Source organism: Pan troglodytes, chromosome 22 (assembly GCF_028858775.2).
Source record: "Pan troglodytes isolate AG18354 chromosome 22, NHGRI_mPanTro3-v2.0_pri, whole genome shotgun sequence".
Lineage (NCBI taxonomy): Eukaryota > Metazoa > Chordata > Mammalia > Primates > Hominidae > Pan > Pan troglodytes.
Window position 1 is genome coordinate 24,343,844 of NC_072420.2, and position 72,089 is coordinate 24,415,932.

Sequence of the window (72,089 nt, forward strand, 5' to 3'; positions counted from 1 at the left end):
GATTTTGGCAGGAAAAAGGATAGACAATATTATAAGTGAAACACGAGCTATAAATTATCTTTTGCTAGCATTGAATGCAATTTTAGACTTGCAAACATTCACAACCAAAACCTTTCCTTTTGAATGTTTCAAAAGGATTTTTTCATAGTTTAAGCATGGATCAGAATGTGCTGTTTATAATGGACTCTGAAAGATTACATTTGCTTGATAAAAGAGTAACACAATAGAAATTGTTTCACTTTTCACTTACTGAAACAAGTGCTTGACACATGGTAAACATTCTATACGCATTAGCTATTGTATCTTACAACATCTGTTAAACAGAATCAGGTTATTTTCTAAAAGGATAGAATTAGATCATACTTTCTACTTGACATGAATTACTTGTAAAATAATTTTAATGTCTATCTTGCCACGGTTGTAAAAGTTTTATTTATTTAAGCAAATTAAGCAAAAAAAGCTTACCTTCTGCTATGTAGCTTTCAGTGTAATTAATATAGTCAGTGACCCACAATAGTGAATTTAGAATTTTCAAAAAAGACATTTCGTTTAGTGAGAAGAGATACGGCTTCTCTGGAACCTAACTACCGCAGTTGGAATTCTGGCTCATCCTCTCACTAATGAATGGTGTGATATTGGTCACGTTAATACGCATTTCTGTGTCTTCTTTCCTTGTTGGGAAAATGGGAATATAATTAGTAAATACCTCCTTGTGATAGTGCATATAATGTATTTAGAAGAGAGTTTTGTACAGAATAAGAGTTCAATTAAGTGATGCCAACTATTATCGTTACTTATTGTTGTTTCCATTACTATTATTTCCTTAAAGATTTATCAAAACAATAAACAAAAGGAAAACATGAAAACATGCCTCTTTAAGTCTAGTAATAGCTTTATGCAATTTATTTTTACTTCCGAGAAAATAAAATATTCCCCCTAAATGTACTTCTTATTAGTCAAAGTCTATCTGTTTAAAATCAAAGTCTTGGCAAACTTGATGTGACAGTTGCCTAACTTGTCAAAACTATTTACTTTTCTTTTTCCTTTTTTTTTTTTTATTGAGCATATAAATGTGACAGAGGGAGCAGGCATGAGAAAGTAGATCATATATAATTTCCTAAAAAGGAGAGTAATCATAAAATAACAACATTCCCTCCAAAAAGGAAAAGGGCTATTGTTGTCATGACAGTCCAATGGAGATTATATGAAAAACCATTTCTTGGCCAGGGGCGGTGCCTCACGCCTGTAATCCTAGCACTTTGGGAGGCCAAGGCGGGCAGATTGCCTGAGCTCAGAAGTTCGAGACCAGCCTGGGCAACACAGTGAAATCCTGTCTCTACCAAAATACAAAAAATTAGCCAGGCGTGGTGGCACATGCCTGTAGTCCCAGCTACTTGAGAGGCTGAGGCAGAGAATCGCTTGAACCTAGGAGGCAGAGGCTGCAGTGAGCTGAGATCATGTCACTGCACTCCAGCCTGGGTGACAGAGCGAGACTCCGTCTCCAACAAACAAACAAACAAAACAAACAAACAAACAAAAAACCAAAGCCAAAACAAACAAACAAACAAAAAACATTTCTCCATTCAATATGTAAACATATCACCCTGAGTCTCCTTTCTCACTTGTGAAAACTGACATTCGGGTCTCTGTGATGTTTTCACAGAGTATGTGACAGTGGTAGACACAGTTGTACTGCCAAATTAGCCGAAGAGTTTTGTTTTGTCTTTTGACAGATTCTTGCTCTGTCACCCAGGCTGAAGTGCAGTGTGCAATCTCAGCTTCCACAACTTCTGCCTCCTGAGTTCAAGCAATTCTCGTGTCTCAGCCTCCCAAGTAGATGGGATTACAGGTGTATGCCCCCATGCCTGGCTAATTTTCCCGTATTTTTAGTAGAGACAGGGGTTTCACCATGTTGGCCAGGCTGGTCTCAAACTCCTGGCCAAATGATTCAGCCGCCAGAGCCTCCCAAAGTGTGGGAATTACATGTATGAGCCACTGTGGCTGGCTCCAAAGAGAGTTTTTAACAACAGTAGTAAAATATCTGTTGACATTTTTAAGAAGTGAGGCAATATTTTTTTTCTATTATTCCCCTTAAGTATTAAGAGTACATTAAAAAATCTTTTTGCTGCATTACTATACTTAGCCAGATAATTATTTAATAATAATAGCCATAGTTTCTTGAAGAAAAAAGATTCTATTCTCTTCACTTAGCTGCATCTTTATATTTTAACAACAAATAACAACTTTATAAAGCTTACCAACTTCTCTATATGAAATAATGAAAAACATATTTTTCTCCTGGTTATTCTACTTAATACATAAGATTATATATTGCAATATGGAGAAAATAAAAATCTAATATTTATAACAATCACATCACATAAAGTCAACTTTAATCCATGAGTTGTCAACATCATGACCAAAATTATGTTAATATATTATTGTAGAATGTTGCAACTCAATAAGAAATTATAAGTGCATTGATTTTCCTTCTTACGAGGGAAAGATTAGGGCACTATCAATCAACAGTTCTTAGTTTTTGTATTATTTTCACCCTTACAATTTAAGACAACATTTTTCTGAGCTAAATGGAGTCAAAATAATACTAAACTCATTTATATAAACCCTTCATATTAGACTTTTTTGTGTGAAAATACATGTTAACTTTAGCATTCAGGCATTAAAAAATAGAAAGTAAAAAAGACACTCAAAATATATATTTACTTATCCTATTTAAATAGGTTACTACAAATATTTTCCTTTATTACTGAAAATGTAAAAATGTTAATTTTCAAAATTAAATTATATGTCTCCTTATATTATCATAGATTTTTTCCTATCACATAAAGTGAACTTCAGTTTATTGTATATTTGTTGATTGATAAAGCCCTCAGGAAATATGCTTTATAAGGCATTCTGTATTAAAACTCAAGTCTTCATAAAAACAGAGAGAGATTATATTTCTATGGTCAACTTGACTGTGATCCGTAAATCTACAGAAGACTATAAGAAGGAAATTACTCTTGTGTTCTTTTGAATTTGCTTTAATTTACCACATTTTCTAATTAGAACAATGTAGCTCAATATTTTGTTTATTGTCATATCTGCCAGAAATCTCATACCAAAATAATGCTCAAATTGAACAAATCATCATTTTAAAAATATTGCTCTTTTTGGTTTTTGTTATTTTTGTTGTTGTCTTGCTTCTATTTTATAGTGTTATTTCTGTTTCATATGTGTATGCCATCAGAAGCCCTTTTTGGAAGAATGAATGTATTCAGAGTAATATATACGTATGTATAAATACATTCAGACACACATATATACGTATGCATACACATTTGTGTATGTATACATATATATTAAGAGATTAGATAGATGATTAGATACATATATTAATATTGATGTTACAGATTAGACATAAGAAAACTTTTTCCTGCAAAGGACTATATGCATTTTATTTTATTATTTATTTATTTATTTGAGACAGGGTCTCAGTCTTTCGCCCAGGCTGGAGTGCAGTGATGTTATCTCGGCTCACTGCCGCTTCTGCCTCCCAGGCTCAGGTGATTCTCTTGCCTCAGCCTCCAGAGTACAGGTGTGTGCCCGGCTGTAATTACACACCTGGCTAATTTTTGTACTTTTTCAGTAGAGATGGGGTTTTGCCATGTTGGTCTGTCTGGTCTCAAGTTCCTGGCCTCATTGATCTGCCTGCCTTGGGCTCCCGAAGTGTTGAGATTACAGGCATGAGCCACCATTCCTGACCAGCTATATGTATTTTAAATGGCTCGTGGATTTGTCATAACTGCTCAACTTTGCCACTGTAATTGGTAAGCAATCATGGATAATGTGTAAACAAAAGAGCATGGCTGTGTTTCAGTAAAGATTTATTTATGAAAACAGGCAGCAAGCCAGATTTGGCCTAGAGGATGTTGTTTGCAGACCCTGGATACAGATGATAGATTGAGTTACATAATGGATAGGGATATATAACAGATCCTATGTACTCATAAAATACTATCCTTATTAATATACATTCATCTTCTATTCTGATCTTTCTCATATTTTATGTTTGCCAAAACATAAAATAACTATATATTCAAATCCAGTGAACAGTGGTATGAATTCTCATTACTTATAGGGGCTACATTAATCTCTTCATGAAACTAAAACATATCCTGTGTAATTGAATAATATTCATATTTATTTATTTTATTCATTTTTTTATTCTAAAGCCTTTACTTTGAGACATGAAGAAAAAATTGTACAGGTACACATGGAAAAGACATGATCACTGCTGAGTGAAAACGACCTAACCAAAAAGTCTGAATGTCTATCAGCTGATGTTGAAGCTGAAATTCTGGGGGTATAACATGCTGCAGGGCTGAAGGCAATGGATAATTAGTATTCCTCTCCTTCCTTCTCACCCTCTTCTTCAACAGAATCCACACTAACCACTTAATAATCCTTCTTAAGGACAACTATGTCCTTGTGGGCCTCAGAAAACTCTCCTTCCTCCATCCCTTCACCCACGGAATAGTGAACAAAGGAACTTGGCATACATCAGGTAAAACTTGAGGTCCAGGTGAGCCCACACCTCAGCAATGGCTGTGATGTTGCTCAGTATGCACACAGCTCTCTGTCCTTTGGCCGGGTCTCCAACAGGTACCACAGTGGGAAGTTGGTAACTAATGCCAACCTTGAAGCTAGAGGGACAGCAATCCACAAACTGGATGCTGCATTTGTTTTTGATGGTGTCAGTGGCAGCACTGAAGTCTTTGGGAACCATGTCACCAGGGTACAATAGGCTGCAAGTTATGTATTTACCATGGTGTGGATCACATCTTACCATCTGGTTGGCTGGCTCAAAATAAGCATTGGTGATCTCTACTACAGAAAACCGTTCATGGCAGGCTTTTTCAGCAGAGATGACAGGGGCACACATGGCCAGAGGGAAGTGGATGTGGGTATATGGCACTAGATTGGTCTGGAATTCTGTCAGATCAATATTCAGGGCTCCATCAAATCTGAGGGAAGCAGTGATAGAGGACACAATCTGGCCAATGAGATGGTTAAGGTTAGTGTAGTTTGGACACTCAATATTGAGCTTTCCAAAAGTCATCCAAATCACTTTTGGAAAACTGATTAAATGATAGAAAGGGTCAAGGTGATTTTTCAACCTTCCCTATATGAACTATATCATTGGATAACCAAATGGTAGATGTCATAGATGGCCTCACTGTCTACTATGAAGGCACAATCTGAGTGCTCCAGGGTGGTGTGGGTGGTGAGGATGGAGTCGTAGAGCTCAACTACTGCTGTGGAAACTTGGAGGATGGGGGGTTGCTGAGTAAATGGAGAACTGCAGCTTGGACTTCTTGTCATAATCAACAGAAAGACATACCATCAGCAGGGAGTTGAACCCAGAACCAGTCTGTTCACCAAAACTGTGGAAAACTAAGAAGCCCTAAAGATCTGTGCACTGATCAGCCAGCTTGTGAACTCAGTCCAAGATGAGGTCAACGATCTCCTTGTCAATGATGTAGTGGCCTCATGCATAGCCATTGGCAGCATCTTCCTTGTCTGGGATGAGCTTCTCAGGGTGGAAGAGGTGGCTAGTAGGTGTCAGGGTAAACTGTGTTAATAACTGTGGGTTCCAGGTCTACAAACACGGTCCTGGGCACATGCTTTTCAGTGCCTGTCTCACTGAAGAAGGTGTTAAAGGAGTCATCTCCCCCTCAAATTGTCTTGTCTTGTCACTTGGCATCTGGCCATGGTGCTGGATGCCATGTTCCAGGCAGTAGAGTTACCAGCTGGAGCTGCCTGTCTGGACACCAGGCTGGCCAATGTGGATGGAGATGCGCTCACACATAGTGGCTAAGAGTTAGGAGGCTAAAGCGACAGGAGCAGATAACGGGTCCAATGACCGATCCCAACAAGCTAAGAGTCAAGGTAAGTAATGCACTCAGTAAGATTTATATTTAAACATCCCCTTTAGAATTTGCACATAAAAATGATCAAGGTAAAACTAATGTAAAGTTAAATAAGTCTAGCTATAAAAGATTATGATTAAGACAAAATGTTGAAGTCATGAAATGTATATGAAAAATACAACTGTAGTTGGAAGTAATATAACATTCTGGTAGTTTTGAAGGGGATCACAAGGAAATCTGGTGTCAACTGTCATGAGGCTTGAACTATTGCTTATTGCTAGCCTTTCAGTTGCTCCAAGAAGGCGTTGACATATCATTTTAACCTTTACATAATGGTGACAAAACTTGGGTATTAAGTTTTGAAATGTCATCTTAAACTAATTAATTTATGGCTGTCAGTAGCAGTGGACACATAATGTAACTTACTGTTTAAATGTAGTAAAAAGATGACAATGAATAGGTGTTTCTCTTTCATAAATACAATGAAAATATATAAACTTCCATACTATTTCAATGAATTTATTATTAACTTTATTTCCAAACATTACACTGTATGGTACATTATAGTTTGTTAATACCCATTTTTGTATCAGTTTTCTTTTTTTCATAAATGATTTTTTCCTTCAACTCTGTCTCTGTATTTTTCGATAACCTTTTCTTTCTTATCATTGTCTCAATTTTCAAAGGTCAAACATTGGCCTTATTTAATTTTTTATTATATCAAACTTTTTTATTTCACTTTTAAAAGAAAAATATTTTGAGCTCTAACTTGGGAAACACTTTCAAAACTCCTGCATAGTTTCATGAAACTTGAAATTATTGTTTTTAAAAATAGTCACTATGAAATTATTTCTTTCTAATATAGCTAATTCTCAGCTTCTACGTGGAACCCTTGGGGCTACAATGGGGGACCACATTAACATAAATCCCAACCTCGCAGATTTCTATTAAAAATAATTTCAAATGGTTCTCTATTTTATTCTATTAATTTAGAAATGTTTTCTAAGCAAAATCTGTCACATACCTATTATTTTCAGTGACTGTAGTATAAAACTGGCTTGGAAGTCACATTAATGAAAACTTTACGATTACCTCATCTGAGCTATTTATTTCCAAAAAACAGTTTACAATACACATGACAAGTATTTCACAAACAGCATCACATACATGGGCATTTTTAGTTTAAAAAAGACGAAAATAATATTGGCTAACATTTCTTGAGCTCCTACCATGTACTAGGCACTGTTCTAAAGTGTTAGTAAATTATATCATTACAGTTCAGGATTATAACTAAATCTTTTTTGTTTAATGAACCATTGGTAAACTTACCTACTTAAAGCTATCTGTTGAGAAACATTCAAGCCATATTTAAGCTCACTTGGCAATTAACTTGTAATCATAAATGAGTAAAATCTTTTAAAATAAGGAATATATTTTATTTTAAAACCACCTTAAAAATAGATAGGAAGACACTGAGGAGCAATTTTTGTTTGACCTTTAATGGATGAATAGCTGAAAGCCTAGAAAACAAAAATAAAATAAAGTCAGCAAGGCTGACAGGAAAGCATGAGAGAAAGCCACACTGATCTACACGTCACACTTAGAATACTTGACCCTACAAACAATAGATAAATAAAATCAATTTACCCCAAATGTATACTTTGAGAAGATTAATACAATTTATAATCTTCTAGTCAGACTGATCAGGAACAAGGAAAGAAGATACAAATCGTCAATGTAGAAATAATATAAATTGGAGAACAGAGAAATGCAAGACAAAATAACAAAACTCTTGTTAGTAATCATAATTGAGATGATAGTATTAGTATTGTTATTCTGAGACAGTTGTATGTACAATGAGAAATCAAGCAAATGAGTAATTACAGGATATTCTCATTCTATCATCTCTTGTATTTTGAGAGCCAGAATTATCAAGGCATATGAATTGCAACAAAGAGGTAATATAGAAGAAGTCTTGCAAAAATCTTATAATTTTGAATTGGAAATGAAGATGGAGATATCAGTATGGACTCACAAGCTTTTATCTGTGTAACTTTGTCTTTATCTATTAATCTTAAATCCCCTGAAAAGAACTAGAAAATATAATAAACTCAGATTGCAGTACTGTCCAATTTAAAAGATAATGTGTTTTGTGGAGAAATGGATGTGTTCATGCCTATGGAAGAAAATGTACAAGATTGAGTATAGACCATCTTGACAAAACAGATAGCAAGGAAGCTATCAATGACCGCTAGGATCATGCCTGAAGAATTCAAGAGCCAACCTGCTGATGTTTTGCTCATCATAGATGAGACAAATTGAACTTCAATAAGGATAAGAGGCACAATGAATTGAAACTCATCATAAATCCATGAGTTTATATAAATGTGAAAACTAATAATTGATCAACTGCTGAAAAAACAGTGATCCAAATCACTTTTGGAAAACTGATTAAATGACAGAAAGGATCGAGATGATTTTTCCACCTTTCCTGTATGAACTGTATCATTGGATAATCAAATAGTAGATGGAAGGTAGTATTCCTTCGCAAAATTATTACACCTGAAAAAATAAAATGATAGAATTAAATTGCAACCACTTTTTAACACCAAATGGAAGATGAAATGAACAACTAGCAGGCAATAAATGGCTGGGAGAAAAATAAAAATGAAAGCCAGAAGGCAGATATACTGAGCCTCTTGTTAAAGGAAATCATCTAAAGACTTTAATCAAATCTTTTTCTGAAATATATTAAAGTGTACCATGAGTTTATAATCAGCCTGACTCAGATTCAGGAAAACTTTCCAAGGCAAACTTTACAGTTTCTTAAAAAAAAAAGAAGAAAAAGGAAAAGAAAAGGATGGAGATTTAGACACAGCAAAAATGGGGAAAACTGTATTCTGGTGTCTCAGGATACACATTTGCTTGACAAAACATAAAGAAATTCAAGGACTTGATTATGTATCAGGATAGTGGTTAACTATTGAGATAAAGAGCAGTTAGTGGTCTGGGCCACAAAGGGAGTCTTTTGGAATGGGTGGGAAAGTTATAAGTCTTAACCTATACAGGGAATACAAGTAAGGGCAACTTATAATAATACACTAAGCCAAATAAAGAAAATTCAGAGGTAGTTGTTTAACTGAATTATCACAAAATTCAAAATCATCAATTTTAAGATAAAAGTTCTTTTATTGTATTCTTTCTTTTGTTAGATTTGTTAATAATGGCATAGGTTTCTTAAGACTAAATGTAAAATTATTGACAATTTGATTTTTTCCATCCAAGAACTTCATCCTATTTCATTTATCATATTAGTTCATTTTCCAGAAACTGGGGCAGTAAATCATATTCCCTCAAGATATTCTACATATAAGCACAGATCTTAAAGAATACATGGCTTTAGCAATTGAACAATCAAATGGATTTAGAAAAAAAAAACATGGAAATAGTCAACTTAAATTTAGTGTCCTTTCTTCTACTAAGGTTTCAAAACCATAGGGGAAAATGAAGACAGCTTCAACATAAATTCTGTGATAATGATATTCCATTTCTGGCAGAGTAATTTGTATTGTTAATTAAGTCCCTAATACATGACTTTTATATGCAATTACTAACTGGTTAGGAAACAATCAATGAGAGCATTACCTACCAATTAGTGTTCTTTCTCATTAAATATTTAATTGCTCAGTGGAACTAAACATCACATGTCCTTGTCCATGTAAGTTGAGGAAGATGAAAGATAAAGCAACATATCTGAGTAAAATGTCATCTCTCACATCCAAATTGCTTCCCTTTTATTTTTCAAATGATCTCTTAAACATCTTTCATTAAATGGCTAGCCTGTGGTATTTTTCTATCAGTTTTATCGGTATAGTTAGGGAATACTTCCCAGAGAATGGTTACAGAAATATGAAACTTCTCATTATGCAGTCACCAATTTTCATGTGAAAATTGTGATTCCAAAACTACGTTCCCTTACCTAAGGTAAATCTTGGTTCCCACAAATTACCATAATCTTATTTCAATCACTTGCTGAAAACATTGAATGATACAAAAACAGCTACTCTTGCCCATTTGAAAGTGAAGAGTAGAATAAAAGTCATTTATATGAAGGTTTAACAAAAGTTAAAAGGTGAGCAAACCTTTTCTTTAAGGAGGCACTTAATATTTTTGTCTTTGCTAACTTCCCATTCTGTCACAACTATTCAACTCTGCCATTGTGCGAAAGTTGCCATAAACAATATGTTAACAAATTTGGAGGACTCTTTTCAATAAAATTTTATGTACTTATAGAAAACAAATGGCTGGCTAGATTTAGTCAGAGGGCTTTTGATTATCTGCCTCTGGTATAGAAGTAAAACTCAACTCCTGTCTTTTATGTATTAATTTTTTCATTCATTTAACACATATTTATTCTGTATTCATTAAATATTCTGGTGATTGACTGGCAATAAACAGATAATGAGTAAATATGTGTAGAGTCAAGTGGCAATAAATTGTATGAGGAAAATTAAAGCAATAAATTGGGGAGATGGTGCCAAGGCATGGTTGTAGGATGGGGGCATGCTATATGGTGGCCAGTGTAGATTTCACTGATAGGTGACATATAGCAGAAACGCCTGAAGGATAAAGTGAGTGTGAAACATTATCTGAGGAAGAAGATTATCAGAACCATATGCATAAAGGCCATGAGTTAGCAACATATATATTATGGTGGAGACACAACAAGACAACTAACAGCTTAGAGCAGAAAGAGAAAGGGTGAGAGTATAATATGAAACCAGTATAGTAGGGGGGTGGCATTTGGGGAACACATAACATAGTCTCTTTATGGTATTCTAATAACTCTTCACTTCCATCCTGAGAAGATGAAAATCTATTAGAGTAACACGAGGTGACATGATGTGACTTGTATGTTTCAAGTGAATCACCCTGGTTGCTTTGTTGAGAATAGAATGTAGAGAGGCAAAGGTGGAGGCAGGGAGAAGTCGTAGTAGGTACTGCAGCCATCTAGGTTAGAGGTCATGGCGACTTCAGAGCAGTACCTGCAAAAATGGTGAAAAGTGGCATAAGCAATGTCTTAAAATAATGTGGTTTCCTGGGAATGGAATCAGAATTCAATTACTATTAAACTGAAATCTGAGAAATGTAAGCATGTTGTTTCACAAATTGTCTTTAACTACAAAAATAGTTTTTTCACCTTAAAATACTTTGATTAATTTGTATATATGTGAATGATCTCAAATAACAAAAAATGATCAACATTCGCAAAAGTATAAGCATCATATGTTTAATATATTTTATTAAATTTAGGCTTGAACATACTCTGGCTACAATCTTTTCAGAATATGACGAAAAGTGACAAGGGAAAAAGTCTTATCTTGGCCACGGATTTCACAGAACAAAAACTAAAGAAATGTTACTGCCGTTTCTTCTACCAGATTTGAGCAGTGCTTTGACTACATTATTGGAAAAATTCAATCCTGCTTAAAACTTCTTTCTTGCAAAATTCTTTAAATGGCTATGTTGACATTTTTCTTGAATTGAGGTCATCTTTTAAAATATATTAGAGATACTGAGTCACCTCTAACAATCAAGAATTAACTTGATGTTTTTCAAACTGAGTGCCATTACATAGGTGACTACATGTAATAAATGTTAATGCCTCAACTACAGACTTTGCTAAAAAGAAAACCTACAATATTTGGAATGTCTTAAATGAATAATAATTTAATATATTAGCATTAAATCTGCACATTTCTAGCATTCATCTAAAGAAAGCAATAAAAGAAACGTGTAGGAGGATTTTACCTAAATTATAAGAAGGTCTCCCAAACCTACCTATAAAATAGTTGTTTACTTAAAATATCTTTAGAAATAGTGATTGACATTTTCTATATGCTAATGGGTAGATGTTTCTCATTACTTTCATCTAAAGAGATGTCAGTTTTATGTTTTATGGAACAATATTTTTAAAATATTAATATTAACTTATAAAATGGCAATTTTAGTAGAAACTAAAGGATTATTGTCTTTAAAAATATTGATAGGAATATGATTGTGTTAAAATATTTTGTGTTCAGAATATGAGTAATACGTTTATTAAAAATAAACATTAATCAACTAGAGGCAATTAAATTACTTCCAGAAAAGTTGTTTTTGATAGTGTTTTACTCAACACCATAGAAAAATATTTGGAGAGAAAATAACATTATGTATAACTATAAATTAATGAGGTCTATTTCCTTACCATATAGAATGAGATTTTTTGGTTTTCTATATGCCTAACTTTTTGACTGATGTTAGGTCAGATTTTAAAAAGCACAATTTAAGAGCTCAGGCCTCACAGAGCTTAGAGAAAGAGTCATAGCAGTAATAATACAGTATGAGAGAGTACGTAAACAGGAAAAGATAACTTGTGTTTCTGAAGGAGACTCAAGAAAGCGGAGACTGATGCAGTTTACTAGCTGTGTGAAATTTTTTTTCAAGGAAATAGGACTTGTTCTGCTCTTTAAAAGATGTGGAATATTGAGGTGGCTCTTTTAGTTTTAGGGAGTTACTACGGACAAATTATAATCATTTAAATGCAACATGCCTGAAATGAAGAGATGCACTCTGTTGGATTCAGGATTGCTCGTAGTCCTTTCTGTATTAGTTACTGAGATGCTGGAAGAGGGCGTTGGAGGAAAGACAATCACGGAAGGGCAAGAAAATGCAAGTGATAGGGTCTGATCAAAAGCAATTCTCATTTTCTGACAGTTAGGGAGGCATAATGACATAATATCATTGTGAATCCTTGTTCTTTTATTTAGATTAATTTCTTTACCAATGCAATTATTTTATTCACAATTTATAGTTTATGTAAATGATATAATCATAAAAATATACAACATTGTTTCTAATTATATGTATTGCATCTGTATCTACAAAATTTGGTAAAAGCTAATTTTCTAAGAGGACAGAGAGAGAAAAACAGATAGAAGAAAGAAAGAGAACTAAGGGATCATTCTGAAGTGACTTTAATGGTTAAACAGCTAGTTTTTTGAGGTTAAAATAATCTTGATAAATAATCATTAATTTTTCTGTCACTCTTTTTAACCCTGAAGAATAGCTTAATTGGTTAATACTTAACTCTGCCAAGCCTCTCATCTTAAAAGCAGAAATTTAGTGGAAAGGCAAAGTTTATGAAATACTTATTTTTTTAAAATGTAGGGGGAAAAAAATGGCAGGCTGTGGGAGGCTAAGGCGGGACGATTCCTTGAGACCAGGAATTCCAGGCTGTAATTCATGTAGTAAGCCATGATCACAGCCTGTGTGACAGAGTGAGACCCTATCTCCGAAAAAATTTTAAAAAAAGACAAGGTTGGGTGTGATCTGTTGAGTACAAGCCATTGACACCTTACATTGATTTAGTAAATAAAATTGAACGTATAATTCACTTGTAAGAATAGTGTTAATTTCTGCAAAGATGTTTAAAACCTAATCTCCAGCAAAAGGGAATTTACAGGAGTGATTAATATAAAGATCCTGAGATGGGGAGAATATTCTGGACTATCTGGATAGGACCAATGTAATCACAAAGTCTTTATGAGAGAAATAGGAAATCAGAAAAGGAGATAACAAAGACAGAGCAGAGGTCTTAGTGATGCTGTTGCTGCCTAAAAGGGCCATAAAGCGAAGGGGTAGAAGGTGCCACCCCTGAAAAAAGTAAGCATATTCTTCATTGAATCTCCAGTGGGAACATGACCCTGCTCACACCTTGATTTTCACACTGTGAGATGCCTGTTGGACTTCAGGTCTCCAGAACTGTAAGATAATGATTTGTGTTAAGCTACTAAATTTGTGACAATTTTCACAGCAGCAATAGGAAACCAATACAGTGCTAATCAAATACTTAAGTTATATTTTGATATGTTGCATTAGCAGTAGTATTTGAAGGAAATGAAAAATGTGTTTTACTGTAGAATACATCGTAGAGCTCAGAGATGAACTGGAGAAATGCCTATTTTTTTTTCTCAAAGGCCTCTAATCAGAGAAAAGATTAAGTAGAAGTAAGATCAGATAGCTAACAAGTTCTAGAATGGTTAAAAAAGACCTCACTCAAACTCTTATATACTCTTAGCTACCACACTTTCTTCATTCTTTTTTAATCTAAACCTCTAAAGTGGGTTCTCCATACTTATGTACATTTGAATATGTTTATTGTTTTTTAATTGACAGCCTTGCAGTTTTACCTTTACAACTAGATCTCAATTGAGTTTGCACAAATAACAATCTCCATATTTCTTATTATTTCTTATAAGATATCCATTTTTACTTTTTTCCCAAATTGAAACCAGGTGAGAAAATATTTTAAAACTTTAATATTTTATGAGAAACATAGAAAGGGTTATTTTTGAGCCTCTCCAGTTGCAATAGGAAGATTTTCCTATAAGAACTGGAATACTAACATATTCTAACCATTGAAGTAAGTACTTCACTGGCAATGCCAAAGAAGTCAGTTACTGAATGATTTTTAAATGAAACATTTGATGAATTTATTATTGTATTGAACATGACTTCAAAATGTGCTATACTGCCTGAGGGTTTTGTAGATGTTATAATTCACTTTAGTTCTTTGTATTCCTATATTAAGATCACAGACTTAGCAATAAATAAGACTTTATATCAAAACAGCTCCCAATATTATAGTAAGCATGAGTCAAATATAAGAAAATAAACAGAGTGAGAACAGGAAGTATCAACGATGCTTGAATTTGTCTTCTGCATTGATTTATGGAGTTACTTGTATAAGGGTATCAACAGTTTAGCAAAAACTAAACCAATGCAGGAAGGTAAGAGTGTCAACAGTTTTCTGGCACACTTGAGTCAGGTTTTCATGCACAGCTTTAAATATGATATACAATATTGTGAATATTATATGCAGTGATAATTAAATATGAGAAAAACATCAATTCTCCATATAAATTATTAAACCACATAGAATTTAGTAAACTTTTCAGATGGTTGGCGCAAATATTTTACTTTATCATATGGATTATATAAATATTTTAAAATATTGTCTATTTTAAGATTCTGGAATTGAAAAGAGATATTGACTATTGCCTTAAGATGAAGATAATTATCTAATTATGACTTTAATATTCATGTTCATAAAACCAATTACTTTCAATGTATCAACCAAGTATCTGATGGTTATTATAGGTAATGGATCTAATGATTGCTCTTCTGATAATGGCAATATCATAGTATTTTTAATTATCATTTAACATAATAATTACCACAATATTGTGGGCTGAACAATTGATAAATACATAAATTTTTTCATTAATTTATATTTACATTTTTATGCTATTTATCATTCTGAAATACTTTTATTCAGTCTTGAGATAATGTTAGTAAAGAGACATTACAATGAACAAATGAATTTAATATTCTTCCAGGCCGGGTGCGGTGGCTCACACCTGTAATCCCAGCACTTTGGGAGGCCGAGGTGGGCGGATCATGAGGTCAGGAGATCAAGACCATCCTGGCTAGCACGGTGAAACCCTGTCTCTACTAAAAATACAAAAAATTTAGCTGAGTGTGGGGGCAGGCGCCTCTAGTCCCAGCTACTTGGGAGGCTGAGGCAGGAGAATGGCATGAACCCAGGAGGTGGAGCTTGCAGTGAGCCAAGATCATGCCACTGCACTCCAGCCTGGGCAGCAGAGCAAGACTCCGTCTAAAAAAAAAAGAAAAAAAAATTCTTCCAATACTAGAAATATAACTGGTAATTTATATTGGCTTCTGATTTTCTTAAAAATTCAGAAAGTACCTGGCAAGATAAAGAAAATCCTTTGAGCTTGGTTTCACTAGCATTAATTTTCATAGTGAGGCCACAAAGCAAGAATCCCAACACCCAACTTTTTGCTGCTCCTCAGACATTCTGATGACTGGTAGTGAAATTGCCAGGAAGCACTTTATGAGCACATGTCTGATTCACTTTGAATTTATTGTTTCTGTTTTGTTTTCCTTTCTTTTTATTTCCTTATGTTTATTGCATTAGTTCTGTTTTCCCTCATAACCCTCTTAGTTGGGCATGTCAAAAAGATTAAGAAAGACAGTTCATTTGTATCATTTGCTGTTTATATTCACAGCCACACATTGCATTGAACAACATCCCATAGTTCATTTAAGAAGCCATATGAAATAAACCTGATTAAAGACTACAGAGAAAATGCAAACAGGATTGGGGCAATTTTCATTATTTTACTATAATCTTGTTGTGATTTGTTTTCACTCTTGTTCACTAAGTGTCATGTGTATCAGAGGAAAATTATAAAGGAAACAAATAAATAATTATTAGGCAGGAAAAAAAAGACAGAAAAAAAATTCAGTCAACTACACATGTTCTCTTCAAACATATTCTACTTTGCAGCAATCTGATGTTGTCTATTTTATATTCGGTCATACACTCCTTTTGAATTCTGTAGATTACTTATAATAACTGAATTTCCTGGGAGCACTTTAAATAAGACTCTTCAAGTTTGAGCACTTTACCCAGCAGGCTGATTCGACAGAAAGTGCCAATTACAGGTACTAGAGAAACAGATGGGAAGTATTTGCCTCAATAAATAAATAAATAAACACTTTAATAATATGGGTTAAAATAGGGGAAGAGTGATAGCTTTGGAATTAGTTTGAATTGTGTGCACACTTTAAAAAAATATTACTGAAAAAAATTAGAGGATGTAGAAAAGAAGTTTTTTTTTGTTTTGTTTTTGTTTTTTTGTTTTTTTTTGTTTTTTTTTGTTTTTTTTTTGAGATGGAGTCTCTCTCGCTCTGTTGCCAGGCTGGACTGCAGTGGCAAAATCTCGGCTCACTGCAACCTCTGCCTCCTGGGTTCAAGTGATTCTCCTGCCTCAGTCTCCAGAGTAGCTGGGATTACAGGCAAGTGCCACCACGCCTGGCTAATTTTTGTATTTTTAGTAGAGATGGGGTTTCACCATGTTGGCCAGACTAGGTCTCGATCTCTTGACCTTGTGATCTGCTGACCTCAGCCTCCCAAAGTGCTGGCATTACAGGTGTAAGCCACCACGCCCAGCCAAAAAGAAGTTTTAACACATATGAAAAATCTACAACAAAAGGAAAAGTCTAAATTAAATAAGGAAATAATAATGATAATATTTTTAAAGCATTTATATATTTTTAAAATTTATATCTTTCATACAAATGCAGTATGATCATCAGTCACCTAATGAGTTTACAATTACTAATATTGTTCCCATATAAGGTAGAAAAGTGTAGAAAAGTATATAGAAAATATTTATCCAAAATCTATTCCCAGAGGGAAAATGCAAAAAAAATTACATAAAATAGAAAATATAGGATTATTAATTCATATGAGATAAGATACTTAATATATACTTCCTACCACCCTGTTCATGGAATAGTAATACTATGTAATTATGTATATCACAACTTATAATAGTGTAACCTGAATGGTGACTACAGACGTCTGTGGATAAAAAACAATTTATATTACTCTTATAGCACAGCCTTCCTTTTTTTTTAGACAGAGTCTTGCTCCTCTGTCACTCAAGCTGGAGTGCAGTGGCACGATCTCGGCTCACTGCAACCACCTCCTCCCGGGTTCAAGCGATTCTCCTGCCTCAGCCTCCCGAGTCGCTGGGATTACAGGCACCCACCACTACGCCTGGCTAATTTTTTTGTGTTTTTAGTAGAGACAGGGTTTCACCATGCTAGCCAGGATGGTCTTGATCCCCTGACCTCATGATCCTCCTGCCTCGGCTTCCCAAAGTGCTGGGATTACAGGTGTGAGCCACCATGCCCGGCCAGACAGCCTTACATTTGTTATATTTTACAATGTATGTTTAGAAAACTAATATATTGAGATAATTTGTATTCACAGTAAAATATTTGAAAACTATAAATATTCTTTGTACCAGAGTCTCTGCTATAAGTTCAGATAAATTTAGCCTCTTTTGACAATATTGGTGGAGTGTAGTTGGACACAAAATAGTCTAATCTCCATCTGAACACACTTAATAGAGGAGAAAATGCAATTGTGAGTTATTCCTATTTGAGAAAAAAATGCTTTCTAAGAAATGAATCAATTTATAATAACAATATAGATAAGAAATAGGTAGCAAAATAGTGATATTTGAATTAAAAAACAAGGGCTTGTCTAAAATACAAAATATGTTTTATAAAATTAAGATTTTTGTATTCAAGATGATTTAATTACTAATCAGGTTAACAAAACAATTACCTTAAATAGAAGAATTGAAAAGAATGTATTTTAAAGGATTATACAAAGATGTATGATCAGTGAACAATTTTGTGGAATAATGAGAGGGGATAAAGGATGTAAGAAAACAAGTAATGAAGTATTAAATAAAAAATACTTTTTGGCTAGGTCCAGTGGCTTATGCCTACAATCCCAGCACTTTGGGAGGCCACGGTGGGAGGATTGCTTAGAGCCCACACGTTTGGGACCAGCCTGAGCAACATAGGGAGACCCCATCTCTGCAAAACATAAAATAATTATGTTTTGGTGTATGGTGGCAGGTGCCTATAGTCCCAGCTAGTTGGGAGGCTGAGGCAGGAGGATTGCTTGGGCCCAGGAGGTAGAGTCTACAGTGATCTGTGAGTATAATTTTAAAGTATGTGATGAATTAGGGAAATATTTTATAAATGTTTATCGACTGCAGTGCCCCTTCGAATGTTGGGACCATTATTGCACTTGCTCATGGGGCTAAAATCAGCAGTCATTCAGAAAACCAAGCAAGCAAACAAACAAACATCGCAGCAATTTAGGTAAAGAATGAAATTTCACCAACCTGATGAAGGGAATTTATACAGAACTCACTAGCTTAACTCCCAGCTGTCAATCAATACCAATTTGCCAATGTGTGAGTGAACGGTTTTGTAAATGGTCCTCTGCTGCCCAGCTCACGTTTCATGGAACAGACAGATTATCTTCTTTGTGCTCTTCCTAAATTCAAATTCATGGACTAAAATATGTGTATATTTTCTGTTGTTTAAATAGGCTAAGTTTTAAGGAAGCTTACTACTGCAGTACTGCTTTTGTAAGAGAGTGCCAAGCAGCTGGGGAAACATGATACAAGAGGCACTGGTTTTGGAGAAAAGAAAAAGGCAGAAGCTGGAAGACCCTTGGGGTTAGTATTAGAAGAAGCCTAAAAGGCTTGAGAAAATTATCAGTAATGGCTTAACAGAAAGTAAAAAAAGAAAATGGAATCTGGAGGAAAGGAAACACTTTGTAGGTAGTAGCTATAAATAGAAAATAGAAATGTACAAAATAAATGTGGTGATCTAGCTAAGAGGATTTTCAGGAAGATTACTGAAAATAATACCTAATGTTTGATTGACTGTAAAAAAAAAATGTGAGAGGAGAAAGATCAACTAAGAAAAGTTAAAACTAATGGAGCCAGGATTTGTTGTATTAAAAAAATAAAAACACTTTCTCATTTCAAGTCTCTCCAGAGGGAAAATTATACTTAAATTAAGAACAGCTCTCAGGCTTAGGATCAAATCCACAGGAGGTTTAAAAGAGTATTTATGAATGCATCATAGCAAGCCACCTCATAAAAACCTGCAGACCAGAAAAAAACAAACCAAAGATCCTCTAAGTATCTTATAGATATATCTTGTAGGTTCACTTTCTTAAAACAGTAAGTCTCAGAATCCTAACAGTCATGGGTTGTGGGAGTTCGTACGATCTTGAAGGCATGTGTGGGTTTTGCTTTTATTAAATAGAGTGAATGATAAATGGATATACATAAAGGTCAGAAATATTGTAAGGCATTGTTTCAGCTTGGACAAAAGGAACAGAGACATTATTACTTGTAAAGAGGATATTGACATAAAATTATTAATATAACGAATTTAGATGAGAGATGTTAAGAGGTGTTATTGTTAGAGTAGGAAGATAGGCAGATGTGAGCAGGGCAGCAGAGCTCCCCCAACCCCTCTCCCCGACCATAAATGTCAGGCAACCATCAGGTGATGGTCAGGCGGTTGTTAAACTGTCTCTCTAAATAATAATGGGTCACAGCCAGCGCCAGGGAATGGCAGTCTCCCAATAGTTAGAAAATACTGGAAGCTGGTGATCAGCACCTTCCCAATAAGAACTCAGGAGCTGGATACGTGGACTCAAGCATGCGCACTAAGGGGCAAAATGCTGGCGTTTAACTGGTTATATGACCTTCCTCTGGAACACTTGACTGGTAAGTGAAAATGCCTCAAATGAGCACGTGCATAACTTGAGTAAACACACTGTGTGTGTGCCCCTTTGCAAGTGCCAGCAGGCCACTGCACATGTGAACCCTAGGAAAATTCGAGGGAGGAGAGAGGTAATCCCCCGCCCCAAAACGCGCCAACATATAAAACCTGAAGTCAACGGTTGACCAGCGGATTAGGAGCTCTCAAGTTGCCCTTTTGTCCCTCTTCCAAGTGTAATTCATTTTGTTTATGTCCAAATACGTTTTAATAAATTCTCCTGCTAAAAAACATGTCTCCGGCCGAGCGCGGTGGCTCTCGCGTGTAATCCCAGCACTTTCGGAGGCTGAGGCAGAAGGATCAGGAGGTCAGGAGATTGAGACCATCCTGGCTAACATGGTGAAACCTCGTCTCTACTAAAAATACAAAAAATTAGCCAGGTGTGGTGGCGGGCGCCTGTAGTCCCAGCTACTTGGGAGGCCAAGGCAGGAGAATGGCGCTAACCCGGGAGGCGGAGCTTGCAGTGAGCCGAGATCGCGCGGCTGCACTCAGGCCTGGGCAACAGAGCAAGACTCCATCTCAATAATACTAATACTAATACTAATATTAATACTACTACTAATAATAATAATAATACAGAAATTAGCCGGGTATGGTGGTGGGCGCCTGTAATCCCAGCTACTCAGGAGGCTGAGACAGGAGAATTGCTTGAACCCAGGAGGCAGAGGTTGCAGTGAGCCAAGATCGCGCCACTACACCCCAGTCTTGGTGACAGAGCAAGAGTCTGTCAGGGGTGGGGGGAGGGTAACCATGCCTTGGCTGGGCGCGACGGCTCACGCCTGTAATCTCAGTCAGCACTTTGGCAGGCTGAGGCAGGTGGATCACCTGAAGTAAGGAGTTCAAGACCAGCCTGGGCAACATGGTGAAACCCCGTCTCTACTAAGAATACAAGAATTAGCAAGTCATGGTGGCAGGCACCTGTAATCCCAGCTACTCAGGACGCTGAGGCAGGAGACTCACTTGAGCTTGGGAGGCGGAGGTTGCATTGAGCTGAGATCACCTTACAATATTTCTGACCTTTATGTATATCAATTTATCATTCACTCTATTTAATAAAAGCAAAACCCACACATGCCTTCAAGATAGTATGGATTCCCTGCAACAATGACAGGATTCTGAGACTTACTCTTCAACAAAGTGAACCTACAAGATACACACATAAGATACTTACAGGATCTTTGGTTTGTTTTTTCCGGTCTGCAGGTTTTTATGAGGTGGCTTGCTGTGATGTATTCATAAATATTCTTTTAAACCTCCTATGGATTTGATCTTAAGCCTAAGACTTGTTCTTAATTTAAGTATAATTCAATTTCAAAAAGAGTCAACAAAGATTCTTGGAAAGTTTTTCATTAAAACACCTTGAACCCACCTGCTTTTGCCATCCTCTCGCTCATAGAATGCTCACAAAATATGGCTGTACCAGGTGTGATCTGCTCCAGCCGGAATCTCAGTTTTTGTTTTGTGCAAGGGGATTTATGCTTTGGTCGCTTTGTTCATTGTTTCATATATATTGTAAAGTCTAGGAGGAAAATCTCTATCTTCACCAATAACACCCTCATGACGCTTCCCTTTGCTGGACTTGCATGTCTTTGTAACTCACCTTCATGAAATCATTCCTAAACATTTTTTTAAAAATTTCTCCATTAGCTTGGGGAAGGGAGAAAAAGGAAATCTCAAAACATTCTTCCCCTAAGCTTATCAATTACCTTCTTCAAATTCAACCAATTCTATTCTCCAGGGAATTTCTGCCAATGTCTCATCTTCCTCTTACATAGGCTCTTGAGGTCATTTTGAATATCAATTAACTTACTTTTAGCAAATTCTGTCTAGAGGGTCTAGAAGACTTCTGTACAATAGAACTTAGTGAAAGTTCCATGTGCAATTTTAAAATTGTTAGTCGCATGAAAAAACTGAAAGAGAATTAAGTGAAATTAATTTTAGAAATTTGTTTTATTTAATTCATAATACCTAAAGTATTGTATTCCCACGTTCAATCAATATGAAACATTATTGATGATATACTTTACATTCTCTTGTGTTTAATTGACACTTACAGTGTGTAACTTACTAGTCTTTAGTTAGACTAGTCACATTTCAAGGGCTCTATAGCTACAAGTGACTAGTGGCTACCATATTTAACGGGAGGTTTACAAAGACTTCCTCAGGTTATGGGTTGGTGGTGGTGGGGGCTTATTTCCTATATTCTCAGGTCTCAGGTAACTACCATTCAAAATCCTGATGAACATGTAATGCATAATTGAAGGTATGAATCAGTCATCTTTTCCACTTATTTCAAACTTCATCAACAAAAGAAACAATATTAATGCTGCCTTAAGTACACACAGTGGATCAGATCAATCCCTATATTAACTGACCCTCCATTTGATCCCTTGAAAATGTGAAAGTAAATCAGGAGCAAAATGTCCTTACTTCATGCCAAGAAGGTTACAAGTAAATAGATCCCAGCATATTTTGTATCATTTAATTACAGTAATTGATGCCTTCCTGAAGTATATCATGTTATCTGTCAATGTATTCATGAAGCACTCCCATCTCATTTACAAACCATCCCTTGCCCAGATGGCTAAGCACATCTAATTATCTTGAATAATAATTTTAGATGTCAGAGTTTTCTGACCTTTATAAAAATTAAGCATACTCATCTTGGTTCTCCCTACTGAAAATACTCTGAATATATAGTTATATATAGGCTTAAGATAATAAGTTTATTATAATTACATATTTGCTCAGTGTAAGAGGACTATTTAAGTTATATTATTTTACCCAAATCATTTTGTTAAAAAAAACCTGGGGTACATGAAGTCTATTAGTCAACTGTAAACTGTAAATAACCTGAAATATTAATGCTTTGATCGTTTTTAATTTTGATGCAAAACACTATATGTCATTTTATATGTTTTTGTAGTTTTCTTGTGTTCATAATTTTCTCATATTTTAAGAATATTTGTGTTTCTATTTCAGTTTTCAAACAATCATTACTCATATTTGTTGTTACAAATATTTACAATCCTTAAGTGTCTACTAAAATCACTAAATGTTTACTTTGTACATGTGAAACTTGTAAAGTGCTGCAACTAGTTATGTATCACCTGGGGACTTGATTGTTATGTGATGAAAATTTTAAAAATAGATTACACAGAAATTTCTTATTTTTTAAAGATTTTCTTCAATCAGTCAATTATCTATCATCAATCCCTTCTAATTATATATATAGCTGAATGTCTATATACACATATATAGCTGATTGTATATATACGCACATGTATATATACAAGTGCATATATATACACACATATACACATATAATACATATATAATGCTTTGATCACTCTATAGCTCAACCATAATAAAATTATATTTAAGAAATGTGCTAATTCATTCATCAATATTCAATATCACGTATGTGTGTATGTATACATTGCATATATAATACATATACACATATATGGGTATATATACATTCAACTATACATAGAGACTGAGTAAGTGAGAGAAGTATGTGAAAACATATTCATCAGTTTTTGGGGGGCAAGATGATAATATTGATTAAGTGATTTTTTTGTTCATTTATATTTTACCTTTCTTAAAAAAATCAAGAAAATGATATAAACTATCTCAAATACTATTCTTTTATGATATAGTATCAGATGAGTTAACATATTCCCTATAGTTATACATTTATCTTATTCAAATTAATTTTTTATTAAATATACAAACCTGAAGACATAATTGATGACAAATATTATTTGCTTATTTCCTTATGGATGTTTGGATATCTGCATTCTGTTTGTGATACAATGCATTTTACTTGGTTCCTTGATGTCAACCAATTCAGAAATTGAACTAACATGCAGAAAAGGTAGATTTTTGATTAATCTACTTAATTGATAAATTACATTAAAAGCAATATTAACAAAAAATAAAGCCAATTTGTTTGAAGACAGTTGTAATGAATACATAGGAGTGGAAGGTAAATAAACTTCAGATTTACAATCAGGAATTCTAGATGGCCATAAGCTGCTTACTGGATACAGGTGGCTGTTTTCTCAGGAGAGCATTTCATAATAGGTTTTAAATGAGGAAATGGGAATCATTAGTTTTAGATACTTTTGAAATCTCACAAATGTGAAAACCTTCATACATCATAACTGAAATAATGAGAAGTGATTAATAAATGTCATGGACTTAAATGAGTTGCCAGATGCATCTGATTCTCAAGTGAGCAAGAAAAATAAAATGCAAAAAAGCCTCATAAAATGTGTCATAACAGTTTGTGATAATTTATGTTAAAACACAGAGATGATTCCCATTTCCAAACATAGTGTAATTTTAGAAACCAAAGTTATTTATTTGTAGAATATAATCAAATTATATGTTTTAACATTTGAAAAATTGTATTTTTCTTCTGCCCCACAGTAAAATTAGAAAAAAAGACGACAAAAATATGGATAACATGTAAAAATCTCTCATTTGAGTTAACAAGGAATAGAATGGATTATATAGGTATGCCATTTAAAATAAGTAGACTAAAAAATAATCCATTAAAAGAAGTTCATCTGTTCGGTGAGGATGTTTCTAAAATATTAATTTATCCAGCTACTCGGGAGGCTGACGCAGGAGAATGGCGTGAACCCGGGAGGCGAATCTTGCAGTGAGCCAACGTTGTGCCACTGCACTCCAGCCTGGGCGACAGAGCAAGACTCTGTCTCAGAAAAAAGACAAACAACAAAAAAAAACAAGTAATTTATTAGATTTTATTTTAAAAACTAAGAAGCAACTTAGTTAATAAGCTATGCCATGATACATGTCATTGGACAGTCACTTAGCAAAGTTAAATTTTAGAAAATCATGTTAAAAGAGCAAATTTTTCTTTTTCTATGAGAAACTTAATTTCTGGCAATAATTCAATATTTTAATCGTTTCTTATGAATCTTTTTAAAATTTATAGACATTATATAGCTCATCCATAACAAAATTATATTTAATAAATTATATAGCCCATCCATAATAAAATCATATTTAAGAAATGTGCAAATTCATTCATTTTGCAAATCAGATAAATTTTAGCCTCATGCCAAATAAATATTGAGTTTATGTTCTTTAATATAAAGAAGGTTGTAGCATTTAAAATATCACCAAAGATATACATATTATATATATTATATAATATATAATATAATATGTTATATAATATATAATATATAATATAATATGTTATATAATATATAATATATAATATAATATGTTATATAATATATAATATAATATGTTATATAATATATTATATAATATATAATATAATATATTATATTATATATTATATAATATATTATATAATATATAATATAATATATTATATAATATATCATATTATATATTATATAATATAATATATTATATAATATATAATATAATATATTATATAATATATAATATATAATATAATATATTATATATAACATATATTATATACTATATGTATAATATAATATATAATACATAATTATATATTATAATATATTATTATATATTATATATAATATATAAATATATAATATATATAATAATATGTAATATAATATAATATATATTATATATAATATAATATATATTATATATAATATAATATAATATATAATATATAATATAATATATATAATATAATATATAATATAATATATAATATAATATATTATATATAATATAATATATAATATATAATATAATATATAATATATTATATTATATATTATATATTATATAATATATATTACATAATATGTTACATAAAGATATATAATATATTATATAAAGATATATAATATAAAATATAAACATTGAGTCCATGTTCTTTAATATAAAAAAGGTTGTAGCATTTAAAATATCATCAAAGATTTTATTTTATTTTTTATTGTTGGTGCTAATGGAGGTTTTCTAATTATATCTGTCTTCCACTCCTAAAGATTCTGATTTATAGGTCTAGGGGAGTGATCTGGGCATTAGAATATTTTATATGCTCTATGGCTTATTTAAAGTGCAATGAGTTTGAGATGCACTCTGTTACTTGGTATTAATCAATATCTCCTTGCTTAAAAATAACCTCCTTTTATTCATTCATCATATGTGCATGTATGTATTTCTGCATATCTTTAGAATGCATTAAGTACAAGGCGCTGTGTACTGTGAATAGCATAAAGTGAAATAAAATACCTTCTTCTTCAATAATAGTTTTAAAACTAGCAGGAATTATAAAATTCTTTGGTAATTTTATCTACTCTAAGTGTTAAAAATGAATAACTCTGAAATCTATTTTTTCACAACAAAACTGGCTTTTAAAATTTTATTTACTGATTAATTAATGAGTATGTAACTGAAATATTCTACCAGCGCCCTGAACTCAAAATGCCTTAAGCAAAACTGATGATCATCTTTCCTAAATTACTTATTCCTTCTGATTTCTCTATCTCTTTCAAAGGAGTGAATAAACTCTTCTTTTATTTCTTCCTTTGGGCTGGCTGGAATATCATGATAGCTGAAGCTAGAGGAGCTGCTTTGAATGAACTGGTGTTTAACAGAAACAATGCACCAAGAAGAAGCTGTATTCTCTATACTTTTCAGCAACATGCCACCTAGTTTCTCATTTTTAAAGTAAATCATCTAAAAATCCCATTTAACCAAAATTATTTGTTTTTTGTTGTCCGATTATTTAAGCATAATCGGAACCAATATTTATTGAGTGTTTTTTGTATTTTTGGCACAATTCTTTACCTACAATTACTCTTCTTAATTTGCCTACCAGCATACTACCTGCCAAGCAAAAATTCCATGCAAATTTCTATAACCATGAACCTTAGATTTTAGTTGAAAAAGATAGAAAATAAATAATAAACTTATGTCAGATAATGAAAGATAGAATATAATTTTTATCTGTATGACCTTATGATAGATTATATATGTGCATTTATATATAAGTATATATTTATATATATACTTATATATAAATGCATGTATATAATTGCATATGGTAGAATTATATGTATTTTCAAGCAATTCTATACTTTTACTGTTTAAATAAACTTAATTTGATGCTGTAGAAAGAAATGTGGGTTAAACCTCAATTGTCAAGTTAAACCTCAATTGTAAGGTGGATGCAAAGGTGGATTTGCTGAAACCTATTTGCATATGGAGTACTATGACCAAAATGTGTCCCCCAAGAAGCAAGTGTTGGAAACTTAATCCCCAATGCAATGCTATCTGGAATTTGGCCTAATGAAATATGTCTAGGTCATAAGAGCTCCGCCTTCATAAATGGATTAGTACTACTTTTAAAAGGGTTTAAGCCTTTGAGTTTAATCACTTTCTCTCATGTGTTCCTTCTGTCTTGTCCTTCTTCTTTCTACCATGAGATGATGCAGCAGAGAAGGCCCTCACCAAGTGTGGGCCTCTTGACCTATTACTCCCGACCCCCAAAACTGTAAGAAGTAAATCTCTGGTTTTACTTCTTTTGTGTGTGTGTGTGTGTGTGTGTGTGTGTGTGTGTGTTTGTTTGTTTGTTTAAGACAGGGTCTCACTTTGTCGCCCAGACTGGAGCGCAGTGGCACAAACAAGGCCCACTACAGCCTCCACCTTCTGGGCTCAAGCGATCCTCCCACCTTAGCCCCCCAGGTAGTTAGGACTACAGGCATGTACACCACACCTTGCTAATTTTTGTATTTTTTGTAAAAACTATTTCACCATGTTGCCCAGACTAGCCTTGAACTCATGAGCTCAAGCCAGCCTCCAGCCTCTGCATCCCAAAGTGTTGGGATTACAGGTATGAGCTACTGCACGCTTACGTTTGTTTGTTTGTTTAATAAATTAACCAGTCTCAGGTATACTATCACAGCACAAAATGGGCCGAGGCAGAAAATTGGTACTGAACAATGAGGCTGTTGGTATAACAAATACCTAGATACGCGGAAGTGGTATTGGAACTTCTAGCCTCTAATGAATAGAGGCTAGAAGAATTTAGAGGAGCAGGCTAGAAAAAGCCTAGACTGCCACAAATGAAGCATTAAGGGTGATTCTGGTGAGAGCTCAGGAGAAGAGAAAAATTGTAAGAAAATTCTGGAATTTCTTAGATATTAAGTAGTAATGATCAGCATGCTGGTAGAAATACAGATAGGAAAGGACATTCTAAAGATGTTTCAGTTAGAACCAAGGAACAAGGTATTGGAAACTGGAATAAAAGCCATCATTATATAGTTGCAAGGAACTTGGTGAGATTGTGTCCCTGCCCTAGGATGTTATGGAAGGCAGAACTTAAGAGTGATGTACAAGGATATTTGGTAGAAGAAATATCTACATAGCCAAGCACCCAAGGTGCTGCCTGGCCTGTTTTGTCCACTTGAAGTAAAATGAGAGAAGAAAGACATGATTTAAAGATGGGATTGATAATTGAAAGAAAATTAGAAAGAAATAATTTTGGAAATGTTTAGCATTGCCATGTCAAGAATGAAAAGGCATATTCTGGATAACAAACTTTATGTATGGCCAAGCAATCCTTTGCCAAAGTGCCACAGATCGAAGAGATCCAGATAATATTCATCAAAACAATGAGGGAAAAATCTCAAAGGCATTTCAGAAATCTTCAAGGCCTCTCATCACAGGCCCAAAGCGTGACCTTGAGGTCAGGGTTTCCAGAGAGGTGGCCATGGAGCCTCAGCATTTGCTGCCCTGCACCACCTCCAGTGTCTGCTCCCTGCATATTGGCACAATGCTCCTCAGTTGCCATTGCCACAGCTCACGTGGGCCCAGGTGCAGCTTGGGCAGGCACTCCAGAGGGTGCAGGCAAGGAGCCTTGACAGCATCAGAGTGTTGCTGATTCTGTAGGCACACAGAGTTTGGGAGCTGTGGGGCTTTGACAGTCTTCACTTACATTTCTTGCTTTCTTTTTATTAAGGCTACTCAAGTGAAGCAGTAGAAGTGGACAAGGAACAAAAAAATCTGTAAGTCGGTGTGGTCAATTAGTTGTAAATAACCCTGCACTCAGACCAGCTGTCTCCGTCTAAATTTTAACATATGTTGCAGACAGCCTGGTGGCATAGGCAGAAACTTGCCACAGGAGCAGAGCTGCAACAGAGAGTAGTGCCTAGTGGATCCATGGGAACCAGGCCAACATAGTCTCAAGTAGTCTCCTCCAGCTCCTAATGGGGCTGTGGGAGTGGGACCAGCACTAAGACCCCAGAACTGTAGAGCTACAAGCATGCAATGATAGCCAGAGAGAGCCGCTGGCAGGAGATTCCAACTCAGAGAGAGCTGTGGCATGGGCTGAGCCACAAGGGTAAGCCTGCTTGAGGCTTTGGGGGCCAAACTCTCTTGAGTCTACCCAGAATGTGGGATATGTAGTCAAGGAAAATTATTCTGAAGACTTATGATTCAATCCTGTTTGGCCTGTTGGATTTGGGACTTGCTTAGGACTTATTACCTCTTTCTTCTTGCTAATTTTCCCCTTTGGAAATGGGAAAGTGTTTTGCTATTGTATTTTTGAAAGTAGACAACTTGTTTTAATTTTACAGACTCACAGCTGGAGAAAATTTGTGTCAAAATGAATCATGTTTTGAATCTTCTCTCATGTCAGATTTAGATAACTGTTTGGACTATGGACCTCTTAGTTGATGCTGGAAAGTGTTAAGATTTTGGGGACTATTAAGGTGAAATAAATGTATTTTGCATGTGAGAAAGACATTAATTTTGGGGGCTGTGGTGGAGAGCTATGGCTTGAATGTGTCCCCTAAGAAGCATGTGTTGGAAACTTAATCCCCAGTGCAACAGTGTTGGAAAGTTGGGCGTAAGAAAAGATGTTTATGTCATAAGGGCTCCACCCACATGAATGCATTATTACTGATTGTTAAAAGGCTTGAGGCTGCAAGTTTGATCTCTCTCATACACAAGCATATGTGGTTTCTTGCTCTTCTGTCTTTCACCATGGGATGGCTCAGTGAGAAGACTCTAACCAGATGTAGGCCCCCTTGACTTTGAACTTCTCAGCCTCTAGAGCTGTAAGAAATAAATCACTGCTTTTTAAATAAATTATCCAGTTTCAGATATTCTTTTATAGCAGCAAAAAATGGACTATGACATGGAGCTTTGAGAGACATCTGATAAAAATAAAATTTAAGTGAAAACGTGGGCAGATAGGATGAGAACCTGTCCCATGAAAAAACCCTGCGTAGTCACTAGGTGAGAGAAGAAATTCAGAACACCATGTCTTCACTCTATATGTGTACATCCTAGAGATGAAGAATTATAGATTAAAAAACCAAAATTACTATTTAATTATTTTATATAACAAAATGAGACACTACCATCACTTTTTGAGACACTTATATCTATGTCAACCAAAAAGCAAATCCCAATTTTTCTTCCCCATACAACAGACCATCACATAAACTCCGCCCTGTGAGGGCCCAGGCCATCTAATTACAGCATTGCAGCTATCACAACTAAGCCAAGTATCTCAGGAGAAAAAAAGCTACCTGTTTCTAGCCACACAATTAAGCCATGTAAACACGTGTCATACTTTGTGTCAAAGCAGTGATAGTACCAGTTACTTAGAGATGATTAACTGGTGCTTGGGACTGGAGCAGCCTTGAGACAAGAATATCACTCATCAGTCCCAAAGAAATGGCAGAGGAGGAACCATGGCTGGAAAAGCAGATGCTATAGTGGAAGACAACCTTTTAGGCTTCCTCAAAAGCCTGGAGTTGGGGTATCTTGCTGGTAATTGAAATTCCTATGTAAAATGTTGGAATAAAGAATAAAGTTAATTTGGGTGTGTTCTATTTTTTCCACATAAACTTGCAAGTTAGACCTACAGTTTTTGCTTATGTATCAATGTTATAATATGCTACTTTAACACTAGTGCTAGTATATTAATCCTATGAGTTCAACTGTGTAATTTTCATTTTTTTGCTGTGTTTTATAGGATTTTATGTAGTTTAATGTTTTCCTCCATATCTGAAATAAAATTTTAAAAAGTGTGCTTAATAGTTTAGAGTGCTTTCTTTAAATTTTTCTCTTAATTGCTGTTCATATTTCTTCTTTGATAGATATGCTTATGTTTCGTCTAAAAGTTTTATATTTTAGCACATTTGAAGATTGGCTTGGCTCTTCTGGGTCTTTAGATATCCATATAAATTTTTTAATGAATTCATCAGTTTCTTCAAATAAGCAAACCAGGATTTTAATAGGAATTATATTGAATCTGTGAATCAATTTGGAAAGTATTGCCATTTTAGCAATATTAGATTTCCAATCCATGAACATTGAATGTCACTTCACTTATTCAGGTCCTTAATTTCTTTCAAATATGCTTTGGAATTTCCAGTGTACATGTTTATCCTAAGTATTTCTTCTTTTTAATTATATTGTAAACACGTTTTTTAAAACTTTACTTTTGGATTTTTCATTGATAGCTTACACAAGTTATTTTTGAATATTGATCTTGTTTCTGGCATGCTTGCTAAACTTCTTTAATAGTTTTAATTTATTTTTTGCCTATACATGTAAATCCCCTGAGATTTTCTTTTTTTGTTTTTTGAGATGGAGTCTCGCTCTGTTGCCCAGGCTGGAGTGCAGTGGCACCATCTCGGCTCACTGCAAGCTCTGCCTCCTGGGTTCACGCCATTCTCCTGCCTCAGCCTCCCAAGTAGCTGGGACTACAGGTGCCCACCACCACGCCCGGCTAATTTCTTTTTGTATTCTTAGTAGAGATGGGGTTTCACCGTGTTAGCCAGGATGGCTACGATCTCCTGACCTTGTGATCCGCCCACCTTGGCCTCCCAAAGTGCTGGGTTTACAGGTGTCAGCCACCGCGCCCGGCCGAGATTTTCTATAAACAAGACAATGTCATTTGTGGAAAGAACTTTCCTTCTTTCTTTGTTATCTTGATGTCCTTCATTTCATTTTCTTACCTAATTGCCCTGAGTAAAACATTCATTAAAATGTTGAAGACAAGTGGCAAGCGTGGACAGCACTTTCTTGTTCCTAAACTTAGGGGAAAACATTTCAGTCTTTCACCCTAAAGAGTGATGTTATCTGTGGGTTTTTGTAATTGACCTCTCTCTCAGTTATGTTTTGTGCTCTACTTCAGGTGGAACTTGTCCCACTTCATTGTTGGGATTCCATGTCTAGTATGCTTTGGCTCTGTGTTCCCACTCAAATCTCACCTTGAATTGTAATAATCCCCATGCATCATGGGAAGAATCAAATGGGAGTTAATTGAATCATCGCCGCAGGTTTGCCCCGTGCTGTTATGGTGATAGTGAATAAGTCTCATGAGATCTGATGGTTTTATAAAGGGGAGTTCCCCTGCACACACTCTCTCTTGCCATATAAGATGTCCCTTTGCTCTTCCCTCTTCTTCCACCACGATTGGGAGGCCTTCCTAGCCATGTGGAATTGTGAGTCAATTAAACCTCTTTCCTTCATAAATTACCCACACTTGGGCATGTCTTTATTAAGCAGTGTGAGAACAGACTAATACAATGTCCTTGATTGTCCTGTTGATATCACATGAAACCTTCATACATGTGATTCATATCAGTTTATATTTCTTCCTGTTCTACTCCACAATATCCCATTCATCCACAGCCACTCTTCAACACATCTGCACACCTCTTTCAGGGACAGGAAAATTTTATCTGCTTTCTGCCACCATTTGCAGGCTGGAAGTAAGTGTAGGTTGTGGCAGTTGGATGTAGGAGCACCCTTATATGAGGACAGATTAATAAATATTTTCTTTTAGTAGTAATATTTTGTTTTATTGTCTCATGATTGAATCTACCATGCTGCCATGTTTACTTTGGTATGGCATGTTTTACCCTTGAGACATGTATTCTCAGGAACTGGCTGTATCCACTGCTATATGCTGAAAGGATGGCACAAAATGTTTACTTGAACATCATATTTCTCAAAGGGGATTAATTTAACACTCTTACCCAAGAGTCTGCACACAAAGGAAAAGGGAGGGCCCAGGGCAACACACACCGTTCAGCCCTCTTCATTTTTACCAGTTTAAATAGCATCATTTAAATCTGGAGATGGGGTTAGGAGAAGATGAAAACAAGTACCTAAGCTGTAACTTCCTGCACACACATGCACACAAACACACACACACACACACTATATATATATTTGAATTAGCTTTTAAATTCATTTTATATTTCAATGGATTTAAAAGCTAAGAACTTACCGTGTGTTTTCCTCTCTTCTTTGGTGTCATTCTAACGCCTTCCCTGGGAGGTAGTTATCTGCCTTAATGATGGAATACAGGAAGACGGGGTAGAAACAATATCAATAACACTTCATCTCTCTCTCTCTCTCTGTCTCTCCTCTCTCTCTCTCAGTCTCTTTCTCTCTCACACACACACGCACACACACATCTCCATTCACACTTACTTTCATAAATATTTTAAGGTCAATCTTGTCTCTGGTCCTGGAATATGAGACAAACACTAAATTTTCCTTTAGTTGTGATTGAAATCTAAGTTTGCAGTTACTTTTGAATAATTTGTTTATATTATTTACCCTGAAACTTAAGTTAGCTTTATATAAGATAAAGAAGTCTCCAGAAATACCACCACTACCTTTGGGCATTTATGCCTAGAACCAACTATGAAGCAAAATAATTTCTATGGTATCTGACTCACTCTGAGGTTTACGGAAATTTTTTCTTCTACTTATTTTTATCTATATTATCAACTCACACCTGAAATGATGTGAAGGCACCCTATTTGAGAATGAAATTTCTTGAAGACAATTTTCCCACAGGATATTTCAACGTGGAATCGTCTGAGCAACTATATGAATATAACTATTACTTTGAGTGATGAAATGCCTGATAGGAGTAAAAAGTATCACAAAAATATAACCAGCAGAGAGAGAGAGAGAGGGAGAAAACAACCCTGTCAAACACAAATGCAAACACACATCCAAACAGTAAATCCAGATTTTGTTGAATGTAATTGTGGCCTCAATTGAAGTTGAACTCAGAATCCCTTACAACCCGTGAAGACGGAAGGTTGCCTTTATGAAGTATTTGTAAATACTTGGTAAAGCTAAAATTCATGTGAGTATTTTCTCAAAAGGCGGAATTTCATCTAATAGCTATATATTTTGGAAGACAAAAACACTAGTATCAGGATTGTCATTTTTATGTTGCCTGTCATGAACCATAAGGGAAATTCTCTTGCTTACTACTGATTAAAATAAAAGTCCTTTAAGACTGCAAATTTCTCTAGTAGAATACATCTGTACTTTGAGGAAAAAAGAAGTATATTTACATTGTACAATTTTTTTTTTTTTTTACAGTGGAAGTATATTCTTTTTCCAAAGCATGTTATTTCAAGTCTGGGACTGGAGAAAGTGTAACTAGGTTAACTCTATCACTATTAGTTTTTATATTAAATTTTTAAAAATTAAACCTGTGTTTAATCCTTCTAACTTTATTTTTAATCAACCTATCCAAAAGATCTGGTTGAACATATGTTATGATTTGCTCATTTTTGTTCTACAATCTTTATTCCTTATAGTTCTTTTTATAATTTCTAAAGTGAACCTCCTTTCCCAGTGGTCTTGCTGTTGGAATCCAACATCATGATAATTACAGAATGAGTATTCAATGCATACTTATTGGTGACAAAATTCAATGAGATAACATTGCCGCAATTTGTAGATAACTGTTTTCCTACCACAGTATTATGGTATTAATTTGGTAGATTTTACTGTGATTCTGACTTTAAATATAACTCAAATTAATAAATAACATTTTATTTCCACTATTACTAGGCATTAACAATTTTTTACAGATTTTATTTACAACATCATCATTGCTCTGTTTATATATATTTTTTGAGGAAGAAGCCACATTTATAAGTGCTTTGCAGCTAAAAACTATTAGAATCTATAAAAATTACCACACCACAAGATTAGATTAGCTAGAAAGAGGCAATCTGGCACTGGAATGAGGCATAATCACATAACTATATTTCACAAAGAAGATGTCTGCTGGGGTGTTGCCTGGGGCTTCCTTAGCATTTTCTTTGATTCAAGAACAGCTTTTTTTCCCCTCTAGAAAGCAAAAACAGACATTTCATCATAGGGCTATGGGATATCGGTTGCAATTTCCCTTTCCTAGAATTTCATTGTTGATGTTTCCGTATTCACCCTTTCAGTCACATACATGTGGATTTGGATGTGTAAAATATGAATACAATTACATTAAATTAAATACATAACACACACATACATGCACACACACATCCGCATATACACATACAGGGGCATATACCTTTATGTCAGATGCTTTCCAAAGACTAGCAGAACCTGTTTTTTTTTTTAATTATTCAGTCATGTTTCATTTTACTTTTCTGTCATGAAGAAATTTGATTAAGCTTGACACTGACCCTTCACATAATGAAGTTCAAGTTTTTGAACTTCAACTATAAAAACATATTTTAAGAATGAACAGCAGTGCTGAGACACTCATATCTTCCCAGTGGCTCTTCCTGGCTTTATTATGTGATAATTATCTGTTTCTTAGATAAACCTCACTTTCTTTAGACAGGCTAAAGGGATCATTTTTATTCTCTACACTTTTCTGTCATGGTAGGAATAGGCTGAATAAGTGAATAAATGAACTAATGAATAAAAAAAGTGCATTAAGATCTCTGGGTTCAGAAAATGAATCAAGCTCAATTAGGACCAGCAAAAATGTTTTAGTTAATCAAAATAAAATTAGAGCAAAAAAGTATCCAATTCAGAGAGTTTTTTATGTGTTCTTTACAATTGTTTGCTTTTTTTTTTTTTGCCTGCGTATATATGTGTTTGCTGTGTATATATGTGTTTGCTGTGTATATATATGTTTGGTGTGTTTTTACTCATTGTAGAGCACACAGTGGTGGTATTCACTGACATGCGATTCACAAGAAAGATGAATAAAATGAATGATGAATATAATTAAGTTGTTATTCTAATGAAGAAACATCATTATTTATTTCAAAGTAAAATAAACACGTTTTTAAAGAGCATACACAAATACAATAATATTATTTTTGTATCAACAAATTGTTTTTCAAACAGTACATTTTTCCTGGTCATATCATAACCAATATGGACCTAATCACAGATGTATTTGAGAAAGGGTAGAAATTAAAATAAGACAATTTCCAAAAAAAAAACCAGTAAACCTCAATGATTCCTTTGTGTGTTTTCTTGTATCTGGTCCAATCAAATATTGTGTTGTTTTTCTGTTTTTCAGTCTGATCATACAGCTAATGCCCTGCCAGTAAATAAATAAATACAAGTACTCAGTATGCATATTTATAAGCAGATATCAAAAGTATTTGCATTTTGTTTTTATAAATCTGATTCAGAAAAATATAAATTGCTAAAATAAAAAGGGTCTAGATATAGCTCTTCATTTGAAAGAAAGTATTACAAGTTTTGTTTTATAGTATTTTTCTGTTTAAAAAATATTATAAAAAATAAATTCCAAAAAACCCATTATTTTATTTCATAAGAAAAGAGTAACTGCATCGTTTTTACTAATGTTCATAAATGTGATTTTAAAACCAACAAATTATCCTTCATGTAAAATATTTTCATATAAATAAAAGCTTTTGTCATCAGTGCTTTGCTCCACTGAAATGGATATTTTTATATTTCTGATTTAAATTGGAAGTAATTTAATTAAATATTGAAAAAATAAGAAAGACAAAGAAGGACAGAAAGAGACAGAGACCAGATAATCAGGAAACAGGGAGAAAGAAAGCCACATAGGTAATTAGAGATATTTCTGACTGGGCTTGCTTATCCAAATGACAAGAATGATTTCAGCAATGGAATTCGAAGTGTTGACGGACTCACCTTCATAATTCATCTATTACTCTCCTAGAGGCCATTAGACTAGCAGTAAAATGACAAAGGTATTTATGTGCTGATCAGTCTTCAAATACTGTAGTGCCTATGTTTTCTTACCTAGGAGCTTTGTGCAAGGTTGACAGTTACAGGCATTCTCTATGGCAACCATAGACTACCTCGGTATACTGAAGAGCTCTCAAATTCCATTTTTATTTCCTTTCAGAATCTGTAGTAAACCTGTTAACTCTGAAGAAGAGTTTAAACAGAAAGTTAGGTCTCCAAGTAAACTAAATTAAAAAAAAAATTAATCCTCAAAGATTTAAGAGATTTCTAGGAAGTTTCCAATTAAGCATGTTCCCAAATCGTGAAACCTCTGATGGACCTGTAACATTTCCAGGTGCATGATGCACCTATTACCATACACGTATGATTTTTCTGTTGATTATTGATGGAAGATGTGGATGTGTCTCACGCATCCTGCTTCTTCTATATATGCAAAATACTGTGAATGTAGAATGGAGAAATTTATTCTAGAATTCAGTGTGGCCATTCCCACAGGTGACTTTACAGAAATAAAATCTACCCTGATTTTCTCAGCAATGATCAAGCCAAATTTGAGGCATATAAGGAGTCTTCAACATGAAACCTCCCTAAAACATCTTAATAAATGAAAATTCAGTATTTTAAGTGATTAGATGACAAACCATTTATTCTTTCTGCAAGTTCTTTCCAGGGTGTGTATGTGTGAGGGAAAGGTAGGTCTCCTTGGTATTTTCAGTTTAACAAATAGCAGTAATTATGCTGCCTACAATTTTATTGAGAACAATGAAATGATTTTAATAGATGAACAAGCAAGAGATTTTAGAGAAAAGTGATCACTTTACACACCGGATTTCCTTTAATCTTTCTAACATATGAATTAGCTACCATTTTTATCTACATTTTCGCATCATTTTATTTTCACATAAAAATGTAGATTGTTATTGACATTTTCACATAGCATTATGTTAATTCATATGGAAATTGAAATCTGGGAGTTTTAACTTCTTTTTTCTGTTTTTCATTATATTTCAACATATTCAAAATTTTGATTCATTGGTGCTTTGCCACTTTCATTAATAATTTCCTCTGGTACAAGAAAAAAAACTTAGTAGGTAAAGGTGAGATAAACAGCAATAAAAATACAGGTTAAGAATAATTAAGAGTTACCTAAGATCATCTAGTAACTAAGTAGCTTGCCAGGTTTCTGAAACTAGACAAGCAGGCTTACATGCTAACACACATAAATTCTACATCATATTGTTGCTAGCAAAATAAAAACTGAGTAGACACAATTTTTATTTTATTTTAGGGTATATCTGCCATAATGCTTATATTAAAATGTTATCTTATAGTTGATAGGTCAAAAATTGACCTATTCGTAATATGTATGTGTGTCTGTGTGTGTGTGTGTGTATGTGTGTATCTCATAGGAAAACCGGTGAATGAAATTGTAGCTCTCAAAGTTACGGAGAGTGAGAATGTATAAGTCCCCCAGATCCCTTGCCTTTCTGGTAAAATAACTGAGGCATATTCTACACAGGCTCTCAGTGGCGCCCAGAGGGATGAAGCCACAGCTGCTCTCACGAGGACCCTGCTTATTAACACATCTCTCATATTTCATCCCTTCCCTCTGCTACTTCCCATTCTTCTACCAGTGCTTCCTGGGATCCCTTCCTGAGTAAGCTATATACATTTTATATATATATATAAAAGGTATATGGGTATGTATATAAAATGAGTATTAAAATATATAGGGCTCCTCTTCAAGGCATTGAGAATCAAAGTAACATAAAACCTCATGTGATAAAAAAGACATTAAGCAATTAGATTTTTCCTTTAAGTCGTAAACTGTTCCTCTGTCAAAGGGAAAGTAGGAAACACTAACTTGCCCTAAAACTAACGGAGACTCTGAAACCTAATGTTATAGTCCCTTCTCTTTGCTGACTACACAAGATAGTCAGAAAAGAAAAAGCAGAAAATATTAAATCCATGTAGCTAAACATAATATGCTTGGGGGTGGAGGGCAGAGAAAGAGCAGAAGGAGGACTGGTTATAAAAATAAGTAATGCCAAAGTGTGATTTTGCTCCTCACTAAGTGTCAAATATTCTAGGCTCTTTCCTGATATTTATTGTAAAAAAAAAAGTACTAAATGTAAATGTGTTGTTCAAGACCTGATTCCCATTAGGAAATGCGACACTCAAGCTACTTCATGATGATATGGAAGTAGCTTGCACAGGAAGGGATCCCGGGAAGCACTGGTAGAAGAATGGGAAGTAGCAGAGGGAAGGGATGAAATATGAGAGATGTGTTAATAAGCAGGGTCCTCATGAGAGCAGCTGTGGCTTCATCCCTCTGGGCGCCACTGAGAGTCTGTGTAGAATATGCCTCAGTTATCTTATCAGAAAGGCAAGGGATTTGGGGGACTTATACATTCTCACTCTCCATAACTTTGAGAGCCACAATTGGATTCATCAATTTTCCTATGATCAACACAAGCAGGACCCCAACAGCATCTGCCACAGAGACTGTCACCTTTTCCCTCCCAACACCTGATTCTCCCACATCTACCTATCTCCAGCTGGGAATATACCTTGTGATGTAATGGAGAAGGATAATTTAATTGTAACAAACAAGGAAACTTTCTACAAAGAGCTTTTTCTTCTTTTACTTTTTTAAAAATAAATTTTATATTGTATATTTAAGACATACATGTTGCTATGTAACAGATAGATAATAGATAGATACTAAAATGGTTACTACAGTGAAACAAATTAACATATCCATCATTTACATAGTTACCATTACCCATTTTTTGGCTTGTTTTTTTGTGCCAAGAGCAACTAAAATCTACTTATTTAGCAGGAATCCCAAATATAGTACAGTTTAAAAAAAATCTATAGTCCTGGCTGGCCGCCGTGGCTCATTCTTGTAGTCCCAGCACTTTGGGAGGCTGAGGCGTGTGGATTGCTTGAAGCCAGGAGTTCGAGACCAACCTGGCCAACGTGGTGAAACTCCATTGTCTACTAAAATTACAAAAATCAGCAGGACATGGTGGCACATGCCTATAATCCCCACTGCCCGGGAGGCTGAGGTGGGAGAATCACTTGAACCCAAGAGGTGGAGGTTGCAGTGAGCCGAGATCACACCACTGCACTCCAGCCTGGGTGACAGAGTGTGGCCCTGTCTCAAAAAACCAAAAACAAACAAACAAAAAAGCTATAATCCTCATATTGTACATTAAATCTGTATATTTGTTCATTATATGTATCTGCTACCTTGCATCCTCTAATCTACATTTCCCTATTTCCCGCCCCCTTTCACCTACTCCTGGTAACCAATTTTATACTCTATATCTGTACATTTGACCTTTTTTTTTAATATTCCATAGATAAATGAGAGCATACAATATTTTTCTTTCTGTGTTTGGCCTATTTGATTCATCTTTGTTAGGGCAAATAGCAGGATATCTTTTTTTTTCACTGTATTCCATAGTATCTGTATACCAAAATGTTTTTATCAATTCATGCATCTAGAGACTCTTCAGTTGTTTTTGTATGTTGGCTATTATGAGTAATGATGCAATGGGCACAAGACTGCAGAAATTTTTATGAAAATTAAATTAAATTTTATTTTCTTTGGATATAGACCCAGAAGAGGGATTACTGGGTCACATGTTAGTTCTATTTTTAATATCTTCAAGAACCTCCATACTGTTTTCTATAATGGTGACACCAATCTACATTCCCATTAAAAGTGTATGAGTCCCTTTTCTCCACACCACAAGAAACATTTGTTTTCTTTTGACTTTTTGATAATATCCATCCTAACAAGCGTGAGGTAGTATTCCATAGTAGTTTGATTTACATTTCTCTGGTGATTAATGATGTTGGGTACCTTTTCATATACTGGTGGATTCTTTTTATGTTTCTTTGGAGAAATGTTTATTATAGTCTTTTGCCTATTTTTAATTGATAATTTGTTTTTCCACTTCTGAAATGTATGAGTTATTTATATATTTTGGATGTTAACCCCTTAGCAAATATATATGGTTTGCAAACATTTTTTCCCAATCCATAGGCTGAAGTTTCATTTTGATGATAGTTTCCTTTGATGTGCAGAAGATTTTTAGTTTGATTTAGTAGTCTCATGTATTTATGTTTGCTTTTTTAGTCTTACTTTTTGGTGTGATATTAAAAAAAAAACAACCATCGTCAAGACTAATATCCAGGACCCTTTCTTCTGTGTTCTCTTCTCATAGTTTTATAGTAACAGGTCTTATGTTGAGATATTTCATCCAGGCCCAGTGGCATATTCAGTTGTTATACTGGAAGATTAGTCATTCAAACCCACTCACTTTTATGTATAAAAGTTGTTCTTAAATAAAGTTTCTATCCCATTATTCTATCTTATAAAAATATAATAATTGAAGTTTATTTTAAATGTGACTTAATCAATCTTGTTGCACACATTATTATTAAGGAGGATCAAGTACATTGCTATTTGATGAATAGCAAAAAGGAAAATGACTTTAAATATAGATAAGCAACAAACAACAAAGAATCTTAACTAAATAGCACATAAAACCTCAACTATTATATGCACACAGGTACGTAAATACATATCAACGCCCAAACACTGTTGACTCATTGTAGAAATATAATCTCAACGTAACATAAAACTGAGTAAAAATAGATTAATATTATAGGAAGACTGAGCATCACAGACAAGAACTCAATCCTAGATTACTTGAAAAATGTAGTATTATAAAAACAGTTGTATGATTTACAGAATGGTAGTTTGCCAGTTGCTGTTGTCTCTTCCAGAAATATTTGTTCTGATGTCTAGCAGCTTGTTTAAATCCAAGTATCCAGTGGTACTCAATTAGTGACTTTCAAACTCCTTGTATATGATCCACTTTCACCAAAAATGGCCTATGTTTCCTACAGAAGATTATTCTCTAGTATTAGGTCCTCAGGTACTGGGTTTGCTTTATGAATACGGACCAAAAATATTACATATTATTCATGATAATATGAATAATATGTTTTATTTGTTTGGAAAGTTAAACCGTCAGAGAAACAAATGGCAGCATTCTTGCTTCCCAGTCATTGTAGAATTTATCCAATAAGACAAGAGCATAGTGGCCTTGCCTGTAAACTTCAATTATCAGTACACCAACATTGGACCAACCCCCAGAGAGACCAAATATTTTACACTCTGACACGTACTCCTCTTCTGGCAATCAGTTTCGGCTGACATAATGAAATACAGTTAATCCATGAACACGTGGAACCACAACAGTTAACTTGCTCAATCATGCCTGTAACAATTCAATTAGCAAATCCCCATGGACATTCTGTACCTCAGAAGAATTATCCAGGGATGTTTTTACTATGCCTGTTTTCTAATCACATTGGCAAATCTAACTGTTTGTACAAGAGAATATCATTGCCCTTGCCAAGAGGAAGGGTCAAATTTATTAACAATCCCGTATGTCTACATTCATAAATTGTTATTTCATGTATGTGATAGTGATTATGGTTAAGCAAAGGCTTTACATCTTTGCTAGAGAGTAATAGTCAAGATCGTGTTCTTTTTGTCTACTCATCCCAGAATGAATCTGGCAGAAATTGCAAACAATTACCAGGTCAGAAATAAGCCAGATTTATAAATTAAGAAATGAGAGTCCACAGAAAGGTTAATATGAACATAATTATTCACGAAAGTCTAAGGTAACAAGTCAGTAAGTCAATGACTCACTGTGGTCTAAGCACATGAAAACGGATACACAAAATGGAGGGTTACTTTAAAAACAATGCAGATCCCAATAATATAGTTCAACACCTTCAAAACTATATAAGAAAAGGCAATTATCGGCAGCATTTATTTTTCCTGTTGACTAAACCCTATTGCAGAAATTAAAATAGGTCTGTTTAATTTGTATTGCTGCTTTCAGAAAATAAATAACAATGTTAGAGACTAGTATTATTGGATATATATTGTTCATTAGCACAAGGAAGAATAGTTATTTCACACAAAATTGATCCATTTCACAAATTTTTCTTTTTTAATAGAAAGAGTAACTTAAATTTCTGTTATCAATTTAGTATCCCACAACATTTCTGACTTTTATAAAAAATAAAATTATATGTGTTCTTGTCACCCATTTATTTATCTTTCCCATATGTCGCAAAACATGTCTGGAGAGAAAGAAACAGCCACAATCAGAGTGGAGCTCGAAGAAAGTAGCAACTTTTCTTTTATTCTGGATACTGTTAAGTCCTTAATTTTTAATTTTACTACCTTTAAAAAGCAAACACTTTATCTGATAAATAGACTGCTAATAGACATAAAGAGCCAGATTTCTAACTATCCGGTATTTCAAAATTTACTTCAAACATGTTCCCCAAATTCTTCATTTAGAGAACAAACTCAAGCATCATTTATACCTGCATGTTAAGAGATGAAATTAGAAACAATGTGACTCATATTACGTGACTAAATTATTTTGGAGGGGAAATTACTTTAAACTCTAATTTCTTCTAATCAAATAGTCCAGTGCTTTGGCAGAGCACTCCATGCCATTTAATTTTCTTTCTTAGTGTTTTAAGATGCCGTTGTTCTCTGACTTTCATTATCAAAGGAAATGCCTACCTTTCCCAAACTCTTACAGAATGATAAGAAGATACTCCTCATTTTGAACATTTTCTCCTGAGTCACAGGCCCTGCTTGACATTCTTCAAGGGCCTGGTGAATCTCCTCTGTTTACATGTGTGTGTGCTGTGTGTACGGGGTTGGAGGTGGGTAAGATGAACAGAGAGAGTGGGAGAGAGAGAAATCTTCCCTAAGCATCTTTATCTGCAAATACTTATTCTTCTAAACCTTTTGTCCCCTTCACTGCTTATTAAGCTTCATAGTACATACAATTTCAAGCTGGCTCTGTGTGTGTGTGTGTGCGCGTGTATGTGTATGAGTGTGTACGTGTGTGTATAATAATTCACTTTCTACATATATTTTGTTATTACTACCAGATTCAACTTTTAACTTTTCTTACGTTCTTAGGTTGTTCGAACAGCAGTTAGCACAATGAGTTTTTTTTTTTTTTATCCTAGGTGCTTGGTAAATATGACTCAATTGAGTAATTTTTAGGAATGGTAATTTTTCTATCTGACTGTCGCAACCCCCTACTCTCATTTTTTCCATTTATGAAAAGAGATATTTAAGTAAGTGTTTTGTCGATCCCACCACACTGGTAACAGAGGACCCCGTAACATCAGCTGCACCATTCAGCACACTCAGGCATTATTTTCAAATAGCATCATAAAATAGGCATTCATGCTCCAGATTGTCCAGATAAGTAATGGGATTGGAGGCTTATATGGACAACACAGTTTGAAGGATTGGGACAAGTTCCCTGAGGAAGAATAAAGCTGAAAGTTACAGTTAATCAAAGATGAAAATGAAAATCCTTAGTGTTAACATTTCTAAAATCAAATCTTTGCATCACTGCTACTTTGGGTATGTGAGTTTTCACATAATTTTTGTTTACTAAGTGAATTGGAAATTAGGTTAGTTATTACTAACCTGATCATCAGTTATTACTAACCTAACCATTATTACCACATAAAGTTTATGCACTAACTTAAGGACACATTGCTAGTACAGCTTTTTAAAAAACATTTTACCATTTTATTTTGAAAGGATTTTAGACTTATAGCAAAGTTATAGTAATTTTACAGAAAGTGCTTGAATGGCATTCATCCCTCTTCCTCTCATGTTAATATCACATGTAAGAATTGTAAACCTAAGAAATGAGCAATGGTACAATACTATCCTCTAAACCACAAACTTATATTTGGATTCCATTATGATTTTCACTAATATGATTTTCTGACCCAGAATTTAATCCAGGATCACACAATACATTTAATGGTAAAGTCTCTCATTTTCTTCAACTTGTGATAGTTTTTTTTTTTTATTACTTTGACACATTTAAAAAATACTGACCAGGTAAGTTTGGAATATCTCTCATTTTTTATTTGTGTGGTATTTTATTATCATTAGTTTGAGGTTATTCATTTTTGGCAAATAATGTTTATTTTTCTCCTCTTAGCGTATCATATCAGATGGTACCTGATTTCTATATGCCTTACCTGTGGTAACCCATATTGCTTGGTTGATAGTGACTGCTAGATTTCTTCATCCTAAATATATTATTCTGGCTTTTGTACTTTGAAAGAATGCAATATTCTATTCCTTCTTAAAGTTTTACCCACTGATTTTAGATCTATTGCTACAATTTGCCTTATAACTATTACTACTGTTGATGTTCACCTAGTGGCGATTCCATTTTTCCCTCATCTCTTCTACATTGATAAGCTGAAATTATTCTGTAAAACAAACAAACAAAGACAAAAAAACCTTATTTATACCTATATTTTTTCTATTCTCATGCTGCTAATAAAGACATACCCGAGACTGGGTGATTTATAAAGAAAAGAGGCTTAATTGACTCACAGTTCCACATGGCTTGGGAGGCCTCACAATCATGGAAAAGCAAGAAATGCCTTACATGGTGGCAGGCAAGAGAGAGCTTGTGTATGGGAGCTCCCGTTTATAAAACCATCAGATCTTGTGAGACTTATTTACTGCTACAAGAACAATATGGGGGAAACTGGCCCCATGATTCAATTATCTCCACCTGGCCCCACCCTTGACACTTGGAGATTATTACAATTTAAGGTGAGATTTGGGTGGGGACACTGCCAAACCATATCAATACCCATTTAGTTATTTATACCAGAAAATAAAGTCTGACCTCTATTTTGATGTATATCACTGACTTCTTTTTGGGCCTCACCTCCGTTCTCCTGTGGCTCCACATACAGACAGGCAGATAAGAAGGCACATGAGCTTGCACTTCATGGAAATTCAAATCTTCTCTGTGGGAACTTTTTCTCAGTCTCACACCTTAGTATCATAATGACATAAGAGAGGCTAACTTTAATACCCATAGAATCTTAACACACATATTATAAAGCTGAAAACATGTTAGAGAAACACCACATTGTAGTAGCCTGTCCAGTTTTCTGGAATCAATTATTTATACATTTATTTCATAAAATATAATGTATTTATTTATTTTCTTTTTAAACAGTTTTTATTTTTAATTATTATGGATACATAATAGTTGTACATATTTATGGGGCACATGAAATATTTTGATTAGATACCCACTGAGAATTTTATTTGAATTTTTAACCCCATTACTTACATATATAAGATCTTCCAATAATGTGGTTTCATTCAACATTGTTTAATTATAACATTGATAAGAAACAACTTGATTCCTGATGGCTAAGGTCACTATCTGTGTGGAGTTTGCATGTTTTCTTTATGTCTGTGTAAGTTTTCTCTGGATTTTCCAGTTTCCTCATACATCAAAAAGATGTGCTTTTTAGGCAAATTAATTTGTTTAAATTTTCCCCCTCTGAGTGTGTGGGTGGGTGTGTGAGTGTGCCCGGAAATGGAATGGCCAGCGTTGGTTCCTGCCTTTTTCCCAGAGCAGTCATGATAGGCTCCAGCAATTTGCCACCCTAAACTGGAATAATCATATGAAAAAAAGAATAGAATGGACGAATACAATTTATTTCCAAATAAGTATTTTTAAGGCATACAATATGTGATGGTTAATATGAGTGTCAACTTGATTGGATTGAAGGATGCAAAGTATTGATCCTGGGTGTATCTTCAGGGTGTTGCCAAAGGAGATTAACATTTGAGTCCGCAGGCTGGGGAAGGCAGATCCACCCTTAATCTGGGTGGGCAAAATCTAATCAGCTGCCCATGCAGGCAGAATAAAAAGAAGAATAAAACGAAGAATGTGAAAAGACTAGACTGGCTTAGCTTCCCAACCTACATCTTTCTCCTGTGCTGGATGTTTCCTGCCTTCAAACATCAGACTCCAAGTTCTTCAGCTCTGGGACTTGGACTGGCTTCTTGCAGTTGGCCCATTATGGGACTTTGTGATCGTGTGAGTTAATACTCCTTAATAAACACTTAATAAACCCATATATATATATATATTTATATATATAATATATATGTATATCCTATTAGTTCTGTTCTTCTAGAGAACCCTGACTAATACACAATACTTATACATATGCATAATAAACAATGTGGTATAAAAGCTCTCCACAAGCCCACCATATTTGTCCTTGTTGTTTTTGAACTGCCCAGTGATAGGAGGTATTCCTTATGATTTTCCTTAGCAAATATTTATTCCTTGATCTAACTGATAGCCACTACAACCTCCATCACTCACTTATTCACCAAAAATTTGGTAAATAATACCAACTAAAGAAAAAATCAAATTTGTAAGTAATTAAAATAAGTTTTATTGGAAGTGTTACTGAGGACTGTAGACTGAAGTTTCTAGCCTGGAAACAGCCCTTTCAAGAGGTGCTTCCAGACTGTTCTGCCACAGTGTTTCAGCCTCCTGCATATATACAGGTGGTGGAAGTTCAGTAAATGCAATATGATACAGAACTTGCTCTGAAGTTACAATATAGCAGAATCACAGCAAGGTTTGGGTCTGTTATAGATTACAGAGACATAACCACTCACCAAATCAGACATTATGTTATGTGTAGGAAAAGGCAAGGACTAGGGTTACTTATGTTATATGGAATATATTGATTAAGGCAAGAGATGCATGGAACTGTGTGTTGAATCCTGTTTTGTCTTCAAAGCATATTTTCAGAGAGCTGCACATTGTCTCAAATTCAGGAGATCTACAAAATTTTGTTCGCAAGCAGCAATAAGCAAATATGGCTTTTTACATTTGTTACTTTGTCTCACAAGTTTCTCCTTTTGCTCATGAATTAATCCCCCAGTTATATTTACAAAGCCAACATTGATTAGCTAGGAAGGATGTTTTCTAGGAAGGTTCATAGTCTTCAGTTGCGGATGTAAGGAAGGAGGACCAGGTGCATATTTGCCTATTCATTGGAAAACGTGCGTTGAATTACACATCCATTTTTATTAGAATGACCTTTTCTTCCCCCCGATGTTGTCATTTCTGCACCCAAAATGACACCTCAACAGGACTATTGCAAGGATACTACAGATTATACATACAAGTACATATTTAATATCATCAAAATTACATATTGGAAAAAAATACATGATAACTGGAACATATATTTGTATTTTTTATTAGTTGTACTGTTTTACCCCATTTTATATCCATACTTATGAGAGACTTCCCCATAAAAATAAATTTGGGCTAAAACAAATTGTAAATATTTTTAGAGAAAAATTCTAACCAAAACTCTGGATGACAAAACCTTACAATAGCCACAGTTAAAATTTGATGAAAGTTTTCAATTGACAAGGAAATTGGTTATTTCTACCACATGCAGCATTTTAAGATAACCAGAATCATGACTGAGAGCATCACATCAAGACCAACACAAGTTTATGTTTTATAAAATTTTTAGAATATTTACATTAATAACATATCTATATAACTATAATTTTAGAAACAGTTTAGCATAGCCGTTAAAATTATAACTAACATTTGATTTTTATGAATTTATATAATTTTGGGACATTTATATCAATAACATACCCATAAATCTAACTGAAAGACCCAGTATAATTTATTATTTGATAATATTTCTCATACAATTTACCAAGTTAGTCTAATCATTTAATCCAAAAAGACATACTTTAGAATTTTGATGCTGGGGAAACCTTCAAAAGATGCCAAAAGGTTTAAAATGTTTGATCCAACACAATCACAGGTCACAGTACAAAAAAAAAGTAAATTATTTAAACAGAGTCCAGAGTGGTAATCAAAATACTTCAAAAGCAATTGAGAAAGTTACATAGATGTAAAAGATGTGAAAACCTTAAGCCCTTTAAAGCTCAGTTTTCTAATTAATCAAAAACCTAATAAAGACAACAGAGGAAATTATTTTGATAAAACATGAAATCTTTGTTTTTAGGCCAGTTACCAAGAGGAAAAGAGAAACCTGAAGTGTAATTTTATCTACTTTCTGGAAGCCCTTTTAGATAATCTACATATATCTATATAATCTATATAATCTATATATACTATATATAATCTATATAACATATAATGCATAGATATATTAGATTATATATTAGATATTATATAATATATGATATATTAGATTATATATTATATATTATATAATATATAGATATATTAGATATATATAATATATAGATTATATATATAATAGCGCTGCTATTCATTGTATACAAGGCAGGGGGGCAGGGTAAGGAATATGAGTCATCTCCAATGAGCGACAGAGTCACACAAGTCACCGGGCCACCGGACAGGGGGCCTTCCCCTTTTAGGTGGCAAAGGTGGAGAGAGGCAGGACAGCTTACGTCACTATTTCTTCTATGCAGTTATCAGATAGATCAAAGACTTTAATACTTTCACTAACTCTGCTACTGCTATCTAGAAGGCGGAGCCAGGTGTGCAGAGTGGAACACGAAAGTGGACCAGGAGCGTGACTGCTGAAGCACAGCATCACAGGGAAACGATTAAGCCTCCAGATGGCTGCGGGCAGGCCTGACTGATGGCAGGCCTCCCACAAGAGGTGGTGTAGCAGAGAGTTCTCTAACTCCCCCCGGGGAAAGGGAGATTACCTTTCCGGTCTGCTAAGCAACGGGTGCCTTCCCAGGCACTGGCATTACCGCTAGACCAAGGAGCCCTCTAGTGGTCCTTACCCGGGCGTAACACAGGGCTCATACTCTTGCCTTCTGGTCACTTCTCACTGTGTCCTTTCAGCTCCTAACTCTGTATGGCCTGGTTTTTCCTAGGTAATAATTATGGAACAGGTAATAAATGTAGAACAAAGATTAATATAATAAACAATTATGCTACAAACTAATGATTGGAGATATTCATATATAATCATATCTATATTCTATTTCTAGTATAACTATTCTCATTCTTATTATTTTCTTTATTATACTGGAACAGCTTGTGCCTTCAATCTCCTGCCTCGGCACCTGGGTGGCTTACATCTTATAAATAATGCATCTTCATATTCATAACTTTCTTTACGTCTCTTTCTCCTACTTACTGAATTATTTCTGTTATTTAATAAACACCCCTTAAATAACCTCTGAATTAGACAAAAATATTATTTTCTCAATAAAGAACAAATTTTTATATCATGATTACAATTTTTTACACTAAAAACACATCAATTTGGGTACACGTTATACATAGAATTACATATATTAATTAAAACATTTTAACTCTTAGTAACCTTAAATTTTAGTGAAAGCCTAAAAAGCAAGATATTGAATTATTTGTCATATATCAATGTTTTACAGATGAGAACTATTTCATAATTTTTAAAAACACTTTTCCTTATAACATAACTTTTTCTAAATTGAGGATGACTTAGACATTTATTATCTATTATTTAATTTATCATAACTTAAGATCTAAAATTCTATAAAAATTATATTTATAAGCATTTATTCCATTTACACTTCCCTACTTTATTTTCAACAATTTCCTTACATTAGTTATGAAAACTGTGATATTAGACAAACCTAGTCATAATTTCAAATTTTCCTTAACAGTTTTTATAACTGGTGAATATCAGGTGTTTACATACATGAGAAAATTAAAGTAAAATATATGGATATTTTGCCAGTAACTCAGAAATACAACTGTTGTTTTTATTAAATCAACAATAATAAATTAGTCATGTTTATCAAAAATTACACTAACAAAATTTATTTTGTTTGGGGCTGGGCTTATAGTTTTAGGTATTTTGCGCCAAATCGGGGTGTCAGACATATAAAACTGTCTGACCAGTAAACACAGTAAACACAGGCAAAAATGTATGCTGACAAGTTTGAAGACACTTCTATTTTATTTTTACCAATAATTTTATAACCAAATTATTTATTAGTAATTTACTTAAGTCATGAGAACTAGGAAATACTTGCGCTTATTTATGAGTACTCATTTATGTAAGATACTCATTATGTAAGATACGGTTTGGCTGTGTTCCCACCCAAATCTCATCTTGAATTCTCATATGTTATAGGATGGGTTCAGTGGGAGGTAACTGAATCACGGGGACAGGTCTTTCCTGTGCTGTTCTCATGATAGTAAAAAAGTCTCATAAGATCTGATAGTTTTAAAAAGGGGAGTTGCCCCAAACAAGCTCTCTTCTCTTGTCTGCTGCCATGTAAGACGTGCCTTTAACCTTCCACCATCATTATGAGGCATTCCCAGCTCTGTGGAACTGTAAATCCATTAAACCTCTTTGTTGGTAAATTGCCCAGTCTCAGGTATGTTTTTATCAGCAGTGTGAAAATGGACTAATACAATGTATAAGTCAATTTGATACCATGTAAAAACAGCATGTAACACAAAATATGTACATGTATGTAAACATGTAAACACATATGCCCTCACACTCGAAGGTCTAATAGTTTTCACTTTAGAGCTTCAGACATAAAATAGTAATATAAATTCATTTGTTTATAAATAACAGTTGGATCCAAATTATGTCTGATAAAATTGAGAACTGTTCATGTGGCTAAACTCTTCTTGCTCAGATGGAAAATTTATTGAATGCCATGAACCAAAATTTTGGCTAAAACTGTTCCTACAAAAATTTGATTTTTAAAACCCCTTTTACCTTTTTTTATTCAATTTTAAATGAGCTTATGTTTAAATTTTTAATGTTTACATTATAGCTAGAACTGGCTGAATTGTATGAAAAACAAAAAATCTCCAAGGAGCCTTGAATTAGTGATACTGTAAACAATGAGTTTTAACTCAACACCATTAGAAACGTGAATAGATCAAAGGAAGCGGGAAAACATAGCTAGACAGAGAACCTGGCTGACTCTACATATTAGCTCTATAGTTGCAGATTGATCATTGGAGCTCTAAGTTTTTCTTGATGTAATTTGACCATCAATTTAAAATATGCATAAGAACAGACCACAATATGTAGGCTTCTGGAAGCCTAGCCAACCCAGCATGTTTTAATGTTTTAAGAATTCAATTTTTTGTAAATTTAGTATTAAATCTCTTTTAGTTAAACCCTTCCATCTAGGGAGGTACTTGCAAGAATAGGCTGTGTGTGAGTTATACATGAAGCCTGCAGGAATGTTGACTAGAAATTAGTTTTTCGGTGCCCCTATTATTTCAGTTTGGGATGATTTATTTCCCATTGTGAAATGTCAGCAAAGCGAGAATACTAGTGAGAAATGTAGCAGATCAAATGTCCTCTTTTGAGTGTTGCCAATGGCTATCACTCCCATTACATGTTTCAGCTCCTCCACCTGGTCGTCTAAAGCAATCATGGGGACTCAAAGCACCGAGTGACTGACCCTGACGTGTCTGTCCCTGGAAGAACCAATTCTTAATTACATATGACAAGGAATTTTCTACAGGACCACTACACATCATAAAGATTGTACCTCTGACACTTCCACAAGACCTCTGATCACCAGAAATGCCAAATCAGAATCTGGCTGAAAGGATTCTGAGTGTCTCTAGTCTGCAGAGTTAACACAGGTCAAACCCTCATAAATTATTAATAATTTCTGTCTTCCCGAGCCTTATTTACAGAGTCAAATTGAAAGGGAAAGCACCAATACAGCCTAGCCAATCTTACAGCCTCTCACGTTTATTCCTTCCTACTATCTATCAACTAGGAGACTTTTCCTTCTTGAGAAAGAAAAAAATCTCGAGAAAGACCTTATCTCTTGTCAAGGAGTGAGAGCAACTAGCTGAATAAAACTCAAGTTTGTTAACTAAATGGGAATTCTGAGACTCAGGAGAGACACATCCAGTTGTCTGTAACTGGAGGAGCCAGAAGTAATTAAAGGGCAGGCACCAAGTGCTGGTACCAAGATGCCAGGTCCCTGCAATGTTTCAGACGACCCTGAATAGTCAGCTCTGAGTCCCTTTGTGGTTGTTATGACTGTTGATTAAAAGAAAAAAATTAAGCGTTTAAAGAATTAAAGTTAGTTTTATTCTGAAGTCTTACTCAGGACTATAGACTGAACCAGCCTCTAAAAGAGCAGCCATTTAGAAAGGTTCTATTAGACAGTTCTAGCACAGTATTTTAGCCCTGTTTATACACAGGTGGCAGAAGTTTTAGAAATTTTATTACAATTGGTTAGGAAAAGTAAACAGATACTTTGTGCAAAACCACATTCAACTTTCTCAGACATTCCATTAAAGTAAATAACATCAAAGTTTTGGTGTAGGAGTAGGAGTAGATCTGGTTATTGATTACAGAAGCATAATCACTAACATCATCAGATGTTATCTCCTGTATAGGAAAAAGCAAATACTACATCATTTACTGTTTAAGAAATATAGTGACTCGGCCGGGTGCCGTGGCTCACGCCTGTAATCCCAGCACTTTGGGAGGCCGAGGCGGGCGGATCAGGAGGTCAGGAGATCGAGACTAGCCTGGCTAACACAGTGAAACCCCGTCTCTACTAAAAATACAAAAAATTAGCAGGGGATAGTGGCGGGCGGCTGTAGTCCAAGTTACTCGGGAGGCTGAGGCCGGAGAATGGCGAGAACCAGGGAGGCGGAGCTTGCAGTGAGCCTAGGTCGCGCCACTGCACTCCAGCCTGGGTGACAGAAGGAGACTCCATTAAAAAAAAAAAAAAAAGAAAAGAAATATAGTGACTCAAGTAAGGGATGTGGGAGAGTATGTCTTCTATCTAGTTTTGTCTTCAAAGCATCTTTTTGGAAAGCTGCACATTGTCAGAGAGTGAAGGATTGTGAAAGTATGTTAACAAGCACAAATCAGCAAAGGTGGCTTCTTACGTTTGCTACTCTGCCTCACAATAATTATCCTGCTTGGTTTTTATTAATCTTTCTTAAATGTGTATAGCTCACATTTATTTTAATATTTAATTTTGGAAGTGTTTGGGGACTTTATTTCAAAGGTTGGTAATTTTACTATTTTTTTTTTTGACAAGGCATATGCTGTAGGAATTTACCTCTTGTTTTTATCAATTAGCCTATGGTAACATTTGTTTTCTCACACATCATTTCACTTAAAAGTCAAAGTTTCCAAGAACCTATCAAAGACAGTAAATGAGGACTTCCTGTATCTTGCCCATTTTCATTAGATTACTAGTTAATTTCAGGGCACGCAAGGAAAAAACACTATATTCTATTTACATATCTATTAATTGATATTCTTTCTTTCAAATATGAATAAAAGTAACAGAATACATGCCTGAATTGAAAAGATTTCACAGATTTCAAAGTGTCTTTTTACTTTTCCTAACCAATTCTTATAAATTACTAAAAGAAAACTTTTTTTGTGGAAGTAGAGGAATGATTTTAACTTGACTATGCTTTTTTATTCTCAAAGTGACTGGTTAAACTACAAGACATGTTGTGGAAGTCGCCTAAATTCTACTAAGCATATGACAGCAATGGTCTTAAATTGGTTTGGGATTTATGAAAGTTTATAAAGAATACCACTTTTATTACCTACTATAATTGTTAAAAACTAGAAATTCACTCTGTTATTTGAATTGCAGGAGACGAATAAAAGCAAAATGAAAGTAAAACAATTAACTTTGTTAATTATTTATATCTATAATCACTCTAAATTATATATTTGATAACATCATGGCAACTTGCATCAAAGAATAGTTAAATCTTAATCCTTAATATTGGCTTATTTGGTAAAAAGTAGCTTTTTAAATATTTCCCATAATGATAATAGGATTATATTTATCAACGTTTAATTCTTTATAAATGAAATTTTTGTGATAATTTAAGTTGTTTTAATTTACTCTGCAAATTGATAATCATTAAAACATTCATGTTTCTAAGTAGGAAAGTGTATTTTGATTAATTAAGGGCCAGTGCCTGAAGAATATGTTTGCTTTTGATGCTGAGTTGCTCTGTATGAGCAGTTAATATCATAAGAAATGTAAGATAACATAACCATCATTTTATTGATGTTCAAGAACTGATAAAAATATGCTAATAATTAAGAGTTGAAGAATTATGACCCAAATATTTCTGATGCTAACAGCATATGCTGTGATCTGAAAACAAACTTAGGATGACACAGTTTTGCGTGGTGTTTACTTTCTATTAAAATTCTTCCTCAGGGCTAATTTGCAATATTTTATTCCTGACTGGCTAAAGGTATAATTAATGATTTGCTAAAGCATATTTTACATGTATAAATAGCACAAGCACCTGAACTATTCTACAATGAGCTATTTGGATGTTTTAATGTAGTTTCCTAGTTTCTTGGCCATATACCGCTGAAATTAAAGTGGATCTCTTTTGTTTACAAGTGTACAATAAAATAATAAAGAGATACATCCATGACTAGATCTCAAGATGCCAGAAAAAAAACTAAAACCTTCTGTTAAAAGACAATTAATTGTATTTATGTTATAGTTATTGGCCATTTTATTTAGGTAAAAAGTATTACACACACATAGTTCTTTTTTCTTGCTTTACTCTTGCTTTGAGATAAAGCACAATATAGAGATTTGATATCATATTTTATCTTTTAATAGAACAGATTTGTGTCACTAAAATGACAATTTTAATGTAGTATCTGAAAGACTAGTATTTGTCGAAAACACTGTATTTAGCTCGATTTATGAGGAATGCCTGATGCTTTCAGCAGCTTTACCCAACCTGAGATCCCAGTTACCCAACTTCTCCCAACCTGAGCTCCAAGTTAGTTGGGACAGAAACAGTCCTTCAGGCAGCTCCAGACCCTTTGGAACATTGTAAATACGGTCTGCTCTTCTCCCTCCAGTTCGGTTCAAGGGAGAGAAGTGACAATTGGGCCTACATGCCACTGTCTTCAGACCAAGACTAAGATAACCCAGAACTGGAGAGAAAGTGGGGGAAGAGGAAGCAAAAATGCGACAAAAGTTGAGTTTTCCTCGTTTGTTCATTTACTTGAAACTGTAAACTTTTGACTGTTTTCCACTGCTTCTATATAGTTATTTTATTCATTTGCAAGCTTTTAAAAAATATTTCTGTGGGGAACCAAAACTTGAGTTTCCTGTTTTGCCATCTTGCTAATTTTACAGGCTGATGTTACTTGTTAAGGATGTTTCTGTTTGTGTTCAGGAGATGTATGTAGATAAGAGAGATAAGGTCTGTAGTTTTTGATATTTTAAGAATTTTTTTCTTGTAATTGTTTACTAAATTTGGATAATGAGATAATGCTGGGCTCATAGAATGAGTTAGAAAGTACTTCTAATGCTTCTATTTTGGGGAAGAGAATATAGAGAATTGGTATTACTTCTTTCTTAAATGCTTGGTTGAATTTATTAGTGAGTAACCTGTAATTAAGGATGTTCTTTTTGAAAGGTTACTAATTAGTTATTACATTCCTTTATAGAAGAATACTACGCAGATTATCTATTTCTTTTTGTATAAGCTTTGGTGTTTTTTTGCCTTTCCAGCAATTTTAAAATTTCATCAGCTTTGTCAAACTGTGGACACAAAGTTATTTTTAATAGTCAATTGTGATTATATTTATGGTATCAACCGTAATGACCCCTTTTTCATTTCTCATCTTGGTAATTTGTGTTTTTGTTCTTTGTTTTTTTTTTTCCTTTTGCCATGTTAGAGTTTGATCAATCTTTTAGATGTTTTTAATGAACAGTTTTTGGTTTAGTTTATTTTCTATATCATTTTCTGTTTTAAATTTGTTGAGTGTATTAGTCTGTTATTATACTGCTACAGAAAACTAACTGAGGCTGGGTAATTTATGAAGAAATGAGGTTTAATTGACTCACAGTTCCACATGCTGTACAGGATGCATGGTTGCTGAGGCCTCAGGAGACTTACAATCGTGGCAGAAGGTCACGTGGCATATCTTCACATGGTGGCAGGAGAGTTAGAGAAGGGGGAAGTGCTACACACTTTTAAAAATCAAATCTCCTAAGAACTCACTCACTATCATGAGAACAGCAAGAGGGAAATGCACCCCCATGATCCCATCACCTCCCACCAGGTCCGTTTCCCAACATTGGGGATATAATTTGACATGAGATTTGGGTGGAGACATAGAGCAAAACCATATCATTGATGTGTCTTCTACTTTTTCTTATTTCTTTGTCTTGACTTGTTTAGGCTTAAATTGCTCTTTATATGCTTTCTATGGTGGTGGCTTGGTTTATTGATTTTAGTACTTATTTTCTAATATTGCATTTACTGTTCTATACTCTAAGCACTGCTTGTGTTACATATTACACATTTTGATAATTATATTTTCATTTTGAGTTAGTTTAATACTTTTTTTCCCTCAAGACTTTCCATCTGACCTATGCATTACTTAGGTATGTGTTATTTAGTATCTTAGTGCTCGTATATTTTTCGGGTATGTTCTTCTTATTGACTACTAATTCAATTAAATTATTTTCAGAGAGCATATTTTAAATATAATTTCCATTATTTTATATTTGTTAGGGTTTGCTTTATGAATTAAGATAGGCTGTATTGATGAATATCCATGCACACTTGAAAATATTTGTTCCTACTGCTGGAAGGTGGAATAAATGTCCATCATATAATTTTGCTTCTGGTATTCAGTTCTTCCACAATCTTGCTAATTTTTTCCAGTGAACTGACAGAGAGGTTTTGAAGCTTCAAAACATAACAGTAAGTTTGTGTACTTCTTTCAGTTCAATCAGTTTTTTCTTCATGTGTTTTACAGCCATTGTTTGGTGCATGCACATGTAATTTTTTTATACCTTCTTGATGAGTTGATATTTTTATTTTTACATGATGTTCCTCTTTGCCTCTGGTAATTTTGTTTGGGTCTTTAATCTACATTGCCAGATATTAAAATAGCCACTCCAGATATCTTTTGATTAGTTTTTTATGACAATGTTTTTCATCTTTTTACCCTTAACCAACATACATAATTATATTTTATGTGAGTTCTGGTATACATAATATTTCTCCATCTTTTATTTAAAGAGTTCAGACTATATTTAATGTAATAATTAATTTATATTAACTTATGCTAACATAGTGTATCATTATCGATAAGTATTTGTTCCTTCTGTTTTTGCTTCCTCCTTTTTATCTTCCTATGGTTTATATAAACATTTTTGATATTCTAATTTTGTTAATCTATAGTTTATTATATTGAAAATGTCTCTGTATATTTTTCATTGATAGCTCCAGGAAAAGCAATACACTTATAGAATACATTAGAATCTACTATTATCAACATTTTATCTCTTCGAGAGACATACAAATTCACCTCCAACCACAATTGTTAGATAGCTGTCTTAAATACTGTCAGAAAATACTGTTCCATTAAATTTACACATTTCTGCAATTTGGCTTTTTGGGCAAAATAAATTGAGATGCTAAAGAAGGTTTCTATTCTTTCACTCTGCTCAGGATGGTGTCACCTGTATCATTTCTACGTAAATCTCAGACTTATAATTTCAGAGTTCTTATGTCATAAAATAAATCTCCTTTGTACATGAGGTGTAACTCTACAGCTCTCACCACATTGCCCCCAAGGAGAGAATAACTGTGTGTGATAAACTGATGTGATCATTTCTAAAATAATCCTTCTGATCTTTTCTCTAGAAATCTCATAATTGAATTCAATATAATATCAAAATTATCAATATTAAAAATCTTATTAAATGTTAACTCTAACAGATATTGGCAACCATCTCAATGTTAAAATTTTTGCTTTTGACCGTCAAACACAATCTTAAAATCTAAATAAGAGAATAATAATGTATTATATTTACCCATATGGTTACTCTTTCTGTTCTCTCTTCATTTATAATCCTCCAATATATATTTTAATATATTTTCCTTTAATATGTATATTTTTTCTTCCCTTAATATATATTTTTTATTTCCCTAGAACTCCCTTTAGCCAAGTTTCAGCATATGGGCTTGTGGCAAATCATTTTAGCTTTCGATCACAGGAGACTATCTTTAATCATAATTCCTGAATATTATTCTTTTTAGATATAGTACTTCATGTTGATAACACTTTATTTCAGTACTGAAAAATGTTATGTCAGTTCATTCTTGCTTCCATGGTTTCTAATGAGAAACATGTTGTTTTTCAAGTTGTTTTTCTCCTATAAGTAGTTTTGTTTCACTAAGCCTGCATCAAGATGATTCTCTTGTTTTTGGAAAGAAGTTTGCCAGCAACATATCTCTGCATGATTTTCTTTGTGTTTATCTTGTTTAGAATTGCTCAAGTTCTTACATCCATGTTTGTGTCTTTGCCAAAGTGGAGAAATATTTAGCTTATTATCTTCAAACATTTTTCTTCAGTCACGCATTTGTTCTCTTCTTTTTCTAGAACTCTAATAAAACATATGTTTGATGTTCTACTAATGTCTAACTCATAAAGCTTAGCTGCACAGTTTTAGTTTTGTCTGTTTTCCCTCTGTTGGTTAGATTAGATATTTTTTATTGATCTATGTTTAATTCACTGAGTCTTTCCTCTTTTATTTCCAGTTTGTTACTGAGCCTCTCCAGTAAGTTTTACAAATTTATTATTATTATTTCTAGTTCTCAAATATTTCTTTTGTTTCTCTTTATATCTTTTTTGTACCTCAGATACCTCCGCTGAGATTTTCTTTTTTTTACCTGTTTCAAGAGTGTTTAAAAATGCTTTCTAGAACATGGTTATGCCAGCTGCTTCAGAATCTTTTTTTTCTGTCTTTCTATGTCTTTCATCTCTGTTCTTCTTCAAATTACTATTATTTTAGTTTTTGTAGGAAAAAAATTTTTTAGCATATGTCTTGGATGTTTTGAGTGTTAGGTTTTAAGTCTCAATTTCTTATTTAAATCCTCTCTTTCAGTATTGTCAACCTGTTAAGGAAGTTGTTCTTTACATTTCAGTTAAGTTTATAAAACCTTGTGAGTCACTCAGATGACAAAGTTCCACCCTATAGTCTCTTCAGCCCTGGCTTGAAGTTGGCAGGAGCAGCCACCTTGTTATTACATGGTAAGGAAGAGCAGGACAGGGTTTTCCTCACTGACTTAGTTTGAGTGTGGTGCCTTTATCATTACTGTAGGAGGTTTTTCGTCAGCGATTTTTGAATCTGTAAGATGATAGAAAAAACTCTATTATTTATTTCACTATATATATATTTTTTTCCACACATCCTTTTTTTCTCTCCAATGCAAACTCCAGTTACATGTGTAGCAGTACTCTTGATATTTCCCTTTGGTCATTGAAACTCTGTTTACTTGTGTCTATTTTTATCTTTTTTTCTGATATTGGATAATTTCAATGAAAGCTTAAATAATAATTTCTTCCCAACTATCTAATGTTCCTAGAATGTGCTGAAATTTCTGTAAATAGATTTATATTGATATCTAATATATAGTTGAATTTTAAACAATTCAACTCATTCAAATGAATTCCTATAAAAGACTTTTTACTATAGGTGATTAATTGCATTCTCAAATTTTCTTGACTTTTATTTTAGCACTTCAGAAACAGAAAAGTGGCATGCCTGATCTCTGCCATGAGCCTAAGTTTAAATAATATAATTATACTTTAAAAAAATTACTTAAGGCCTTGGATAATGTGCTATTTTATCTAGGCAGAATAGCAAGAGGAGTGTGAGATCTTGTGTGTAGTGATGCTGCACTGTTGTAAAGAATCATCTGTTGACTATGCAAGACAAATATAATAATTTTAAACTTCATATATGCAACAGAATTAATTATATGTAATTTAAAAACAATTTTTTAAATGTTAAGTAGTTGAATCTATATGCAAACATAAGAGAATATTTACCTTACTCTGAGTTATAAAAATATTTTGAAATTTTGGGAAGCCTGTTGAATAATCACCAATGACAAACAGATGGAGAAGTAAAAAACATTAACAAAGAGGTGGGTTCTGTTTTCCACGTGAAACTTTTAGCTCCATGACAGACCAGCCTGTAGTTATCTGTGTACACAGTTTACAGCTACAAAAACCTACTTTGGTATTTATCACAGAAAAGTGCTGAGTTAATTGTAAGTGTTATTCCTTCAGCAAAATATTCACTGACCTAAAACTCTTTGTGACATTTTACAATGCATACAGCCTCATGCAAGTTTAGACAAGTGGATTTATACTGTCTTATGAGTGCCCGCTCCTGATATATTACCTCATTATGCAAAAATAACATATCTTTCATGACTATTTTGACAAAAGTTTAAAACACATATGAAGTTCAACTTTCAGGAACCAAGGACTGCCAGAAAATATTAGCCTCCACATTATGCATGCATTTGGAAGCTTACCTGAAATCTACCTTTTATAAAGGAATAGTATGGGTAAGTGGAACTGTACATTTTTAAAACTTGATTGCCATTAAAGCAGAAATTATAAGGCTGCAACAACAACAACAAAAAATTACTGCATGCTTACTGAGTACAATATTTATATTTTTAGCCACGAAGAAATTTTTAAAACAGAGCCAGGGTCAAAATCACTTCATCAGCTTGGGGCAGAATTAAGAAAAGACTTTGAGTGTTATAATTTACATTTCTAAGTGTCCCATGAGTTTTATTAGTAAGATTTAGCAGGTGCGAAGCAGCTACCTTGGCCGTGTGCTCTCTGAAATCACCTTACCATAGTCTGAAACCATTCTACCATAGCTGTTCAAGAGAGAAGACTTTTAGAAATAGGAGCAATATTATAGGTCAAGTTGCAGAAAATATTAACGTATTAGCTGATCTAGTGCCCAGTACCATTATGACGGCTATGCCTGCATAATATTAGCTACATATCCTAAGTAATTAAATTTCACATGGAATATATCAATGTTGTAAAAACTCAATGTTGTAAAGTATTTAATGTGTAGTAGAGAGGTGAAATATATGACAAATATATTAGATAAATTTACCTTCAAACACCTTTGGTAAACAAAAAAAAAGTCTTTTAACTTTTTCTTATTGTTGCTTCTCTTGTTTTTGCTATTGGTGTATTTTTTTCCTCCAATTTCTGAGGTATAAAAGCCAATAAATACTCTGTAAAGCAACAAATTCTGTTATAGTTCCTACAGAACCGATGCTCACGTGTCTTCACAGTGAGCTTCTCTTAGTCCTATGTATGTGTTTGAGTGGTTTGTGTGTATACGCATATGTATATATACATCATAAACATAAATACATATATATGTTTTGATCTTGCTATTTGCTCCACTCTTTGTAGTTTTCAAACATTAATAATTATCTAATCTGATACTCATAGTGATGGAGGACTCAGTGGATCTTCCAAAACTGTGATTGAGCCCACTCAAGTAGAAAAATTGATATACAGTCACAATGTCCAGAGGGATGCTGGCTTTTATAGAAGTCCTTTTAAAATCACTAAAAGACCAGGTGCAGTGGCTCATGCCTGTAATCCCAGTAATTTGGGAGGTGGAGGAAGGCAGATCACCTGAGGTCAGGAGTTCGAGACCAGCCTGGCCAACATAGTGAAACCCTGTTTCTATTAAAAATACAAAAATTAGCCTGGCGCTGGCGTAATGGTGTGTGCCTGTAGTTCCAGCTACTCGGGAGGCAGAGGTGAGAGAATCGCTTGAACCTGAGAGGCAGAGGTTGCAGTGAGCCGAGATCACACCATTGCACTCCAGCCTGTGTGACAGAGTGAGACTCCATCTAAAAAAAATAAAATAAAATAAAAATAAAATCACTAAAAGAGTATGGTCATTATTTGAGTGAACATGCACCCAAAATGCTTTTCCTTGGAGACAGCAAAACTTCATTTCTAGTCATGCTGTCCAGGGAGACTTATCTTATTGATGTCCTTTATATAATACCAATGACAGATACTTTCCATTTGAGTGGATATGCCCTGTGCTATGGTTTCAATGTCCTCTCCAAAACACATGTTAACATTTAATTTCATATGTGGCAGTAAGGAGAGGTGGGTCCTCTAAGAAGTGGTTGAATCATGAAGGCTCTGTCCTTATGAATGGATTAAGCTATACATGGATTAATAAATCAATGGGTTTTCCTGAGAAGAAAACTAGTGCCTTTATAAGGAGAGGAAAATAGACCTAAGCTGGCATATTAATGTGCTCACCTCATCATTATGTGCTACCCTGTACTGTCTCTAGATTCTGAAAACAGGCCCCACCAGCAAGAAGACACTTACCAGACACAACCCCTTCACCTTGGCCTTCTCAACCTTTGAAACTGTAAGAAATAATTGTTTGCCTTATAAATTACCTAGTTTCAGGTCTTCCATTCTAAGCAGCAGAAAATGGGGCTAATACACTCCTAAAATGTATTTTTAATAGAATGCAAATTTGTTTTCTTTGTCTATAAAAGACAGTTATTTTAGCGGGTTTCTGCCAAATTGGATTTCTAAAGAGGATAATTTCTTTCAATAAAAGGAGCTGTTTCTTCTTCATACTTAGAATTCCACTGAATTAATAGGAACTTTGAAGATTTGTGGGTTTTGCATTTCTTTTCTGTACTAAATACTCACTTGCGATGCTTGTTGTTTCAGAAATCCTTTCTCCCTGCGGCTGAAGAAAAAAGTGTGCAGCTGCCTGATAACCTATTAATAAAGGATATCAGAGTCCTCTCTCCCCAATGAACAAACAAAAACATATTTACACATTCCAAAATCAATACAAAAGAAGTAATTTTGCTAAAGTCTAACAAAATACATTTCATTATAACTATATATACACCTAAAATACACATTTGACCTAAACTTTGCTACTCTGAGGTCTAGCCATGGGTATGCAAGTCTAGAATTTAGATTGTTTTTGTTCGTTTGGGCCTTATTTATATAAATGAATACGTTCATCCTGGAAACAACCTATTTCGATAGAAAACAGATGGATACTGACATTTTGACAAAGGTTAATGTAATGGCATTGCAGAAGAGGTTTATGTTTTTGTTTTTAAAGTATAATGTCTATTCTTTTTGCCTTTTAGTTTTTGTCCTAAGTGGATTCATGCCTCAGTCATAGTAAAAATTTAAGTTAAAAAGTTTAAAACTTTTTTTAGCATGAAAAAAAACAACTTAAAACAATGTTTCAACAAAAATTGCAAGTTTCAGGATACAATTGACAAGCACTCTTGTAAGGGGACTTTTGTGGAATGGGGGACACTCACCGTGTCAGTATTTTTCAGGCTTCTGAAGAAAGTGCCTCAGCACAGACATTATCCTAGTAGTCCAGTTATCTGGGATGCTGGCATAGAAAGTGGCTCTGGCAGCATCACAGCAGAGGCAATGCTTTTGGCAAGAATCAGCATTTTTAGATGTTACTTCAGCACAAATAAAAAACTAGAAGCGACAATACAATCCAGAGTTGCCATATACAGGCCAAGAAAACTTAGGACTCTGATGGCATGCATGTAGAGCATAGAACTAAGCTATGAGCAAACAAAGGTATAAGAATGATACAATGGACTTTGGGGACTTGTGGGGAAGGGCGGTAGGGAGGCGAAGGATAAAAGACTACAAATATGGTGCAGTGTATACTCCTTGGGTGATGGGTGCAACAAAACCTCACAAATCACCACTAAAGAAATTACTTGTGTAACCAAATACCACCTGTACCCCAATAACTTGTGGGAAAATTTTTTAAAAGTAAGAAAATAAAAATAAAAAAAGAAATTAGCTGGGCGTGGTGGTGCACACCTGTAGTACCAGCTACTCGGGAGGCTGAGGCAGGGGAATTGCTTGAACCTGGGAGGCAGAGATTGCAGTAAGCCAATATCTCACCACTGCACTCAAGCCTGGTGACAGAGCGAGACTCCATCTCAATAAATAAATAAAGTAAACAAAAATAAAAACAGCTTCTGGAATGTCTTCAAATTATTTCAAATGGTTGTAATTGGAGCTGAAGTGACACTAAAGCCTATGTAAGTCAAACCAGCAGAATCTGTTTTTGTGCCTGATGTTCAGAGCTGTTTTAGCTATATTGTAGACTGATGGCTTTCATTTTTCACTTCAAATTTCCCTGTATAGTCCACTATATTTTCTCAAGAGCTTAATAAGGACAAAAGCTAAAATGGAAGCTTATTGCTGTCAATGATTACCTGCCTGTTAATGTGTGTGTAGGTATATATAATGCTAACAGTGCGATTTTTTCTTAACTACTATTTAAAGATGTGTCAATGGTAATTCATTTCACAGAGAGTAACATGAGCCTAAAAATAGAATAGGAAGTACCGAATTATTCTTAAAGGAAAAACTTTCGTTTGTTGTTTTGAGGTGGACTGGACAAACAGGCGTTTATTGTTAAATTATTTACACTTAATTGTAATGCATTATATATTTCAAAATTATAGGCAAATCACCAAGATATATTTCTAGATATACGTGTTAAATGAGTTTGCTCGAAAGGAGACATCATTTATAGTAAGTTTTATTATTATTATAGACAAGAACAAATGCAAGTGGAGCCTATCAAAATAAGCTACATTAGGCCCCGGTGCGATGACTCATGCCTGTAATTCCAGCACTTTGGGAGACCAAGGCGGGTGGATCACCTGAGGTCAGGAGTTCGAGACCAGCCTGGCCAACATGGTGAAACCCTCTCTCCACTAAAAATACAAAAAACTTAGCCAGGCATGGTAATCCCAGCTACTCGGGAGGCTGAGGCAGGAGAATTGCTTGAACTCAGGAGGTGGAGGTTGCAGTGAGCCAAGATGGTGCCATTGCACTCCAGCCTGGGCGACAGAACGGGACTCAGTCTCAAAAAAAAAAAAAAAAAAGCTACATTAAAAGTGAACAGTCAATAAAACTCTGAAAAAAAATACAAGCTGATGTCATAAATTCATAAATAAATATATATTTTTGAGTTTGATCTAATATTTGAAAAGACTGCAGTATATTACTCATAACTGCTTATACTGTGTAACTGTGTGAAAATAATATAAAGGCAAGGATGTTTGACATGAGGACATTTTTATTCGAGTGATTTCTCTAGAGATTGATATTTCACAAGGATAGAACTAATATATATAATAATGTATTTGTGATACAATATACATTTTATATATCAGTAATAATAAATTAAAATCTTAGCTAATACCATTTCAGCAAGGCAAGAACAATATCCATGAATCTTTTACTATTTCATAATTAAATGCCAGATCAAGAAAATCAGTGAAAAATGAGCCTTAAGCCTGATGGCTCATGCCTGTAATCCCAGCACTTTGGGAGGCCGAGGCAGGCAGATCACGAGGTCAAGAGATCGAGACCATCCTGGTCAGCATGGTGGTCTAAAAATTAGCTGGGTGTGGTGGCGGACACCTGTAGTCCCAGCTACTCAGGAGGCTGAGGCAGAAGAATCGCTTGAACCTGGGAGGCGGAGGTTGCAGTGAGCCGAGATCAAGTCATTGCACTCCAGTCTGGCAACAAAACGAGACTCATCTCAAAAAAAAAAAAAAAAAAAAAAAAAAAAAAAAAAAAAAAAAAAAAAAAAATTGCTCAAATAAGAATATTTTTCGTAAATCTATTTAATTTGTCTAAACTCATACCTTATATCTCTATGGTATTCCCAAACAACACGAGCAAATTTCAGTTTTTCATTATAATACTTTCACGTGTATAATGATAAGGTAATGTCTAAATTTGAGAAAAAAGAAAATAAATTACAATATCACAATACTATAAAGAATAGTGTTATCTATGGATATGTTTTATATGTTTTCATGTATGTGGAGAGGTTAGTAGATATGTATAGGAGTTTACATTTTATTGTTAATATAATCCCCTGTCTCTATAAGGCTACCTCTACCCAACCCACACCTCTAGTCTCCTTATTTCAGAGCTAGCTCATGATACAGGCCTGAGGATGGTTGTCTGATAATTTTGCATGTCCATCTTTTAAGTAGCAGGTAGCCTGGCCCTTAAACTCTCTCCAGTTTTATAGGCAGAAGCACCTGGATGCCTCAATCCTATCAGTAGGCATGGTTTTTGAGTCTAAATTCTTTAATATTAAAGATTTATACTAAAGTGCAGGTCCAGGGAAGATACCAGCAGAGACGGCTTCAGATAAAATCATTTCAGTTACTTATTTGGTCTTCTTATATTTACACAGAAGCCCCGCAGAACAGCTGCTTCTAAACCAGTTTCAATTACCTCTTGATCTCTCATGCTAATTCACACCTGGTTGTTAAGTGTAGTTAGCCTCTTCTATTAAAATTTAACATTTCACATTTTGTTTAGCACGATTTGAGGATTAACAGTTGGCATTTGCAACTGCGAAATCACAGTATTGACTTAATCAGAAGTTTACATGGCAAGTACATTTTTAAAAACGTTTTTGTCAGCATTCTTGATTAAAACAATCAGGATTTTCAAGCACTGACAGCAAGACGGTAGATACTGCATAGTGGTGAGGAGTTCTGATAAGAAAGAAATAAACTAGGTGACAAATATGAAGGAGAATGGCAGAGATAAAAATGAAACTGATAAACATAGATTGAATAGAAAGAAGTAAAAAATAATTATAGCAGAAATTCCTCTCCTTTTCAAAAAATCATGGTTTTCAGCAGAAAGCAAAGGCAGAGAAATTAAGATCACTGGAAAAGGTCGATAACCCAATTAGGAACTGCCTGTCTTTAAGGAGTTGTCTCATGCTTGGTCAGAGGAATTGGACTCCCACAGCAGACCAAAAATATGATGCTTCTTTAAATTAACTTCTATTAAAATTTTGGATCAGTTCAAGCATTTATTTAGTGAAGAAAACAAGAATTTATGTATTTTTTCCCATAAAACACAGATAGCATTACACATAACAAATGATTAGTTACATATATATATATATTTGAGACAGAGTCTCGCTCTCTTGCCCAGGTTGGAGTGCAATAGCATGATCTCAGCTCACTGCAACCTCTGCCTCCCGGGTTCAAGCTATTGTCCTGCCTCAGCCTCCTGCGTAGCTGAGACTACAGGCGCATGCCACTATGCCCAGCTAATTATTTTTTTTTATTTTTAGTAGAGTGGGGTTTTCACCATGTTGGCCAGGCTGGTCTCGATTTCCTCACCTTATGATCAACCCGCCTTGGCCTCCCGAAGTGCTGGGATTACAGGCGTGAGCCACCGTGCCCGGCCAGTTAAATATGTGAAAATGTAACATGAACAAACAGTCCCAGAAAAGGCATATGAAAAACTTTAACAAATAATAACATAAATTACCTATGTGAACAATAGTGGATTTTTGTTTTTTACTTAGAAACTCTATAATCCTAAACTCTTGTAAAAAAATGGCTGAGTTGTTATACCTATTGAATGAGGAAAAATGCCTACAGTTTTATGGGATACATGTTAAATAGAAATAAATGTTAGTTATTATTAAACTTAATTGTCAAATTTCTTCAAACATGTATATGCTGGTGCAGCCTTTATATCACAAAAATACTCAAAAAATAAATAACTCAGATGAGTTTCCACTCTGGAGGTCAGTGCCTTTTGCAGAAGTGAATCTATTCATTTTACAGTAGTTATTTAAGGAGTAAATATGAAAATCTAAGTCTGACTAATAATTAACTCAGCACAGTGAAAACTGAGTGATGTAAAGGACAGAAGTATCAGCAACATTAGATGAATCAGAAGTCAGTTTACACTTAGTTTTATGTGTGTCACTAAAAACAAATTTATTTAAGTCAGATTCAGTTGGGTTTGTAATTCACCTGTAACTGAGAGATTCTCTAATATCTATTTTCCTGAAAAATGCAAGAGGTGCTCCATAGAGGTATGTAATTGTATAACTATGTTTCAACTATCAAAAGACCTCATGAAGCAGAAGAAAATAGTCTTATATAATGATAAGTGATCAAATGACTTCAGAGACATAAACAAAAATAACATAAGACAAGCTTGATTTTAAAGGGCTGTACCTCTGAACTAAATAGAGGATATATAGAGTGCCTCTGTATTGTTTCTTACAGCTGAATGAGAATGTACAATTTTCTCAAATATAAAGCTTAGTGTTAAGAACACTTCAAGTCCCTTAAGCATCATGTAGGTATTTACCAAAAATAACTTCTACAAATAACTTTACTCTAAACATACAGACACCAAGTATAATGGTGTCACTCTAATTCTGATACACAAGCAAGCTCCTTGAAAGTAAATTACATACAATTTGTTTTCGATCCGTACCAGACTTACATTTCCCCTTTCTTTTGGAAATCATAGTGTGAAGGACATACTACCTATCACAAGAGATAAAAGTATAATCTCAGAAAGAAAGACACTGACTAAGTGAGTATAATGTGATAGAAGTAATGTTTGGCTGCTTTATACATTTTTTAAAATCTCTAGTCCAAAGTTACCTTTTTGTATGGAAAAATGACTGGAAGATTGCTTACATAAAACTTTAATTTAGAAATTAGGTTTCTATATTAATCTCAAAGAAAAAGATAGTGTGAGAAAAAATATAATGAGGAATCTAAACTATCATACTTCCCACGTGGGACAGCAATGTACTATGTTTTATTTTCATATTTATCAAAGAAAACACTCTCTGCGTCATTCTGAAAATGGTGATGCAAACTAAGTACCTGCTCATTATCTTCTCAGCCGAAATTCTTGCCAAACGGGTGCTTCTTTGATAGAACTATAACAAGCTCAATTCAATTTATTTTTATATTGAAGGTTTACATGAATTATCATAAAACATGTTTTACAGAGAATTAAGACAATGAGAAATACCTCATTGTACTGACTGCAGTATCTGACATGTACTAAAAAAAGCTAGAGTGTGCAGATAAATTGGCATGTAAGAAAAGAATATTGACATTTAAGATAGCTTTTTATTAAAATAATTCTTACATTTTCTGTTTGAAGAGGGCAGATTTTAAAAGGAAGTATATTTTTAATAATAATGTAAAGGAGGGAAGAATAAAGTGTAAGGACACAATATAACAAAGAACAGTTCAGTGAGAAAGAATAGTTTGCTCAAAAACCTGGGCATATTCATTTTAAATTGTGGCATAGTTCACATATAATAATATTCACAATTTCCAATTGTACTCTTTAATGTACTTTGATGAATAGATACAGCTCCAGAGCTGCTTCTACAAACAAGATACAGAATACACCTATTACCCCATAGACTTCCCACAGAGCCCTTTTCAGTCAGCTCACCCTGAACTCACCTCCAACTCTGGCTGTTGGCTCCTGGAAAAAACTGATCTCTGTTAAGTTCATATAGTTTTGTCTTTTCAAGAATGTCATATAAGTTGAATGATACAATGTGAAGCCATTTATTTCTTCTTGCATGGGTCAAGATATTTTTGAGATTTATGCATGTATAAATAATTTGTTATTTATCTTGCTGAGTAGTATTTATTGTATGATGTAATATTCCACAGTTTGTCCAACTGCCTGGATGAAAAAGTTTTGGTTGTTTCTTATTTTTACCTATGCATAAGTTACCATTAACATTCAAATATAAATATCAACACTAACATATGACTTTCTGAGATAAATACCTTGGAGTGGACGGGTCTATCTAGGTCATGTGGGAAGTGTGTATTAAGGAAATGGTCCTTCTAGTTTTCATAGTAGTTGCACATTTTTACACTTCTATGAGCAGTAAGAATTTCAGTTTTTATTTTTCATACAACCACTAATAATTAATAAACCAGTCTTTCTTTCATTTTAAAAAAAAATTTCAATAGTTTTTGGGGAACACGTGGTTTTGATTACACGAATAATTTATTTAGTCGTAATTTCCGAGATTTTGGTGCACCCTTCACATAAACAGTGTACGCTGTATTCAGTGTGTAGTCTTTTATACCTCACTCCTCTTCCACACTTCCGCAAGTCCCCAAAGTCCACTGTATGATTCTTATGCCTTTGCGTCCTCATAGTTTAGCTCCCACTTATAAGTGACAATATGTGATATTTCGTTTTTCATTCCTGAGTTATTTCACTTAGAACAATGGTCTCCAATTCCATCTAGGTTTCTGTGAATGCCATTATTTCATTCCTTTTTATGTGTGAGTACTATTCCATGATGTATATATATTACATTTTCTTTATCCACTCATTGGTTGACCGACATTTAGGCTGGTTTCATAGTTTTTCAATTGAGAATTGTGCTACTGTTGTAGTCAATATATGTCTGACGTAAACTTGTTTTAATTACCATTTGCCTAATGACAAATGACATTGAACATCATTTCACAGGCTTATTTGATATCCATAACCGTCTCTGGTGAAGTGGCATTCAAATATTGCATATTTTAAAATTGCGTTATTTATTGTCTTTTTGCTAAATTTTGAGGTGTTATTTTATTTAAAATCTGAATATATGCCTTAAATTAAATTAAATTCGGCCTAAAGCTGCCTCCATATGTAGCAAATTGCAACCTAACTTAGTATGTAAAACAAACTGCAAGCTAACTTAAAACTATATTCTTCTGGCCAGGCGCGGTGGCTTACGCCTGTAATCCCAGCACTTTGGGAGGCCGAGGCGGGTGGATCATGAGGTCAGGAGTTCCAGACCAGCCTGACCAACGTGGTGAAATCCCCGTCTCCGCCAAAAACAAAAAATGGTGAAACCCCATCTCTACTAAAAACAAAAATTAGCTGGGCGTGGTGCTGTGTGCCTGTAATCCCAGCTACGGAGGAGGCTGAGTCAGAAGAATCACTTGAACCCGGGAGGTGGAGTTTGCAGTGAGCAGAGATTGTGCCACTGCACTCCAGCCTGGGCGACAGAGCAAGACTCCATCTCTCTCTCTCTCAGTCTCCCTCCATATATATATGGAGAGAATATATATATATATGTATTCTTCTAACAGATAGCTGAGTCTCCGCAAATCTTAGCAGCTGAGCTTCAGCCAGTCACAGGCTGCCAAC

The 72,089-nt window shown here is 34.2% G+C and overlaps 1 long non-coding RNA gene and 1 pseudogene across 1 annotated transcript; one reads left to right on the plus strand and one right to left on the minus strand.

Annotated features, from left to right (window-relative positions):
* Nucleotides 1-4,401: 4,401 nt before the first annotated feature.
* Nucleotides 4,402-5,872, minus strand: LOC474078 (tubulin alpha-1A chain-like; annotated as a pseudogene).
* On the plus strand, nucleotides 5,257-31,278 carry LOC107970110 (uncharacterized). The gene is made up of 4 exons (XR_001712423.3): nucleotides 5,257-5,952; nucleotides 18,985-19,114; nucleotides 29,197-29,242; nucleotides 29,813-31,278. It is a non-coding gene; the product is annotated as an uncharacterized LOC107970110 (long non-coding RNA).
* The last annotated feature ends 40,811 nt before the right edge of the window (nucleotides 31,279-72,089 follow it).